This window comes from Gadus macrocephalus, chromosome 17 (genome assembly GCF_031168955.1).
Source record: "Gadus macrocephalus chromosome 17, ASM3116895v1".
In the NCBI taxonomy this organism is placed as follows: domain Eukaryota; kingdom Metazoa; phylum Chordata; class Actinopteri; order Gadiformes; family Gadidae; genus Gadus; species Gadus macrocephalus.
This window is the reverse complement of record NC_082398.1, coordinates 12,836,931-12,909,019: the sequence shown is the minus strand read 5'-3', so window position 1 is coordinate 12,909,019 and position 72,089 is coordinate 12,836,931. Positions and strand designations below refer to the sequence as shown.

General features: G+C 44.9%; 2 protein-coding genes across 7 annotated transcripts; both read right to left on the bottom strand.

The window, feature by feature from the left end:
* Nucleotides 1-20,668: 20,668 nt before the first annotated feature.
* tmem102 (transmembrane protein 102) lies at nucleotides 20,669-43,746 on the bottom strand. 6 transcript variants are annotated; one of them, XR_009529909.1, is made up of 7 exons: nucleotides 43,547-43,746; nucleotides 42,328-42,540; nucleotides 29,575-29,916; nucleotides 26,094-26,287; nucleotides 24,324-24,536; nucleotides 21,713-23,885; nucleotides 20,669-21,636 (listed from the first exon to the last, which is right to left on the bottom strand). XR_009529909.1 is itself a non-coding variant. In XM_060076553.1 (6 exons), the coding sequence occupies exons 2-6, from the start codon at nucleotides 42,527-42,529 to the stop codon at nucleotides 23,274-23,276; spliced, it is 1,563 nt and encodes a 520-aa protein (XP_059932536.1). In that variant the 5' UTR covers nucleotides 42,530-42,540; nucleotides 43,547-43,746; the 3' UTR covers nucleotides 20,669-23,273. The 6 variants fall into 6 exon arrangements, 1 of the variants encoding a protein (XP_059932536.1); XR_009529907.1 differs by having other exon boundaries at nucleotides 21,719-23,885; XR_009529906.1 differs by having other exon boundaries at nucleotides 21,727-23,885.
* A 7,719-nt stretch (nucleotides 43,747-51,465) lies between these two features.
* On the bottom strand, nucleotides 51,466-54,035 carry tmem256 (transmembrane protein 256). The gene is made up of 4 exons (XM_060076552.1): nucleotides 53,879-54,035; nucleotides 53,643-53,680; nucleotides 53,232-53,312; nucleotides 51,466-51,924 (listed from the first exon to the last, which is right to left on the bottom strand). The coding sequence occupies exons 1-4, from the start codon at nucleotides 53,958-53,960 to the stop codon at nucleotides 51,781-51,783; spliced, it is 345 nt and encodes a 114-aa protein (XP_059932535.1). The 5' UTR covers nucleotides 53,961-54,035; the 3' UTR covers nucleotides 51,466-51,780.
* Between the last annotated feature and the right edge of the window lie 18,054 nt (nucleotides 54,036-72,089).

Sequence of the window (72,089 nt, the reverse complement as noted above, 5' to 3'; positions counted from 1 at the left end):
AGGGTTTAACCTCTCAAAGGTCAGAAGGAGGGGAAGAAATGTAATTGGCCAGAGGGCAATTATTAGTGTCCAGGGGCAACGTGGGGGTAACATCACCCTTTGCGCGGCAATCACCCAGAATGGGGTCCTCCACCGCCATGCCAACATGGGTCTGTATAAAACCCCTCACATCCTTGCATTTTTAGACAGATTATACAACCTCACAATCAATAACATACAGATCCAATACATTGTCACCTGGGACAATGTTTCATTCCACCGCTCTGCTCTGGTTCAGAACTGGTTTACACAGCACCCAAATTTCACAGTCCTTTTCCTGCCACCATATTCACCATTTCTTAACCCAATTGAAGAATTTTTCTCGGCATGGCAGTGGAAGGTTTACGATCTGCACCCCCTGGCTCGGGTAGCCCTCATTCAGGCCATGGAGGAGGCCTGTGACCAGGTTGAGGCCACAGCCATACAGGGGTGGATAAGGCATGCACGGCGATTCTTTCCCCGCTGTCTGGCGAATGAGGATATCGCCTGTGATGTAGATGAGATTCTCTGGCCATATCCAGCTAGGAGAAGAGACCAACAATAGCAATTTATGTGCTGTGTTTTCGTTTCTTTTTTGGGGGGGGGGGGGGTTCTTTTTTTGTTCATGTTATGTTCATGAAAACTGGGAAATGTTTTTTTTGTTGGCTTGTTGCCTTGAGCATATGGAAAAAAAATAATAACATTGTCAACAGCATTAGTCTTGTGTCCTGTGTGGTTTCTACAGTAATGCATACAAGTGTGTTTAGTGTTCACTGTGTGTATTGTTTTGCAAAAAGTGTGCGCAGACATTGTGTTTACAGTTGTGCAAATCCAAGCAATGTTTTGCAAATTCACTGTGTGCTTCACCCATACTACTCTATGCACTTAGAAGCAGAATTAGCCGAAAGTGTTTAAGGTTTTCAACAGCAGAGTGTAACTGGTGCAAACAGAATTAAGTCATATGCAACGTGTGTGTTTCATATGGTAAAAGAATATGGTTTTGATAAGTTAGTGTATAGTTTTTACAAGAGTGGTTCATTTTGCAAAGGAGCTAAGGTGTTTTGCTAATTGGGTTTGTGATTGTGCTATTCGTGTGTTGGATTTTGCTAAACAAAACAAAACAATCAAAATTGTGTTTATTGTATTGTAAAAAACTGTATTGTTATTATTAACGCATGGTATTAGCCTACTAAAGTGTTCAATCATGCAGCCCCTATTTTTTTCCACAACCCACATGGTATTTCTATGCAGTTTCACAAATATGAACAATCTTTGACATCATAATATTTAAATGAGGCTAATCGTTTGCTTGTTTGTGCTTTGTATAGCCTTCGTGTGTGTATGCTTATGTTGCAGCTCCGACCTGCCATGGCACGTCAAAATAGCAATACCAACTGCGCTATCCGCTTGTGCACTTCGACCACGCCTCTGCTTTTCGTCGACACGCCTCTCCAGGGTGTAGTGGCGCGAGTTTAGCAATCTAGCAACAAAACATCTGCAGTGTAGAAAGTAAATTGCGCTGGGTGCAAGATAGGGCCCTAGGTCACGCACACGCACACGCACTGATGCACACACAGTCTGCGCAAATATGACGACAAGCCAACGGAGTCAAAGCTCATCCTCTGTGACACATGTTGACAGAACATGCTCGATAAAAACAAAAGTAGATCTGGAAACTTCCCTGGTGTCGGAACAGAGGGGGGGGGGGGGCATCTTAGGGCTTGTCATCAGTCATCATCGGCCAGGGGGAAATCAAACGTGCTGATTGGTGCACAGCGACCGCGGCTGATGGATTGATTCCTCCTGTAATGATCTGGTGGGACGTAAAGATTAAAGCTCTTTGATGTATATTGATGTGATGTATATTCCCAAGCCCAACCTGCCTTTAGATACATAGGGATGCATGAGGTGAACATTGGCGTTCACTGGCATCGTGGTTGTCCCGGTAACTCTGGTCCCAGTAAATAGTAAATGGAATGCATTTATACGGCGCTTTTCTAACCAGTGGCCACTCAAAGTACTTTCGATATTGCCTAACATTCACCCGTTCATGCACACATTCACACACCGACGGCGGGGTCAGCCATGAAGGGCGACACCCAGCTCGTCAGGAGCAGTCAGGGTGAGGCGTCTCGCTCAGGGACACCTCGACACTCAGTGAGGAGGAGCCGGGGTATCGAACTAGCAACCTTCCGGTTACCAGCCAACACGCTCTGCCTTCTGAGGCTGTAACTCTGGCCCCCTCCCTCCCTCACTCCCCCCAGGCGGTATTGGCATCGAATGAGTCTGCAAGCCTCTGACAGACGGCCTGATGTATTGACAGGTGGCTTGATTGATGTGGTAAATTGGCCCCTCATTAAAAAACACAGCCGACACACCCTTGAGGTTGAGGAAAATATAAGTCAATATGAGTCAAAACTTCCCCACAGGAGTAGTAAACTAAATAAGATATGTGCTGTACAAAAAGTTACAAACAGTATACAATATAGTGTTGACAGAGTATGCGTGTATTGCAAGGCCTAATATATGATGTAGGATGTATAATATAGTATGTGTACAGAGTATGAATGCGTTTCTTGGCTTCATTCTCTTAAAACGAGATACAGCCCCAAAGCTACAACTACAGCACACCAGCAGTGGGAGAGACCAACGACAGACTCACCAGTCCATCTGTCAACGTTGCTTTTACGGTTTGGCTGTCCTGTATTGTGAGCATATCTGAGAGGAGGAGTCCAACTCCCCGACCTCCCTGATTCAAAGAGACCGCGTTTCAGAGAGGGGGCGACAGTCGCTCAGGGGGTAGAGCAGGTTGACTGGTACCCTGGGAGGTTGCTATTGGATCCCCGGCTCCTCCTAGCTGAGTGTCGAGGTGTCCCTGAGAAACGCCTCACCCTGACTGCTCCTGAAGAGCTGGCTGTCGCCCTGCGTGGTTGACTCCGCCGTCGGTGTGTGTATGTGTGAATGAATGGTTGTACGTCGCTGTGGATAAAAGCAAAATCGCCTAAATGTAATGTAAAGAAGATCCTACCGCTCTGCAGCGGCACTTTGAGCCGGGCCAACCGTATTGACAGGAAAAAAAACATCCCCCCGCCCTCTGCAGGTGCCCCCCAACCCACCTCTCCCCGTTTGCTTGTTACACTCACAAACCGCATGCAGGCTGAGATGACTCATCCCCCCGGAGGAGAGGGCCGGCGACGATATCCCCCCCCCCCCCCCCCCCTCCCTCCCAGGACTCCCCTCCAATTCTCCTTTCCCCCAGCGGTGCCTCCACAGGCACGCTTACAACGCACAGATGCATACACACACACACGCACACGCACACACACACACACACACACACACACACACACACACACACACACACACACACACACACACACACACACACACAGACGCACACACGCATCACGCATGCAACCGCCTTCCTTCTCCTTAATACATCCTTTCTCCGATGCTTTAATCATAATGTATATATTTTTCTATAATTCTTCTTCGTCTTTGTTTCCTTAAGTCCTATTACGGTCATTCACTTCCTGCGGTGGCACGCGTCATCTCACCTCTGAGCCCTAAGGTACCAAACTCGAAGGGCAGGAGGAATACGCAGCCATGACAACAAAGCACAATATATAGACATATATACATAAAACTATACATACACACACACACACAGATAATATTGCAGCTGCAATATTATTTGCCAATCGACGCCCAATGAACTGAGGTATAAAAACAATCAACAACATTCAGTTTCTTCATTCTTAACTTGAAAAATAAAATGAAAAAGATTAAAGTTGAAATGTCTTTTATTTTTCCTCCGGAGAAAATAATAACTACGATAAAAATGGCCCTGTTGTTCCATGCTTCTTCCCAAAGAACGGATAGTAAAAAAAAGTTTTTCACTACTGCACATCTGCCACTCAGTGGACTCTGTCCAGAGAACTGCTCCCTATTGGATGAGGAATAACCACCCTAAAACAATCTCATGAAAACAGTTGGGCCTAAATGGAGGATTTACCGTATGAAAACTCCCATTTTGAGTGGATGGTGGAGAGATAAAAACAACAGTGGTCGTACATTCTGGGGGAAATTAATATCTGTTTATAAGTTTAGAACATATTTTCTGGTTATCAGGGCAAATAAACAAAGGATTGCTTAGTAAGGCGTTTGTGCAGGTTTCAACGATTCTCAGTGGAGTAAAAAGCCATAAATTGGTATCGACCTCTATACCATAGTTTGGTTCATAATATATAGCCTAACCAGGGTAATGAAATAACTCATTTTTTGAAGTTCAAAGAAATTGCTTCATTGGTTTGGAAATAACGGTAAAATAGATAAAGAAAGCTGGGTACGAATCGATAATGCAACTTTAATTTTAGCTACATTTCCTCTTCCTTTCCATTTAAAGGCTGTACAATTGCCAACTGCAAACAAACACACTCTACATGAATACATAGTACCATGTCTTTAAATACCATTGCATGAATATACACACCATGTTCTGTCTGTTCAGAAGTGAATTTCTATTTAACGTGAATGAACGCAGTAGGCTATTGATGCATAGCCTAGCACCATAAGCCTCAATCTATGCACCCTCTTTAGCAACATTGTTTTGAACTGATTCGGGCTTTTTCACACTTAACATGACAGTGATATGGATGAGGAAGTCTGTCGACTAAAGTCGCTCTATGAAAATGTAGGACTTTGGAGTTTTGCTACTTGAAGGGTTTAGGTTGTCATTCACAGCAGGATGAGTGACACTGAGAATGATCAGAGAAACACTTTGCTACTTTCAAAAATAACAAATATGCCAGGCTTTCTTGCGAGACTTGACCTCAGTGCCAATCCATCAATCACCCGGTGACTTGACAATGTCACATGTGAGAATATATATCTGTCTTTATCCTGATGAACTCAAAATGTGGATCCCCTCCTTAGTAAACAGTGTGCAGGCCCAGGCCTCGGCGGTATGATCGGACTCGACAGGGAAGCCAAGTGTGCACAACCGACATTGCCTCCTCCAACTACAAACCACAGCGACATTTGTGCAAGTGAACGCAGTATTAAAGTGGAAGTAAGAGAGACTGCAGTGGGTAAAGTTACTGATCCTACATGTTAATGTAGCTGTCATACGTCCAGGGACAGCTGGGGAGAACACCACTAGGTAGCCCCCCCCCCCCCCCCCCCCGCGCCACCCACACACACACACACACACACACACACACACACACACACACACACACACACACACACACACACACACACACACACACACACACACACACACACACGTGTGTGCATACCGGAACTTCTGTTAACCCTCGTGTGCATGGGTACATATCTGAACATTTGTGTGTGTGTGTTTGTTTGTTTGTGTGTGTGGGTATGTGTTTTCAAGCACGTGCTTCTGTTGGGGAGAATTTCTGTTTGTTTTCATTCATAGAATCTTGCGTGTGTTTCACTAGGCGTACGCGTCTGTGTGTACTTGGGTTAGCCAAGCATGTGCCAGACCTATGTACACACACACATCCTACACACACCTCTTCTCCACTCCCAGGCTTCCCTCTGCGTCTCCCTTGTTCTTGCTTTAATAACACACATCGACCTGGATGTTCCGATAGAAAGTAATATTTGATTCAGAGAGCATTACTCCTCTCCACATGTCCCTGATGCCTCTGTTCCTCACCCCCTCTCTTTTCTCGTCCGTTTCCATTATCTCGTCCCAGTGTATGACCCCCCCTCTCCCAGCCGAACTGAAAAGACTGCTGTGTGTGTGTGTGTGTGTGTGTGTGTGTGTGTGTGTGTGTGTGTATGTGTGTGTGTGTGTGTGTGTGTGTGTGTGTGTGTGCAGTTGGGCGTGTAAAAAACGGGTTGCCGGACCTTTGTATCTTTTCATTCCTAAAATGGCAGATAGTTTTCGTACGGAAAAGCTCCTGAATAGAAGTACCGTGAATCAATTTGCGCATGTGCGTCTGTGTACACACACATTTACAGACCCATGCAAACACACACACTCCCATTAGCTTGAAGTCACTTAACAAAATAACAAGTCACACACATGTATTCATACATTTACAGACACACACACACACAATACAACACTCGTCGTCACAAAACAATGAAAATCTCACACACATGCACACAATCACCGACCCGCCACACACAGACACAGCCATTAGCTCTATGTCACTCAACAAAAGAAAGGCTGGGTCCTTCTGCATGGATTGGGTTTGTTGTCATTTTGCATCCCATTAGGTAATCCATTTCACTGCTTAATGTGCCTTAGTCAATTCCTTGGGTTTTGCTTATCTGTGTGTGAATGCTTTGGGAGGGGGTGATAGGTTGGGGGACTTCTTTGTGTACAAGTGGGTCACGGGGCACATTTCCAGTCTCGTCAATCAGCATGTGCGTATCTGTGAGTGTGTGTGTGTGGCTATGAATTCACAGTACAGTACAGTGTACACGCACACACACACACACACACACACACACACACACACACACACACACACACACACACACACACACACACACACAAAAAATAAATAAATGACAAGCTATTTATCGTGAGCATTCTGGGCCAGCGTGAGCCTGCACTGCATGACGGACAGGATGGACAGAACAAGAGGAAACAAACTCAATAATTAAACAACTGTGTTTGAAAGCTGCAGAGTTCACAACCTAACTGGGACAAAGAGAGATTTGCTATCCGAGCGGGTTGAAAAGGCTGGCAACAGTTTGGATTTTGGCCAGTGGACAGCAACATTGTGGAACCTCGTGGCAAAGTGGTGTGCAAGCTATCAAGCCATTATTATGACATTGTCTCATGTCTAGGAAAGGTATTTTGTTTTCCAATGTTTCACAGCAGAGCTGGCTTGGAGAGTGCAATATCCTTCGACTGAAAAGGAGCCGTCTCTCGGAGTGGGATTAAATTAATGATTGGTCATTTATGTTATTTTATAAACTCATTCTTAAGTTATTACCTAGGTATGGTAATATTCATATCGGTTTAATTAAGCCATTTGATAGTATTACCGATAACAACTCAACAAAGGTTCCTTTCGCACAATACTCATTATCAGATTGCTCTCTCATGGTAATTGCGCAATCATAGATATTCAAATCGGGTTTGAACCTCCGTTTTCTTGAGAAGGAATTTTCAAACGTCAATTTTGCCCATATTTGACAGCCATAACCTGCACACGCAACTTGAGAAAGTTTCAAGTGCAGGTGAGAAACTGCATACAGTTTTGCTTGCTCACTCATTGGTGAATATATGAGGAGCAGTGTACTTGATGAATGAAGATTACATAAAGATACGTTTTACAAAGTCATCATCAAACTGCACCAATATCTCACAACTTTTTCTTTTGCAAAGGAAAAAAGGAAATTCCCTTACAGAGTCTAACCAGGAATGTAAACTTTAGAGAAAATAGGGTTTAAAAATTGCGTGTAGTTAGAAGAAAAAGTGTTTCAAGAAGTAGGTGTCCATCAATGTGGCTATCGGAGAAACAACTGGCTAGACATTTTTGCAACTGCCGCTGGCGCAAGCGCTAGCTCAGCATCTCCAAGGTTATTGGTAGCTTAAAAGATTTCTACCAGTCATTAAAAAGTTAATGGAGGAATTTGTGTTTTCTCAATCCTTTCATGTGTGTGTGTGTGAGCCCGCGCATTGAAAGATTAAGGACAAGGAAAACATTTCCATAACTGTGTATGTTAGCTCAATAAAGCTTCATTAACATTAATGTTACGGAGATCGAGGCAGCCTTAAAGTCTCTCAGGAGAGGAGAATGTCCAACTCGTATAATGTTCCCCACGCCCAAAGCCCAACATGAGGTATTGGATTGGAGGAATCGTAAAAAAGAAAGTGTTGTTTCAGCAACTCCTCATTAAATAGATCCATGGACGAGGAAACCACAAGGCCTTATTCAGGAAGAGTTGTGATCCTGAGTTGTCCTTCTTGTTGGCAATAATATCTTAATGAAACAAGCCAAAGCGACTGTTTGATTGGTGTAACAAATAAAAAGCCATTAAAACTATCGCTAGTTCAAAAGATGTTCAGCGAGACCAGAAGGGGTTCGTAGGTAAGGGGTTTCTAGGTAGGGGGTCCCTAGTTAAGGGGTTCCTACCTAAGGGGTTCCTAGGTAAGGGGTTCCCAGGTAAGGGGTTCCCAGGTAAGGGGTTCCCAGTTAAGGGGTTCCTAGGTAAGGGGTTCCTAGGTAAGGGGTTCCTACCTAAGGGGTTCCTTGGTAAGGGGTTCCTACCTAAGGGGTTCCTAGGTAAGGGGTTCCTACCTAAGGGGTTCCCAGGTAAGGGGTTCCTACCTAAGGGGTTCCCAGGTAAGGGGTTCCTACCTAAGGGGTTCCCAGGTAAGGGGTTCCTACCTAAGGGGTTCCCAGGTAAGGGGTTCCTACCTAAGGGGTTCCCAGGTAAGGGGTTCCTACCTAAGGGGTTCCCAGGTAAGGGGTTCCTACCTAAGGGGTTCCCAGGTAAGGGGTTCCTACCTAAGGGGTTCCTACCTAAGGGGTTCCTAGGTAAGGGGTTCCTACCTAAGGGGTTCCTAGGTAAGGGGTTCCTAGGTAAGGGGTTCCTACCTAAAGGGTTCCTACCTAAGGGGTTCCTACCTAAGGGGTTCCTAGGTGAAGGGTTCCTACGTGAGCAGGGGAGTGTCCCTGCACGCTACTCTGTCCGTATATCTTTCTCAGTCTGAAGAAGACGACGACATTGGGAGTCAAGGTCACGTCTAATCCAGGACCATCTGCAGCGAGACCAGGAGAGACATGCGTGTCTTCATTGTGGATTCCGGCCGTGACGCATCGATAGAATTACGACAGCGTGATCAAATCATTAACAAAAATAAAGCGGAAGAAAAAAAAACCTGGAGAAGCGTGTGGCCACGTCCCTCGGCTCTCACCACGGTTCGTTATGTAGGTCGTGTACCTGGGAGAGGAAACGACGTCTAAGTAAATTTCATTTCAGAGATTCAGAGGCCATGACCAATTCCCTCGTTGGCCTCAGATTCCCTGTAATTACACCCCTGTTTAATTAGACTGGGAAGAGGAGGGGAGGGGGAGAGCCCGCTTTGAACGGCTCTCACTCAGTAGAGAGAGAGAGAGAGAGAGAGAGAGAGAGAGAGAGAGAGAGAGATAAGTGGGACAAATGCAGCGATAAAGCATGAGTAAGGGAAATAAACCACAGGGATAAACTACAGTGAGATAAAGCAGAAACCAGAAAGAGACTTGGAAGAAAGATTGAGTAAAAAGAAAACACCAAGCGAGATAGAAAAATGTAGGAAAGAATAAAAGCAACGGCGAGGAAGAGAAACACCAAGAAAGCGGAAGGAAAGAAAACAGAAACAAGTCCAAAATCCAGACCTCAACTTTTCATAGCTCCGCCAGTGACCCGAAGACAACCGGGACAGGATGCAGAATGTCACCGACACCGCCCGCCGCTGACTCACTCCCTCCCTCCTCCTCCTCAGCCTCCTTCTCCTTCAACTCCGTCACTCCTCTTGCACCGGTCGCCTGTGAGGCCTGAGAGGTTTCTCCACCTTCAACAAAGCACACAGGGTCCCTCTGTGCCCACTGCGGGGGAAGGACCAGCGATGGATTAAGGAGGAGAGGGAAGACCTCAGTGCTGTGTCAGCATCCACCCCCCAGCCCCACACCCCCCCCCCCACCCCCAGAAGATAATGAGCCTAAACAAAAAGGGAGGGATAATTCAGCAGCTAAGGAGAGCTAATGGGGGGGGGGGAGGTGGGAGGGGGGGTAGGCGACGGGTAAGAGATGGCCGTGTGTGTGGAGGTGAACTGTATCGAGGGGACGGGGACAGCTTGTGAAGAGGTTTAATGATCGTTTTAACCATCTTAATGAGTTTAGTTTTTTTGAATCGCATGCCAACCGAGCTAAACAGAGTTCTGCTGTTACACTCGACTGTGGTGTGTAAGTCAACCCGGCTGCTATTAGGGGTGTGTATCATTATATTGTGTATATCATGTTTACACAATATATTTGTTTGCATCATTTTTTGTACCAAAATGTATGCCACCATGAACCAAACACCCATAAACTATGGGAATGTGTTGTTGCTAGCAGCTGTGTTTATGTTAATTAGTTACTAGTAGGCCTAAGTGTCAACAAAATTCTGAATTTGTATTATACTCTGGTTCACATTGTTATTGTAGTTTTGCAGGTGCATCTTTTATTTCATTGTATTCAGTTGACAGTATCCAAAGCAAGTAGCAGCACTGAAGAGCGCACAACTCATTTAGAGTCGAACCGACTCCTGTACAGTCCATTCACACACCAGCGGAGTTAACCTGCCGGAAGGAACACAAAGAGTAGGAATGACAGCGTCAAGATGGGGTAGTAACACACTGGAGTACTGACACACTGGGGTAGTAAGTAACACACTGGGGTAATGAAACACTGGGGTAGTATGACACTGGGTTAGTAACACATTGGAGTACTAACACGCTCGGGTATTAAGTAACACACTGGGGGTAGTAACACTCTGGGGTAGTACAAACTGGGGTGAGTAACACTCTGGGGTAGTAAGTAACACACTGGGGTACTAACACACTGGGGTAGTAACACACTGGGGTACTAACACACTGGGGTAGTAAAACAATGGGGTACTAACACGCTGGGGTAGTAAGTAACACACTGGGCTAGTAACACACTGGGGTATTAACACACTGGGGCAGTTACACACTGGGGTACTACACACTGAGGTAGTACCACAGAGTGACTTGTGGCGTAGCACAGGAGAGTCACGCTGACTAAATGTGACGCACAACAAGACATCAGAGCTCAGCACCATATGCTGATTTGCAACCTGGTTAGGGAGCCGTATGAATGAAGTCCATTTACCATTCAGCACCAACCAAGGGGCTGTCACAGAGAACCCATATGGTGATGCCAGTTCCCTCCGCAGACCTGTAGCTACAGTCACGTCTTCAAACACAGCAACGTGTTTGTGGGTTGGTATCAGCCATACAGTGCATACATTAAGTTAGGTTTCAAACGCACATCACAATACTTTTTGGATAAATGAACGCAACATGTCATGTAGAGTATATAGGAAGCATGCCACGCACACACACTTTATACTATGTATCTCAAGTCGCTTAACCAACTCAGACAACCACTTGCCAAACACACCTTCACACACACCGTGGTGTGATGCTATTAGTGTCATAGAGGCTTAACCGTCTCTCTGACACGGAAATCCACATCAACCGCTGAACAGACAGAGCTCCACACACTGACACACATACACCATAGTGTTGTTGTTTTTTACAACCATATGGCTTGTAAAAAAGATTTAAAAAAAAATCCTAGAAGCGGGAATATACATCAACCGCTGGCAAGACCGAGCTCCACACACCCACACAACCCTTGTCGAGGAGTATTGAGAGGATCAGATAATAATGGAATGAGGGGGATTATGATGAATGGGTTGCATTCTTTAATGTATTCATGTATTGGCAATGTTCGTTTTTTCAGATTGTTTCCCTGTTCAATAACTCAAACTAGGCTGTCAATCTGTCAGAGAAAGTTGGTATCGAAAACCGTACCACACTGCAATTAAACATTGGCTGGTAGACATATAACAGATTATAATATAATTATAGGTCTGTGGATGCCCTATGGTCTGGAAGTAATGAGAGGACTTTGTGGGAGGAGCATCAATCAATAGGCTGCTACCTCGGCCATGTCCATAAACATATACAGTGACTATGGTGACCATACCGATGGTGATTGGTTGACACATTCGCTGGTAAGAGCTGTCAAAAAAACGACCTTGGATCATTTCAAATGAATGTTGTTTTTTGGCAAAACCAAAAAAAAACAACACTTGCACCATACGCAACGGTGGCCATTACAGGCCACCGTATTGTAGGAGAGGGAGGGGCTGAGGGGCCTCATGCAGTGGGTTCAAATCTGAAACCCCAACACTAGTTGCTAGTACATTTTTTAATTTAATGTACATTTTTAAACCTTTAAATGTAAATATAAATAATATAAAATAAAATATATATATGAAAATGAACACCACCAAAGGCGAAAGCCCTGTTCACACCAAAGCCAAGCGACTTTTCGACTCACGTTACCTACTAATATTCACCCTTCTCTAGAGGGGCTCACCTCTTGTGAAAGAAAAATAGTTAATTTCCGCCACACTTGTTTTTCAATCAGGACTTTTCAAATTCACGCAGGAGTTCAAATAATCCACCGTGAGTTGCAGGAGACTGTGGCAACAATAGAAGGTAGAGCGGGTTGACAGGTAACCAAAAGGTTGCTAGTTCAATCCCCGGAGTGTCGAGGTGTCCCTCCTGACTAGCTGGCTGTCACCCTGTGTGGTTGACTTCACCGTCGGTGTGCGAATGTGCAAATTAATGGTTGTGTCACTGTGGATAAAAGCGTCTGCAAAACCCTAAATGTAAATGCATAGAATAACGCAAAATTTGTGTCATTTTCATGTTTTGCGCTGTGACATTCACATGGCGCCACCACCAATGCATGGCGAAAGATGTGTGTCTATTCATGTCTGTGCATTGACTTAGTATGTTCTCGACCCACGCCAAAATTTAGTTTAGCTTGCAATCACACTGTCGTAGTTTGATCATAAAATGTCATGTTTTCTAATCAATCACAGGTGACACACATTTCAATTGCGACACAGGAAAGACTACAAGTGAAGTAGTGGCAGTAAATAGATTGAATCTGGTGTGCGCATAATTCTCTAGTTTCATGTTCATCTTTCGAGAGAGAATGTTACTAGTGTTTACAACTATCTGAACCAGATTTAAATAACATTGAATAATTAAATAAATGCATACCAATATTGAAAGAATAGGCCATAGCAACAGAAAATGTCCTCATTTCTACCAGGTCATCACACTGCTAACCTCACATAATACAAAGAACATGCAGCTTATGTCAGCAGGGGAGAGCAAAGTCAAGTTTATACGGGAGCAAAGGAGTGTGGGAATGTTTTCCGGTCACCGTGGCGATCCCAAACGAAAGTCAATACTTAAACCAACTCCATCTGCTGCTTTGTCTTACTCATACACGCACACACACGTGTAAATAAAAACACACATACATACACACACACACACACACGTGCAATTGCCTGCGTGTGGACCGACACACTTTCGCACACGCATAAACACACGCCATTTTCATAAACACATGCACCCGACACATCCACCTTTGATATGATATTACAGAATCAGGTGTGAGAGAGAGTGAGACAGCCAGAGAGTGAGGCAGACAGAGAGCACGAGAGAGGGGGGACCGAAGAGGCAGATCAATAAAAGTAATTGTGTTCAATGATGGACAAGACTGCCCGCATCCCAATCAAAGCCAGCACCATACGGGATGTCCTCCACCGCCTGCCCCTGCAAGCACACTTAGGGAGGGGTTTACACACACACACACACACACACACACACACACACACACACACACACACACACACACACACACACACACACACACACACACACACACACACACACACACACACACACACACGTGGGAGTGCCTTCAGTGAATAGAGATGATGGTGATAAGAGGAGGAGAGAGTGAGTGATGCTCGGCTGGTGTTAATAAAAAGAGGAGACCAGACAGTGATTCATTCTTTTCGCGTTACTCTTTACAAACACAAAAGAAAAGGGCTGAAAACACACGCGCGCGCACGCACACACACACACACACACACACACACACACACACACACACACACACACACACACACACACACACACACACACACACACACACACACACACACACACACACACACACAGTGAGAGATAGCATGCAGGGCTTTGCAGCGGCGGCTAGCTTGATGACAGCCTCAAACTGAAAGGATCCCAAGTTAACAAAAGACGACGGAAAATAGCTTATATCCAAAACAGCCGTGGAGGGGAGGGAGGAGCAGGCTGGGGGGGAGTTGGGGGGAGGAGGGCTTGAGGTGGTGGGGAGGTGGTACTGCTGTCAGCAGGACATTAGCTCACAGGGGACTCCCAAGGTGTGCATTTTTCCCTCTCCTTGCAGGGAGATAAATATTTATGAGGGCCGCATTTCAACTTGGGCCAAAAAGTTTAAATAAATAAATAAATAAAATCCTGTTTGAGGATTCATGTGAAGTCTGTCGCCGGGAGGATAAAGAGTGCTCTTTGGTTTGATTTAACAGTTTGTCTAAGTGGTTAGCTCTATGCTAATAAGACAAAGAATACTGATTAATTTAATGACACTTTGCAACGTTATATATATCGACAGACAGACAGACCGACCGTAATACATAAATTCATCTATATAGATCTATACACACATTGATATTACCCTTTTTTGATTGCTATATTGGTGTGAAGCGGAGTAAAGAGGGTCAGGTTACTGGCTGGTTGCCCTGCGCTGGCCATAACAAACTAAGATATATATACAGTATATACATCTATACATTATATATATGTACATTCTTGTGGCTATCACAACGATATTCATTATATATAATATTCTTGGTAATGAATAACACAAAATGTAATAAGTGGTATTCACCAGCGTTTGAATAAGAAACTGTTCTTTGTTGAAGATGGAAAGGGTGAGGTTAAGGTGACAATGATTGTTACTGCAGAAGTTCAAATTAAGATCAGACACAAGGTAGAAAACAAAGTGCACCGGCAAGAGTGGTGATATGGGTGGGGTGGGGGGTTAGGAAGACCCCCTTTAAAAAAAAAAGGGTGTTGTATGAATGAAAATGCTGGAGACAATCGCCCTTCCTCTCATCCATATCACTCTACCTCCATCCCTCTCTCTACCCACTACACACTCTCCCCTCTGTCTCCTTCTCACTCCCTCGTCCCAAGAAACCTTTGAGCACACCAGACTAGGATGGAACAAACATGGTTGGACAACCTCCCCTACGTTCAATCAAACACCAAGGGCACCACGCACTAACACGGTGTGTGTGTGTGAAACCAACCTAGCTTATCATCAACTGCCATGTTATTCTGTCGTGGTATGAGTGTTGAAACAGGGACACACATGTAGGACACCAAAAGGATGACTAAATAAATCTGAATTCATTAATTACCAACGGCAACTTCCGGCGCTGGCAAGCATACACACTCTCATACACACTCTCACACAAACTCACCTTTGGAGCCAAGGCCTTGCTACTAGTTATACACTAGTGTGTGTGTGTGTGTGTGTGTGAACACATGGCATGTCCTGCTTTCAGCTCCAGTTTCGCGCTGACAGAAGAGACCGCCGCAGGGCTATTGAGTAGCAGCCTGGCCTCGTTGACGCAACACACACACACACACACACACACACACACACACACACACACACACACACACACACACACACACACACACACACACACACACACACACACACACACGTCTGAGTTTACACTGGCCTATTTACATGGTAGATTGGGTCAGAGTCGTCTACGTGGGATTCCTGTGGGGAAGGAACCCTCCGGCAGGTACAGTGTGGTTGGTCAAGATAGGCTGAGTGACAGGATCAACAGCCAACACGCTGAATGTAGTTTTATTTAGGGCGGTGCTTTGACTTGAACTTGAACCAATGCACTTTAACTCACAGCGGAACATAGACAGGAGCTATAGGGCCTGGGATCATACGCTCATATTCTTCCTTTAACTGTTCTCTCTAAACAAATGTAGTTAAGATGTCTTGAATGAAATAACCACGTTGACTGCCTTTCTGTATCCCTATAGCTTGGTGTAGTCTAAAACAAAGAGAAAAACCTCAAAGCTTTACATTTAAAGGAGACCTGAAAGCATTCCATTTAAAGGAGACCTTAAAGCATTACATTTAAAGGAGACCTTAAAGCATTCCATTTAAAGGAGACCTTAAAGCATTCCATTTAAAGGAGACCTTAAAGCATTCCATTTAAAGGAGACCTTAAAGCATTCCATTTAAAGGAGACCTTAAAGCATTCCATTTAAAGGAGACCTTAAAGCATTCCATTTAAAGGAGACCTTAAAGCATTCCATTTAAAGGAGACCTTAAAGCATTACATTTAAAGGAGACCTTAAAGCATTCCATTTAAAGGAGACCTTAAAGCATTCCATTTAAAGGAGACCTTAAAGCATTCCATTTAAGGGCAGGGTTCAACGGACTTGGCTCTTCATCGAAACAGGATTTGCGTGTGATCAACATTATTGATAGTTTGAATGATTATTCCCGCCTGCTTGAACTCCATGACACACTCAATAATAAACAATAGTTTTAGGCAAACAAGTTGACAAAAGGGAACTTGAATATCTAATTAAATTTCCTTGTTGTGTTTTCTTCAAAGTGCCGGCCATCTGTGCTCTCTGTGCAGCGGGTTGAGACTAGCTGAGCGCATATGGACGGGGGTCACACAACTGGGAAGTCACGCAGCAAAACTCCACCGCCTCGTAATCATCTTTAATAGCCATCAACAGATTGCAGCTGTCGCTAGGTGTGTGTGTATTTGTGTGTGCGTGTGCGTGTGCGTGTGCGTGTGTGTGTGTCACACTCGGTATTAATGGGAAATGATGCCATTACTGTTTGTGCCTGAAACATATGCCCCCTCATTCAGATAACGAAAAAGTGAACCACTTCCAAATATATATATAATATAATGCTGGGGACTCTACCCTGGGGTCAAAAACAAAAGACAACAAAACATTCTCAATGTTTTAGATTAGGACCCCAGGCATAGTTTCTGAGCCTTACGTTCAGAGGAAAATAACACGTAAATGGGTTAGTAAATGGACTGCATTTACACAGCGCTTTTCTAACCAGTGGCCACTCAAAGCGCGTTACAATATTGGCTAACATTCACCAATTCATGCACATGTTCACACACCAATGGCGGTGTCAGTAATGCAGGGTGACAGCCAGCTCGTGAGGTGTCTTGTTCAGGGACACCTTGACACTTGAACTAGCAGCCGGTTTCCAGCCAACCACTCTACCTCCTGAGCCAAATGCCGCCAAGTAAATTGGTTACACTTTACATTTACAGTACATAAATTAACCATTAAACATTATATATATATATATATATATATATATATATATATATATATACATACAGGTCCTTCTCAAAAAATTAGCATATTGTGATAAAGTTCATTCTTTTCCATAATGTAATGATAAAAATTTAACTTTCATATATTTTAGATTCATTGCACACCAACTGAAATATTTCAGGTCTTTTATTGTTTTAATACTGATGATTTTGGCATACAGCTCATGAAAACCCAAAATTCCTATCTCAAAAAATTGGCATATTTCATCCGACCAATAAAAGAAAAGCGTTTTTAATACAAAAAAAGTCAACCTTCAAATAATATTGTTCAGTTATGCACTCAATACTTGGTCGGGAATCCTTTTGCAGAAATGACTGCTTCAATGCGGCGTGGCATGGAGGCAATCAGCCTGTGGCACTGCTGAGGTCTTATGGAGGCCCAGGATGCTTCGATAGCGGCCTTAAGCTCATCCAGAGTGTTGGGTCTTGCGTCTCTCAACTTTCTCTTCACAATATCCCACAGATTCTCTATGGGGTTCAGGTCAGGAGAGTTGGCAGGCCAATTGAGCACAGTAATACCATGGTCAGTAAACCATTTACCAGTGGTTTTGGCACTGTGAGCAGGTGCCAGGTCGTGCTGAAAAATGAAATCTTCATCTCCATAAAGCTTTTCAGCAGATGGAAGCATGAAGTGCTTCAAAATCTCCTGGTAGCTAGCTGCATTGACCCTGCCCTTGATAAAACACAGTGGACCAACACCAGCAGCTGACATGGCACCCCAGACCATCACTGACTGTGGGTACTTGACACTGGACTTCAGGCATTTTGGCATTTCCTTCTCCCCAGTCTTCCTCCAGACTCTGGCACCTTGATTTCCGAATGACATGCAAAATTTGCTTGCATCCGAAAAAAGTACTTTGGACCACTGAGCAACAGTCCAGTGCTGCTTCTCTGTGGCCCAGGTCAGGCGCTTCTGCCGCTGTTTCTGGTTCAAAAGTGGCTTGACTTGGGGAATGCGGCACCTGTAGCCCATTTCCTGCACACGCCTGTGCACGGTGGCTCTGGATGTTTCTACTCCAGACTCAGTCCACTGCTTCCGCAGGTCCCCCAAGGTCTGGAATCGGCCCTTCTCCACAATCTTCCTCAGGGTCCGGTCACCTCTTCTCGTCGTGCAGCGTTTTCTGCCACACTTTTTCCTTCCCACAGACTTCCCACTGAGGTGCCTTGATACGGCACTCTGGGAACAGCCTATTCGTTCAGAAATTTCTTTCTGTGTCTTACCCTCTTGCTTGAGGGTGTCAATGATGGCCTTCTGGACAGCAGTCAGGTCGGCAGTCTTACCCATGATTGCGGTTTTGAGTAATGAACCAGGCTGGGAGTTTTTAAAAGCCTCAGGAATCTTTTGCAGGTGTTTAGAGTTAATTTGTTGATTCAGATGATTAGGTTAATAGCTCGTTTAGAGAACCTTTTCATGATATGCTAATTTTTTGAGATAGGAATTTTGGGTTTTCATGAGCTGTATGCCAAAATCATCAGTATTAAAACAATAAAAGACCTGAAATATTTCAGTTGGTGTGCAATGAATCTAAAATATATGAAAGTTTAATTTTTATCATTACATTATGGAAAAGAATGAACTTTATCACAATATGCTAATTTTTTGAGAAGGACCTGTATATAGCACTAGCATAGTGGTTATGGTTAGGGGGTTAGTTTTACACTAACACTATTAAATAATGTAGACATCACTACCTTAGTAAACATGAACACCCATACCTTGGAAAACATGTGCGCACCATTCGGAAAATGATTCCTACACCACTACACCATTTAACTCTTAATCTGTGCTTATTACTGCATTAACTGTGAAGTATGGAGTATAATCAAAATACCCTCATGTATAGTGTTACCAATAAGTTTCATCATAGGAGGCAAAAGTAGACCAGAATTAAACGATTTATAGAGAAAGATTCCCTTGAGTCGGGGATGGGTCCATTTTATTCTAACCAACCTTCTCCTTCTGGTATTATGAATGCAGTAAATAGCCTCAGCAGTAAGGTAGCGTAGTGGTGAAACAACAGTAGGCCTGCATTTGAATCAAATAACAGCAATTATTTCAGAAAGTGTGTTCATGTTACGTGACTTGAGGAGACCCTTCTTAAGGGCACTACTTAATTGGTGTTTAGGTGATGCAACATGAAGTCAGCAGGGGGGGAATTAAGGAATCACATTTCAAAATAAAAGCCAAATAGAACGTTTTATATTACACTGATACCTACCTCACTATAGAAACACAATAGTATTAGTAATAGTACATCTAATTATAAGCTGCCAAAGAACCTTTTGACATTCTTCCAATTAAAAGTCCCTGGCTGTCACCATTCTCAACAACAGTGTCACGTACACTGTCCTAGAGCACCCTCTGTTGGTAATAAGGTATATTACATGCCAATTCAAACTACCATTATCTCACATCTGATGATGATGTAAACAAAATAATGGAATTACTTTGACCATGCAAGAGGAAAACACAGCATATAATTTTAAATGTAGTGATTTATTTCATGCTACCGCTGTACCATTCAGGATTAAAAAATATCAAACACAGCGCACCCCTCCGTCACACCATTACAGAAAAACGTTTGTGATACAGAAAAGAAAAACTATGTTCATACTCAATTCGAATAAGGAAGAACAGAACTCATAAAACGGATAGAAATATAGTACACAAGAAACTGGAGCGATTCAATACAACGCGAGCATAATTTCAACACACATTTTCAAAGTAGCAGTTCTATTGGAAAAGTCAGTATAGGCCTCTTGTTCTCAGACAGATTCAGAACTTTACATTAAGGAAGCTGATTCAGTAGCAGGGTTTTGATTCAGTAGACAATTTCCTGATATACATTCATTGTATTTCTTGTCACTTTTGAAAGATATCTTAAAACAATCTTCAGTAGTTTGAGCAAACAGCAAAGATCACAACAATCACCAATCAAGGTTGGCTTTCATAACGATATGATTTGTAAATAATATCAATAACTATGATAATAATAAAAATGAGTGTTTAATTGTAGCACTTTTTCAATGCCTTTGGGGTTGTAAACCCAGTATTTCTCAGTTTTTCTTTCCTTGGATGAGTCTATCAATCCAATGAGGCAATAGACTTTTGCATATTTAGAAATCAACGACAAACAAATTGTTAGCTTAAATACATAGATTGTGGTAGTGTTTCATGTTTACAATGTCTGAAGCAAGTGGAGCTGTCTATTAGCATCAGAGGAGGGACATCACTCTCTCCCTCTATATATATATTTATATTATATATATATATATATATATTTATTTTATACATAGTTTGTGTATATATAAGCTAAACGGTGCGAAATGTTTTCTCATCAGCGATCCAACTAGGCTGTGGTGCATCCATATTTAAAAAGTGCTGAAGACACACTCACATTTCAAATTCTGTCCAGCTAAAACAACTTGCTTTGGAAATGTTTTTTTTGCATTATTTTTTTTTACACACACACACACACACACACACACACACACACACACACACACACACACACACACACACACACACACACACACACACACACACACACACACACACACACACACACACACACACACACACACACACACACACACAGTGCCAGTAGCCTTCAGAGATAACGTCGACCACCTGATTAAAAATTCTCAGTAATAAAACACGCACACGCTTTTAAAAACCATCATTTTGAAAAAGTACCGACATTACAGAAGCAGTCCGATCCAGCCACTGGTCAGCCGAACTCATCGTAGCGCACCCAGGAGAAATACAACCTGGTTACAAGCTAGCTTACACCCAGCATGGTTGCAACTAAACGCACTAAAACACAGTAGCCAGCGGTCCATTCAGCCCGTTACAATAAGTGGATCAACATAAGCCAACAACATCCTTTTTTATGTGTGTGTATGTGTCGGTATGTATCGGTCAACATCGCTGACCGAGAAAGGGGGTTCTCAACGCTATCGAGCAAGGCAGCAACGAGACTCTACCACTGGATAGAACGGTAATAGGCTGGTCAAGAGAGCGACTAGCAGATCACGACGAAAGCCAAATAATGACGGCGCAGGGGAAAAGCTTAGGCCAATTTGAGGTGACAAAAGGAGCGCGAGAGAGCGAGAAAGAGGGAGGGGGTAAAGGAAGGGACACAGAGATAAGATGACGACTGGAAGGGAAGAGAGGACAGAACGAGAGAAGGAGTACAAGACATAACGAGCAGACAGAAAAGACACAGAACGACAGGCAGGTGGGGGGGGAAGAGAGCAGGGGGAGGGTAAGAAAGAGCGGGATGAGGGGGAGACACTGAATATGGTCGCCCCCTAGAGGCACACAACGTCCTCCAAACTCTCTCTCTTGTTGCTCTCTCCCAATCCGCTCCGTCCGTCGCCCGCCCAGCTACCCTTCACTCCCTCCCTCCCTCCCTCCCTCATCTGGGGAGACGAGATTGCAACCAGAGCCCAAAAGTCCCTCGGGGGGGCGCGATATTTCGTGTGAGGCGTCTGTCCGTGTCGCACCCTGCTGTGGGTCTCCCCACACACACACACACACACACACACACACACACACACACACACACACACACACACACACACACACACACACACACACACACACACACACACACACACACACACACACACACACACACAAACAAACACAAACGTTACACACGCCGCACACACAGCCTGTAAGAAAGCCCAACCGGGCCGACGATATAGGGCAATTATCAGCAGTACTAACCCTAACCCTACCCCTGCAATTACACGTGAAACTAGGCCAAAAAAATAAGAATTAGTAAGGTAAGAAAATGAGACACAAAAAAAGAATACCTCAAGAGCAAGTGCGTTTTCTTTACTGCGCACGAGTCTAGATTCACGAGGGACTGAATAATTCGACACTGAAACACTCGGGCAGCCACTCCTACCAGCAGGCATGGGGCCCTAGCTATGTGGAGTCCCTAACCCCTCGCTCTCTCCCTCTCCCTCTCTCTCTCCCCGGGCTACGGGATGGGATTGCGACCGGGGGTCGACTGAGCTGGACGGAGGGCAGAGGCGGTTAAGACTTTAAGACTCTGGGGAGCAGTGGAGTTCTTCTCCTTCCCCTGACGTCGCTCTTTGGTGCACTCCGCTGTACGATGCAATGAGGACACAACGGAGAGGAGGGGGGGGCCGAAGAGATAAAAAGAGAACAAACGGGTCAGGGGGGAAGTCACGGCCGAGGCGATAGGACACGTGGTGTCACTCACACCAGGGGACGGCGACGTGAGATATACCTGAGAAAGAAAAGGAAAGAAAAAAGGAAGGACGAGGGGAAGAGGGAGAATGGGAGAGTGGAACTAGAGGGGGGCAGAAAGAGAGCAGCCTTTGTTGGCCTGTTTGAGTCAAATAATTAGCCAACGTTACAAAGGGTTGCATCAGCCACACCTCCGTTTAGCCTGGCTTCTCTCCAACTTTCTTCTTTACATTCACAATCTTCTATCGAGTGGGTCCAAATAAAATAAAATACAAAGGATATTCAGACACTTTGCGTCGTCCATCGCCCTTTTCATCTTGAGAACAGTTCATCAAAACCCAGACAACAAACACACACACACACACACACACACACACACACACACACACACACACACACACACACAAACAACGTTTCTTCTCCATCGTTTCCCATTACCCCTGCTGGCACCCCGGTCTCAAAGCACCATCTGAAAGGTCTCGTTAAGGCCGGCTTGTTACCGTGGTGGGATCGACGCCGTCTCGGTGGTGGGTGCTCTAAATTGGGTGTCTGGGGCGAGAGATGTGCTGCGTTGTGAGCGGGGTTTGGTACGTCTTCTCCTTTGTTATTTCTTTAAAGGGTGCACTCGGAGGACACACACACACACACCGACACTTTTGGTTTAAAAAAGAAGAATTCTGGCAAGCAGCAATGTTTGGTCGCGGCAGCAGAGTTCGCTATGCGCATCGCTGGTCGTCGGCCGGAGTTGACGAGCTGATGGCGATCACGCGGGTCGGGACGGAAGAGTCGTCGGCCCGCGCTCCGAGAGAGACGGGGGGGAAGAGCGCGGGGGGGGGGGGGGTGTTGCAGTGTGAGCTTTGAGCGGACGGCCGTGGCGGGACAGTCGTGCGGCGGCGGGACTCGTCCGCGCGCGGGGGGGGGGGGGGGTGCCTCAGTAGAACTTGTCGTCGATGCGGAAGTGTGGCCGCGTCACGTCGTCGGGGTTGAGGAACACCGAGATGGACTTGCCCGGGTTCTCCGTCACCAGCTGCTGCAGCCGCTGGGCCAGCTTGTCCTCGCACGGCGAGATGATGCCGTTGGCGGGGCCGTGGCCCGGCGACCCCGCCTGCCCGTTGGCGCCGCCGCCCCCCGCCAGCGCCTCCTTCTTCAGCTGCCCCGCCTGCCGCGCCTGGTCCAGGGCGGCGCGCAGGTGCTCGGCCGGGTCGGAGCGCACGTGGCCCAGCTTGCGGGCGAGCAGCAGGGCCTGGCCGTCCGACAGGTGCTCCAGCATGTTGCACTGGGGCAGGAAGTAGTTGGGGCAGTTCTTGCCCAGGATGCAGTGGGCCAGGTCGTCCAGGAGGCCGAGCAGCAGGCGCCCGGGCGTGTCCGTCTCGGGGGAGGACAGGTAGGAGGCGGGCAGGCGGTCGCAGGCCCAGAAGAGGAGCGTGCGCAGGTGGTAGGGGCTGAGGCCCGTGCGGGGCCGCGACAGCAGGCGGGACAGCACGGCCTTGGCCGCCTGGAAGGCCTGCGCCATGGGGAAGGGGATGCACTTCTTCAGCTGCACCTGGAGGGGGGGGGGAGACAGAGAGAGACAGGGAGGGAGAGGGGTGGGAGACAGAGAGAGACAGGGAGGGAGAGGGGTGGGAGACAGAGAGAGACAGGGAGGGAGAGGGGTGGGAGACAGAGAGAGACAGGGAGGGAGAGGGGGGGAGAGAGAGAGAGACACGACAAATGGAAGGAGAGAGAGGTCCAAGAGCATGTAAAATAATGTGAAACACTGTATTACACCAGATATAAAAAAAAACAGCTGAAAAGCTGATGAATAAATGACCGTAAATGAATTAAAACCCAAGAAATAAACGACAACAAAGGAATACAAATCAATTAAAATGAAAGAATAAAACCAATTCAATATTACATAAAAATAAATAAATAATGAAATTAACTTCATTATTTATTTATTTCAAAATGTCCAGATGCAATTGAGCGTCGCGGGCGGTACCTCGCTGCGGGAGAAGGCCAGCCTCCACTCCCGGTCGGGCCTCCCGGCCAGCGGCGAGCAGCAGGGCAGCAGGTAGAAGCCCGAGATGGCCTCCTCCTCCGTGATCTTGCCGTCCCAGAAGTGGTTTGCCGTCAGCCAGCCCTGGGCCACGGCGGGCCAGCCCCGGAACGACACCACAGGCACCAGGTCGTACAGCACCCGGCTGGAGCCCGCCTGGGGGGGAGAGGGGGGGGAGGGGGGGGAGATCAGGTAAGTGGTGGTAGGTGGGGGAACAGAATCTATCTCAATGTGATCGTTTTAATGAAGTACTGCTCTGCTCGATTTGAATACTTCATTTTAATGAAGTGATGACATTTACATTTAGTGCACTTAGCAGAAGCTTTAAGCCAAAGCGACGTCCGGACATTAAGTACATTTGTCAGGAGAAGAGAAACAACATTATATCGCTGTCGGTACAGTAAGGATGTTCCTAGAACCAAGTGCCAAGCACTATCAACTGCTAGGTTCACTTATTCCCCGTATACAACAAAGATAGCGCGGATAAGACGCTACACAATGCTACACATTTTTATTTATTTTTTCTATATAAATGCTTCTGAAGGGGTATCAGCCAATCAGTCTTCACTCCCTGAGGGATGTAACATAACAGCCAATCAGCGTACACTCCCAGAGTGAATCGCAGCAGGAGGAGAAAGTGATTGTTGCCGTTTGCGGACTCCGGGAGCTCTATATCTAAATAATATAATATAATATATACAGGTATCTATATAATATAATAAATGATATCACGACCAACAGCTGTTTGCGCCTCCGGTTGATATTATGAATTAAAGACTGCGTGGGGAAGTACCTGAGAGGTCTCGGACGTCTCTGGTACTTCCACAACAAGTAAAGACTCGTATTGGGGGTTAACCCGGCCATGATTGGGAAAGAATTTCGGGAAAGAAACTTTGGCTTTGACTCTCTGAAGTCCAGATTGAAGCGTGACTTCAGATTGATGTTGAAGGACCAGAGACAGTCTTTGAGATTCATAATATCATCTGGAGGCGCACACAGCTTTTGGCCGTGATATAATATATTATATTATAGATGTTTATATTATATTATTTAGATATAGAGCTCCAGGACTCCTGCATGGAGTGTTCTAGAACATCTTATAGAACACGGCCAAAAGCTATGTGCGCCTCTGGTGGATGGATATTATGAATAAACGACTGCATCTCTGATACTACTTCATTGCTTCTTTAGCGCTCGTTAAGTAAAAAAAAAACAATCATCCGACTCCATACTGGCCCGGTTTTTTTACGGGTGCTGCACTAAGAAAATGCTAAAAAAAAATATCCTTCCAAAACAGAAGTAAAGAAAAGACAGTCGTTGCTTACAGATTATGGATTAGAGTTGCATGATATTAGACGCTGAAGGCGTCACTCCTTGTATTCCATCTGAAACATCCAAACATTTAGTTTCTGCTATCGTTCTTTTCCGGGGACAAATCCATTCCATTGGATTATTTCTGTTTTGGTATCCCCGTTTGTCTGGTGCTTAGAAAGCAGTCAGTTGAGGTGATTCGGGCATCTGACCCAGGATTAGGGTGAGAGACGATACCTCAACACCGGCCTGGGAACGCATCGGGATCCCCCCCGTCAGAGCTGGACAATGTGGCCCCCGGGGAAAAGGGAAGTCTGGGGCCCCCTGCTGGAGCTGCTGCTGCCCCGCGCCCCCCACCCCGGATAAGCGGTTGAAGAGGAGGTGAGAGGTGAGAGCGCCCACCTGGAGGATGATGGTGGTGAGGGGCCCGTTGCGCTCCAGCCTCTCCGGGACGGGGATGCCCCTCTTGGGGTTGCGCCGCAGCTCCTCCACCGCCTGGCTCACCACGGCCCAGAACCAGTCCGTCACCAGCGCCGGGGAGAAATAGCAGCCGTCCAGAGACTGGGGGGAGCCGGGCGAGGAGGCGGAGCCTCTGCCTGCAGATCCAGAGGGAGGAGTCACGGGGGTGGGCGTGGCCGACCGGAGACTTCCGTCAAACAGTTAGCACTTGAGAGATGCTGAGCTTTGAATTGGAATTGTTGGCGTAGAGCAAGCATGGAGCACGACTGGGAATAAACAAATAAAGGTCTCTTCTAGGGGTGGAAATCACAGGGTACTTCATGATACGATACGCGATGCACGGCCCGCGATACTGTTATTTTCGCGATACGGCGATTCCGCAAAAATAGATATATTGTAAGACAATCCTATAACGATACGTATAGCGATATGCGTCTAACGATGAATACAAAATGACTGAAAAGTTCTGGATTTCGGTCTTTATTCATGGTCCAGTTGGTCTTCTTTGGTAAGTTAACTTCAGGTGAAGCTTCCTTCATTCATTTGTTGAGCGCCACCTTGTTCCGCAGGGAAATCTGTTTAGAGCGCCTTATTTTATAATTAAAATGTCCTGTCTATCTCTTCAGGAATAAAAGCATAAAAATGCTCAAGAAATTCTTAAAAAATAGACAAATATATTGATATTTGGCGTCAGTGTATCGATTCTCCTATCGCACGAAGGAGGGCGACACTATATCGCCGTATAAAAAAAGCTTCGGGGAAAGCTTCAATTGACACTAGGAAAAGTTGCGAATTGTAGTAGTGAGTTACCAGATTAGATGTCCTTCGTTGTTTTATCTCTCTTCTACTCTATACTCTACTATAAATGTTGAAATGTTTTTCAAGGGAGCCATTGGCCTGTCTAGCCGACAGAGCCCAAAGTACAGGAAGGATGGAGGAGGATGAAGATATATATATAGATATATCTATGTATATAGATATATCTATCTAAGCACACAAACACATACACACAGACACATATATTGTAAGAATTGCTTTCACAATTCTAATTCCCCATCAAACAAGATCCCATTCAAATAAGTGAGAGTGTATCCGTTTGTCTGCCGTGAAACCAAACATAAAACATATTGTTGCTTTGCGTTAGGGGTCGTCTGCTTTGCTCTGTACAAATCATGCTTCTCTTCTTCACAGCCAGACCGCCTGAGCAACCAGAGGCTTTGGCTGCGAGCACACCATCTTCAACCGTCTTTCAGGCTTTGCGTCCAAAACCCACTAGCCTCGAAACTAAATGCCAGGAGCAGAATAACAATCGAGCAACAAAGATGAGAGTAGAACAACGATAGTGGCATGTGTTGTTTGATTCATAACAAGCCTAAAAGCTGTTCGCTTTTTTAAAGGACATTTCCGTTTGCAAGGGGAGCTTTGCCTGCCCCACCCCACCACCATGGATGGGACACACCCATTCTGGAAAAGGCACGTGACGTTCACATGGGAGGAGCGAGCTTTATCCCAATCCGCTACCCTCTATTCTTTAGTCATTTGCATCCAGCTTTACCTAGGAGCTGCATGGACTTTACCCACAGATTACCTTGATAAACCGAGGGTGTATTTCGGTTAGATTTCACACACGGATTACGTAAGGATGAGTGAGGGGGAAGATTCAAAGCAGATTTATATGGGGAGTGACCTAGCGCATTTGGCTTAAAGATTGTATATGAATCCAATCTATAAGGGATTTATGTTAATGGATGCTAGCATGATATCTATCCATAATTCTCCTGTTCTTTTCCTCCCTTTTTCCCCAGGGAACAAAGTAATGTAGAGAAGCGAAGTTGAGGTATAATGCGCTTCCAAAGTGCCCAGTCATCTACCCTATGGGGGTCTCGAAGATAAATTAACACATTGAACAGAAAGGGATTGCTAGGGGGGAGATACATTGAATGATGCAAGATTTCAAATTTGCATTAAAAAATAAAATGTTCATAGGACCCTTATGCTAGCTGAAATGAAGTCTTACAAAGTCCATTGCAACCTTTTCAGATTTTATACAAATTGCTCGCAGAGACCACAACAATCAATCCCATAGTTTCGCTGCCTTGAGAAGTGTAGCATTTGCACTCAGGTGATTGACGGGCACCGTGAAGTCCCTGGACCAATCAGGGAAGAGCTGACCTGAGGCAGGTGCCGTCAACTACAAAGAGCTATTCTCCCTCACTAATAGCTGCCCCACCGCCCACACACTTAAATCTAACCTACAGACAATATATTTAAATATTAATTTTTGTTATAAAATAAATACAAAAAAATAAAGAATGATGACTCAAAACCAACTAACACTGTTCTTATCTGTGGGGGTTTGGGTCAGGTTGAATGGTATTTTTGTTGAAATGGCTTTTGGTAGATTAGGCTGGAGGATTAAATGCTTTACCGCCTAAAAGTCAAACATCTTTACCTACGACACAATTAAATGGGTGATATCAGGCTTTTTCGACATATATGCCGTATGTATACATGTTCTCCGTTTGCTAAACTAGAAAAATCGAAGGCTGAGCCAGGGCGAGTATTTGCACCCACCGAGAACGCCCCTCAATTAAGTGCGTGTAACACCTTGTTTGCACTCAAACTTTACTTCTGTAATAGTGTGACGCCAGAATTCAGTGGGCGGTGCTGCAGTAGGGCTTTGACTCTCAACTTCGTTATTCGAATATGATTAGAAAATTCAAAATTCGAACGAATATTAGGCAGCCCTTAATATTCGAACCTGTTATGGGCAGGCGAGAGAGGGCAGCCGAGAGACGTCGGGGAACCCGACGCAGTCTATTCATAATATTGCAATGACCACGGAAGAGGCAGTGAATGAAGTATTGATTAGACAGCGATTTATTAGAAACCTAATAAACCGTTGGAACACGCAAGACCGGTAACCATAGCAACGCGGTAAACAAACCTCACAAACCCCAATCCAGGTCTTACTGAAGGCATTTAATGGTCAAAATATTATTAATAAATATTTGAATATATTCGAATATTAATATTAATAAACAAACAAACTTCGAATATGATTTTTGGGCAAAAGTCATAGCCCTATGCTTCAGTACCGAAATCCTGCCTCCCGGCAAACCCGCAATGTTTACAACTTCTCGGGATGTGAATATGCAGACAGACGCGGAAAGCGATTAACCAACCGCAACAGAGCGGGCGTGCTGACCAATCACAGCAGGCTGGGCTACTCAGGGGGGGGGGGGGGTCCTTAAAGCGACACGCTACAAAACAGAACGTATTTGAAAGACGCTGAAATTGGTTTTCGCAGAAATGAACAATGAGAGAATAATAAGCGGTATTTCCAACATACAGGCATCTAACCCTAATTAACCCTCAAAAAAAGGGGGTGCCACTAGCCCTTTAAGAGCGCGCCCGGGCCTACCCAGCTCCTCCTCGTACTCCTCCTCGTCCTCGGCCGGGTGCAGCAGGTTCTCCTCCTGGCAGCAGACGCTCCAGCGGGCCAGCGTGGCCGAGTCGCAGAGCCTCAGGCTGAGCCACGAGTGGCAGGGCGGCGAGCGCCTCATGTCCAGCGTCACCGGCTGGTTGCGGTCGTGGAGCTTCAGCGCCGGCACCAGCAGGGTGAAGTCCAGGTCGAAGTCGGCGCCCTTGGCGTAGTCGCCCAGGTCCTCGGGGTTCAGGTCCAGCACGCCCTCCCGGGCGCCGCCGGACAGCAGCAGGTACTCGTTGGCCACCGGGAGGCGCTGGTCCACCTTCTGGACCAGACCTGGGGGAGAGAGGCCGTCCGCATCAGACACCTTCCTACCATCTTCTGCGTGTCTGTTTGTAATATGTATGTTTGAATGTCAATGATGGCAACCATTGCACTGACCATTGACCATCCCTGAAGGAGGGGTCCCCCACTCTGTGTTGCTCCTCTAGATTTATTCCTTGCTGATTAAGGTTTTTTTTCCTTGCCCTCTGGGGGCAAGGGTCAGGGAGGCGGTGTCATAAAGATATGGCCTGTTAAGCCCTTTGAGACTGTACCAGTGATTAAGGGCTATACAAATACAAATTTAGTTAAATTGAATTGAACCTCCTTTTAGGGTTTTTAGTGGAAATCGCTCTTCGAGACAGATATTGGGGCGAGGGGAGCGGGGGAACAGGGGTCTTTGGGATTTGGATGTCTTAAAAACACAGGGAGATGAAGTATGTACTTTTTGACCTGGTTAGCTCGTTTCCTCAGCGAAGAGTTTGGGTTGGAAACTCGTACGCCCTTGAAAATGTACGACACACGTCGTATGCTATTGGACTAGTTTCCACCGAACCGTGACAACAGCACCATCACACAATAAATGCCTACTTATGCCCAGTGACATCACATATTCTAAGCAATCAGTTGACAGAACTTGCCTAAACTGAAAGGCATTCTTGCCTAAACTGAAAGACATCTTCTTTCCAGAAGTTTAGGAAGAAATGTCCACATTAAACTGAATTTATAGGTCGCCATGCGTGAACTGTGCAAACTGTCAACCAACCAAACATGGCGTAATCACAGCCCCCCGTGCAGGGATAATGGGGCATTTTTACGCATGTTGGGCACTTCTGAAATGTTGGAGCTCAGCAAGTAGAGTGCGTGTCCACGCCGATGTTAACGCCAAAGTGCTACCATAAACTGCCTGGCCATTGGTAAACTGCCGCCTCATGAACGGCAACTATGAATTGCACTTTTGTCCCCACTACACACAGTGGGGATCAGAAACGGGGACTTTCAACGGCAACATTTGATTTGCAATACCAAAAAGAGAGCAGAATCTGTGTGTAGTAAACAGTAAGCTGTGTGTACACGTTATGGATCAAACTGGCGTGGGTTAGTCTGATGTTCAAAAGGTCCCAATTGTGAGACCACTTACAGCCAATGTAATGAAGACATTTAACTGCTTTTTCTATTAGCATTTGGCCATAAAAGTAGGCCAGAAAAAGCTGAAACACCTTCCTCATTAGTTGACTCGCGGGGAACACTTCTAGAGAGAGCAACTGGGAAACACAAAATCAGAAGAAAACTTGGAGATGGTTAAAAAAGAAAATAAGAAATTGGAGCCGCTGACACTTATTTTCCACACATATCGCAACCATGTCAGGCTAAGCTTTAATCTCTCCTGGGTAAATAGAGAAAATAGAGGTCTCTGCACAACTCCTCCGTTCTAGTAACTGTTCAGAAGAGGAGAGCCCTCGAGCCCTCCAATCCTTTTTACGGCTACTTAGCTGTTGTTGTACACTTGCCGCCATTGGGAATCCTGTGGGAACCTTGTTGTTGCTCACCAGTAGATCGTGTGTTGCCAGTTTAAAAGAACCACTGCTGGCCAACTACCCGAATCAGCTTCTCCTTTGAATAAGCTCTCGTAGCGGTGAGCATTGGGAAGGGAATGTCGGTGAGAGAGTTGATATGTTGGGTGTATGTGTCTGTGCGCGCACACACACACACACACACACACACACACACACACACACACACACACACACACACACACACACACACACACACACACACACACACACACACACACACACACACACACACACACACACACACACACACACACACACACACGTTGTGGATTAGGTCATGGAATTTTGAGAATATAGTGAAAGAAAGTGAATCTGTGAATGCCGTGTTTGACTGGAGGAAGATCCCAAGGTCAGACAAGGCTGATGTACTAAATACATGAACAACCATGAACTTTGACACGATGATTAAAGGAAATACACGACAAGCAAATTAATGCAGTGTATCATTCAAGGGAATTAGATAAAGGAAACTTTTTTTTTTACACAAAAAGTGGAGGTAATATTTATTTCACCCTGGCAAAGAAAACCAATTATCTACCAATATGGTAGCAACCACGGTTGTGCCAAAAAAGAAAAGTGTGTGAGTGTATGTGTGTGTGGGTGTGTGTGGCATGTACACACAAGAGTGAATCATTGGCGCAGAGTCAGACTCGTCACCCCTTTCCACTCAAATTGATTAAAAATTGCCTTTAAGTAGTGCATCCATGCGTCCTCCATTTTGGCCTCTTTTCAACTGAACGCTCAGCACACCGAGCCAATAGCAGGCAGAACTCAAGGCACCGCGGCGTGCACTATCCTCCCCTCACTGTTACTCACAGCCGAGCCACTGGCGCACCTGACTGCAGATGGGCCTCGGTCTTCAATCACGGAGTGGGATCGCTTCTGTTCTTGCAGGGGACACGTTCCCCCCCCCTCCCAGAACCCACGGAGGAACCCTGCCGAGTGAGGACGACTGATCTCCTTTCTACCTAACGTCAGAAAAGACAGCGGCGTTCAGCAGGGGAGACGCCGTGAAGTCAGCAAGTCGGAAAGCGGAAATCGCTCTTCGAGACAGATATCGGGGCGAGGGGAGCGGGGGGAAGCGGGGTCTTTGGGATTTGGTTGTCTTAAAAACACAGGGAGATGAAGCATGTACTTTTTGACCTGGTTAGCTCGTTTCCTCAGCGAAGAGTTTTGAGTTGGAAACTCGTGTACGGGAAGAAGCACGACACACGTCGAATGCCATTTTACTTATTTCCAAAGAGCAGGCCTGATCAACCGAACCTTGACAACAGCACCCTCTCTGGTTGAACTCTGGCTACACTAGTCACAGTTCTAAACGCACAATCACCTGTGCGACACTTTAAACGCCTTCTTATGACCAGTGATCTTATGCACATATTCTAACCAATTAGGTGAAAGAACTAGTCTCAACTGAAACAGCCACCCCTCCAATTAGTCTTTGTCACCAGCTGAGCAAACAGGACCCCCTACCGACAAGGGATGGGTCCAAGATCCTCTATCTTTACTCACAAGGGGGGAAACATAACTCAGGAGTACCCTGGAGAGTGGTTGCCACTCTTCTGCTGCTTTGTGACCTGTCCCCAGAACAGATGATTGCCTCGAATACACTTTCTGTGTGTGTGTGTGTGTGTGTTATCTAGTCACATCAGAAATGCAGTGCACAATACTCAATTAAAATATTCTGCATTAAAGACTAACTTTATGTTTATATTTTGCATTTTAATGTCTAGGCAAGACAGTGGCTAGGCTAAGTATATTATAAAATAAATGAATATATCAATATGGGTCGCATAGGGATCATTGTCGTCAACATTAAATTCCTTTTTAATTACATTTTCAAAGCCCTGTATCCTTCTTCGACCCACTTACACGTACTTCCCAATATTTACGTTGTTTTGAGTGTGTTTCTGTCAGCACATAGCTTATGGAAGTAAACAACAACATCAAACATTGCAAAAAAAAAAAGTGAAAACAGAAGTGCAGATGGGAATTTAGAGAGCCTCAAATAATAATGAAACCTGGACGAGTGATGGATAACTAAAGCAGAAAGAGCGAGAAAGCGAGAAATAGAGAGAGCGAGAGAAAGAGAGACAGAAAAGGGAGACATTTGTTATTTTTTATTTGTATAATTAAAAGTTGAAACTACCCTATGGTATATTATTGTACTCCATGTGCTTTGGCCATGTACATTTTCATGGCCAAAAAATAAAACTTTAAATCTTGAATCTTGAATCTTGGGACTGATTGGAAAAAGAGAGACACAAAGAGAGAGTGAACGAGAGAGAGAGATGACAGACAGAGAGCGAACGAGAGCGAGATGAGAGACGGATAGAGATGATATTAGTGAGCTCTTGGGCTCTGCGATGCTGTTCACCCCCTGCCTTGTGATATCCCCATTTGTCTAATCTCCAACGCTCATAAATCGGGTTAATAAAACACGTGACAGGGGAATAGGACCAGGGAGGTGGAGGAGGGGGGGGGGAAGAGCACGTATAAGGAAAAGGAGGGAGAGGATGGGAGCGGGGAGGGGAGAGGGCGCTACTTAAAAGAGAGTGTTATCTCTGCAGTGGCGCCTTCAGTGGGGAAAGTGTTTAGATAAGGAGGGAGGGGGTGGGACGGAAGTCAAGTGTGTCAATTTAGCAGGCGGCTGCTGCGGTCGGTTTGCTGTGTTTGAGGCCGCTCCAACACAAGCCAATCTGGGGTACGATGGTGGCGGTGTTTCTGCTTAATCAAGCCCTTTAAGTCACTAGTTTCCCACTGTGCTCTTAAAACCCTGTCAGTACACTGGTGCACACGTAAGGAAAACGGGGGCAGGGGCGGGCACGGACACCATCACTCACACACACACACACACACACACACACACACACACACACACACACACACACACACACACACACACACACACACACACACACACACACACACACACACACACACACACACACACACACACACACACACACACACACACGGCTGGTTTCACAGATTAATCTCATAATCCTATAAGAAATGGTGATTTCAAATAGAGAGAACTTATTTCCATACACAAATCGACTTCGAGTGTCAACCAGACTGTAAAGTTTCTGCACTCAATACATGCAGGCTGGGAATCACAGGCAAGAAGAAAAATGTAGGCGCACATCTGAGATATAACCAATAAAGGGAGCTTTTGACTATTGGTAACCTGTTGCTGGCCAGGGGTTGATGATGTCCTCCTTTTGGGCCAGCACAGAGAGGGCTCAGGGTTTTACCTCAAAATCCGACCCACTTCTAACAATCACTGCCTCTCTCCTGCCATAGTGCAGTGCAGCAACAAAAACACATTGTTGATTTCCTATTCGTCCTCCGTAAGTTCAGCTATTCATCTGTGTACGTTTGTTCGGGATGCCGCCCTAAATATAGCCGCGGAAAGCTCCAGAAAACGGGATTTCACTAGAAGAGCTCGGGACGTACATCTGAGGTCTATTGCACCAAGGATGTTTCCCCCCCCCCCCCCCGTGTGTTGGGGGGCAGCTTTCATTTTGTGAAGTCAGTACCAATCCCAGGGGGGAGTCGCTGCATGTTCCCGCTGCAGAACACTAATACAGGGCCGGCTGGGAGACTCACCAAGGCACTTCCAACATTGGCAGCAATTTTTCCCACTGGAAAAAAAATAAAAAAAAGTCGGTTGGGGACCATGAAATGCTCTTTCTCGAAGCAGAAAGGGCTAGGTGGGTTGCTCTAAGGGCACCTCATCAACATCGGATCAGGTAGTTTATTCCCCCTTTTTCCCCATCTCCCCCCGGCTCTCCACTCCTGATAACCCTGAGCAAGCAGTTAATCAAAAAAAATAAGGACTAGTGATTAGAGATAGTGATGGGGTTATTCCGCTCCAAGCCAAAAGGTAGCCAGTTCGATCCCCTCAGGCCCGCAGTGTACCTATTGGGTGTCCTTGAGCAAGATGAGCTCCTGGAATGTTCTGCCAATCGTCAAACACTTTCATTTAAAAAGTCCCGATGTTGGCGGTAACGCCGCTTTGAAGACCGCCCCTCGCCAACAGCCCACGCTGCCTAATATCAGGATAAGGCTCCCGAGGCTAGCGGCGGAGCGGTGAACTGTTGCCGCCGCCGCCGCCCGCATGGCGTTCCTGGGCCTAGCATCAAGGCGGGGAGATTAGCCTGAAATAGGCATCTCCAAAAGGAGGCGGATACAGACACGCTCCGAGTTAATCCCGTTGGTTTGATGTCTCACGCCGCCGCGCTACGTGTGATGTGCGAGCGTGGTCATGGTTGGAAGTGCTGCGTTGTTAAATTTGAGAGGTATTTCGAAGGGGTGTTGTTGTGAGTTTGTCGTTTTAGCGGGGTCGTCACTGTCACGGATGTTAAGCACGGGTTTGCCATGCTAGCCACTAGCCGTCGTAGGATAGCATTCATTTCAACTCAAACTACCTACTATTCCAATCTTATTACATGTGTGGTATAACATTGTGCACATGAAACACTAGACCAGGGATGGGAATCTTTCATGATAAAGAGGGCCACATGGCCTCGTACTTCAACTAATCGGATATATGAGAAAAGCTATAAATTAAGTACAAATAAGAACAAAATATGAATAGATATATGTATGTCTATGTATATATGTCTGTCTCTTCAATTTGTGGGTGGGGCGTAGTCATGGCTAGGCGGTAAATGTTGAATTTGGGGATTTCCTTTTGAAAAATAAGTGGACAATTATCGCAAAGGGCTCTTCAAGATGCAGATAAAAACTGCAAAACAATGAACAATTTCTCGAGAAGTGTTACACTGTTTATTAAAAAGGCATCAATGCTTTTAGAAATGGATTTGTCTATTTATGTGAAATCAAAATCATGTTTTTTATCTTATGGCCTTGATGCCCTGGCATGTGGCCTTTGTGCCCTCAAAGAAATTGCCACCCTGCAGGCCAAGTGGCCTTGCCCCTAAAATAAGGAAATGCCAGGCCTGGTGACGAGGATCGGATAATTAATAATGAGTAACTCCTTATCGTCATCATTTTATTGTGTGTGTGTGTGTGTAGAATAAATAGTTAAACTGATTTACTGGGTGTGCCTTGGTGCGATCGCCAAGGAATCGTGTGCCTCTGCACGCTGGTCATAAGCTCCTCCTATACGCTACCGCCATGTTGCCGTGGTGTGAGGAGGGTGTGCCTGTTTACGAGTACGGTCATCGGTAAAGGTGCATCTCCAACTGGTAGCCATAGCCATCATCTAGCAATTTTTAAAAAGGATGAGTTACCGACACTGAACACAGTGAACGTCAAACCAAGCTGGCAGTACTAGTATTACATTTACATTTAGGGCATTTAGCAGACGCTTTTATCCAAAGCAACTTACAATAAGTACATTTGTCAGAGGAAAGAGAAACAACAATTTAATCGCTGTCTGTACAGTAAGGATGTTCACAGAACAAAGTGCAAAGCAGCCATTATCCATAACAAAACAACAAAGATAGCTAGGATAAGATGCTACACAACTAAGTGCTATAACTTAGTACGACATACAATAAGTGCGTACATAAAGTGCCGGGACATACAACATACAATAAGGGGGGTGGCTATGCAGATGTAGGTGAACTCAAGTGAGTCTTGAGTCTTTTGCGGAAGCTGGTGAGCTACTCTGCGGCCCTGACATCAGCAGGGAGCTATTATCCAGTTTCTTCCTTTGCACTTCAAAAACCCCATTTGCATAATATTTCCCCTTCAGTTGAACTCGCTTTGTAAGAAACATACATCGAATATAAAATATATAATGCAAGTTTGTGTTTACCCAAATGTAGAAGAACTACACTTTGAAATTGTTTGCATGGTCAATATACACAAGAAAAGGGATTAACGCAAAATAAACCCTGCAGGGATGTTATTAAGTAGTATCCAAACGGCTAGGGGCTGTTTATGGCTTTCTGTTTGCACGGGTCAGTGCACTGTCAAGGAGGCAGAGAAACACTGCAATAAAACACCCGAGAAGGTATGAATATTCACAAACAAACAAACAAACAAACACCTCCGCCCACACAAAGCTTGTGTTGGGCAACACATGCTGTCTTTGTACTTCAAGGCAAACTTTTGCAGAAATTGACTTTTGATTGTCCCTCCAACACACACACACACACACACACACACATACTCTCTGACAGACACACACACACACACACAAAAGAGCTACCTCAGACACACCAAACATAAGGGGATTCGAGGGGGATGCAGCATACAAACAGTACCCCATGTGTGGCACACAGCAGGACGCAGAAGAAGAAGAGGGGGAGGATGAGGAAGAGGAGGCAGAAGAGGGGGAACAGAAGGGCGAGGGTTGGATGGGCTGGCTCCAATATGCCGACGCATGTCTGCGCACCTCCCTGCTGTGTCGGCTGCCGCACAGAGGCCTAGCGCGCGGCGCCAGATGCGAGTGTCGAGCAGTGACACCGGGAGTTCACGGGCATTGTCTCCATGCTTACCTCACACATGTATGCGATAGCAAGCGCCAAGGCAACAAATAATATACTAAACAGGGTAGATAAAGGCTCCCCGATTGGCTCGGTCTGATTACAAGTTGCCTGGTTTTGTGTGTTTGTGTGTGTGTATATAGGTGTATACCCAAGACTGCATATGTGAGTCTTTAGTTTTCCCTCAGTTCCCCGACAGTGTGAGGGCTCCAGTGCAACTTCAAAAACGACAGAAGGGTGGCAAAAAAAACTTTCAAAGTGCATGCACAGGCATACTCACACACAAAGGTATAATGAACCGCCAAGCAAAGGTCCGGCGGACCTAAGGGGGGCACAGGGGGGAGGAGGGAGGTGTTTTGGTTCTCTGGCGGTCTCCAGCGCATCCTTTACCCCACGAAACACCAGCCGCGGACAGACATAGAGTGAAACCCATCTACAACAAACAGGCTATTCATGGCCGAGAGAGCGAGAGCGAGAGCGAGAGCGAGAGCGAGAGATGACGGGAAGGGAAGGAGAGAAGAAAGGACGAATACTGTCCTGCACTTCTACTGCTGTGGCTCCCGAATTACCCATCTGGGATTCATAAAGTGCATCTCATTCTCATCTTCAAATGCAAACGCAAGAGAAAGAAATAGGGAAACACTCTATAGTTTGAAGTCACAAAGGAAGAAATAAACCTGCATACATTTGGGGTAAAGCATTAATTGGATGTGGCTGTTTCTGCTCTGATCGAGACCTCTTCGGTTGAAAGAGAGACGACCACACTGTCTAGTAGGCGATCGAATGATCAAACTGAATCAACTCAAACCCTGCACAGGCTTTTTTACACGCATCAATAATAGATTCAATACTCATTCTAAAGGCTGCCGTATGCATGGTATGAAGAGCTTCTCTGTCCCCGTCAGTATTGTAATACGTTGGAGGATGGGGACAAATGAAAAAGTAGAACCCCAAGGTCCAGCAGTTACATTTTACCAGGGGAAATGGAGGGAGGGATTGAGATGAAGGAAGGGAGATGGAGAGAGAGTAAGATTAGGTCATCGAACGGCAATAAATCCTCATCCGCTGCTACCAGTCAGAACTTTGAGTGTAATACAATAGCTCAGCCATTGATAGAGCCATTTGTTGTTTATTCTGTCTTATTTTAACAGTAAGACTGACTTGCATACTGTGTGTGTGTGTGTGTGTGTGTGTGTGTGTGTGTGTGTGTGTGTGTGTGTGTGTGTGTGTGTGTGTGTGTGTGTGTGTGTGTCAATTGGCGCTGAGCCTGACCAAACACTGCCTGCCTGATGTGTACCAAAAAAGACATGATGAATCTCTTTGGTGTACGGCGGTGGGAGTGTGGGAAGAGAGGGAGCTGTGAACCTGCCTCACCTTGCATCAAATGACTAGCTGATAGAAACAAAGGTCCAAGCCATCGGGCCTAGATGACCCCCCACGCACGCATGCAGATACGCACCTCGTATGCACGCACACACAATGACCCAGGGAGAGGGTTTTATGATCTGTTGTCAATCTGTTTATTTCAAAACTGTGCCATTAACATTCAACATCAAAATTATTTCAACGTGGGCTTAGGCAGATAGGCCTACATGCGTCGAAAACAGATCGCTATTTATTTTACTGAACACATGACGGTGAACTAGACACGTCTTAAGCATATGGAAACTGTGGCAAAAACTTCACACAGTGTGTCTTTTTACAATTATTTTTTTTACCAGCATTCGTAGTGTTGATCAGCTGAGAAATAGTCTGCCAAAGATGTCGACGTCGCTTAGCAACCGAGGACACTTGCGGAGTGATGCGACAGAAAAAAAAAGAAGCAGCCAATGCATGTGTGGTTTGTTTACAAATAAAAGTGAAAGAAAATGTCAGTCGTGTGGGAGTATTTCACTGTCTCGGAGAAAGATCAGCGATATGCTGTTTGTATGACATGATCCAGTGACATTTCAAGAGGAGAAAGCATTAAACATGTAAACATCGGCCACTGCATTGGTGAATGTCATCTTATTTTCCGACGGCATTCAACGGCATTCAACAACACGAATATCGGCCGTTCCCTAACAGAAAGCATAGGACATGGAGAAGGAGTAGGGGCTAAGCATCTCCTTGAAGGTTGGGTCAACACTGGGGACCAAACCCGGAACATTTGGGGTGGGAATTTCAGTGCAGAAAAAAAATACGCAAGTATTGAATTGTTGAATTGCAAAAGGGGGAGAAAGAGGGGAAGAGAGAGAGGGAGGTCAAGAGGTGGGAGGGAGGTTAGGGAGAGAGGTTAGAGAGGGAGAGAGAGCAGGAGGGAGGGTGGGAGGGTGCAGAGTGCCACCTATTGGAAAAACATACACACTTCACTTGCAAGTGGTATGGGAGTGCATGACCCTACCATGCCAGGGTGCTCGAGGGCATTGGGTACACATTTTTACAACACACCTTTGTATTTCTTGGTATGTACTGATAGTCAATGATGCAATCATATTAACAAAACTTTGCGCATGAATGAATATGCAGATTCCTTGTGAGGCAAAGAGACACACTGCAATAAAATGCAGTAAGGCCCAACTCTCTGAAAGGTTATGACGAAACTCCAACTCACTCGTTATCATTCGTTTTCAATACTTGCATGCTTGACTGAGAAAGCTGGATAATATGTGTAGCAAGGTTAAACAAGGCCATTCACATTAATCCATACACCCCCCTCCACTTTCTACAATAGTACATCCCGGAACGTCTGACTTCCATATTAACATCAAAGTACTCGACTATCCCAAATGGAATTTCTACTGGACCGGAGAGAGTGGGGGTTTATAAAAAAGAATGGGCCTATATTAAAACAAGCTAGACACACATATTATCAAAACATCAGGCAATTATAAATTAATGTGCTCTTACTTTAGATTGTGTGCCATTTCCAAAATTTCTAGCAACAGGAACAGTTGATGTATTAGGTACACTGCTGCATGTTTACATGTAGTGATAAAGAAAAAAATTATTGAACATACTACCATTGTACAAATACCCTAAATTTATATATATATTTATATTAGTAGTTACAATAAAAGATACAATAAAAGATACAGTTACAATAAATGATACAGACTGATGACCTACTGAAATACGCAGAATAATCAATGTTATGTTGTGTATACTTGTGGATGTAGACTTAAAAAGATACAGATAATTTACAGATAATAATTTAATAATTAACAATATAAGTAATGAGTCATTTTTTATTAAAAGAAAAGAGAATCTCCATGGTGTAAAAACACAGAGAAAAGTAAAGCACTGGTGGGATTTAAACACAACAAGTTCAACCTTATGGTGTTTGTAGTCACAGCCCAAAACACCCTACACAATTTTAACCCTGCGCACTTAGCAGCCATTAGTAGAACAGCATCTTAAAGCCACTCTCCACTTCGCCTCAGAGCCAAGCCCTGATAGTAAGCCACTGTTTGGTGCTTCTGATGCAAGCTCCGTGAGTTCATGAAACCATGTGTTTGTTTTCGACCGTAATGGAGCGACGGCGGTGGTGTTGGCAGGGAGACGGGTGTGTTTTGTCTGCAATGTTTTCTGATGTGTCTGAACAGCACTTTCTGAATATTGTTGCCAATCCCGTCCAAAATAAGCAATTCTGAGCTACAGCTCATCCACGCACTCGGACGGGTACTTGCAGCTATGGTACGGCACCATGTCACTGTATACACACTTGAGGGAGCAGGATCATTGGACTCCCAGTCGAAAGTTACTGGGTTCGATCCCCCACCATTAAACAGCCGATGCATTTGTTGAGCAACCGGCTCCTTAGTGACTTGTATCTGAAATCGTCTGTAAGACTGTTTGGTTATTTAAATAGTAAAACACATAACTATTTCATACTCGAATGGTTCAGGATCATGATGGTGGTTATTGCTTTGTGAGGCTTGCAGCCACAGTCGTCTCCTCTCAGAACTGTCAAGCTGTTATTGCCAAAGAAAGTGGAAGAGAGATTTGAAGAGTTTTCTCCAGTGTATCATAACTAATCAACCGTTATTTCATCCACTATTTCACAACTTCTTCTGAGCCCTGACTATTTTTTGATGCTGGGCTGGTGATACCATTCATTTCATAATTCATCGACACATTGCCAAAATAGCCTTTCAGATTCTTACTGGGCTTCTTTGCATTCGTCTTCCCACGATTGCAATAGATCTTAAAAACCTGACAAGGAGACATTGAATAATGAGCATCAAACTATCGTACAAGTCATTTTTAACTCGTTCATTCCATGAACTAGCGACCCATTCAAGGCATACCTATCCATCATCTCCTCAACACTGTGTGCCTTCCCCCCCCCCCCCACACCAAGCAGTCCCCATGTTTGGGACAACACAGCTCATCCTGGTGCCTACCTAGCATGTTGAAGATGAAGTCTTTGGCCGTGTGGACCTCCAGGGCCGTCTGGTCCCCAAAGTCTCCCTGCTCCAGCAGCACCAGCTCAGACGCCTGCAGGGACAGCTGCTCCAGCGTGGCCCCCGACCGGAAGTCCACCTCAGAGGGCCTCTTGACGATGGCTGGGGAGCGAGGCGCCACTGCGCTGATCAACGACTCCATGGGTCAGTGCCCTGACCAATGGAGAAGAGAGACAGTGTTCGGGTTAAGATAAGGCAAGACCTAAATGGGGTGACTGTTTTAAAAACTGTTTGTTTATTAGAGTATGTACGTATAATAAATGGTTAATAAGTGGATTGTGCCCATTCGGTCATGATCTAATGCTGATGAGATGGCTGGGTGGATTTGCGGTTTGGTTTAATCTTTGCCTAAGTCCTCAAGGATAATACCTAACTTAGCTAACGCCTAACTTAGTAACTATAGTATAGAAGTCATGCCCAAGGTTATTACGGAGTGACTTTGAAAGCATTGCAAACTTGAAAGACATTGGCCTAAAATCCTACTTCCTACAGGCCAGTGTATTGACAAGAGTTAAATGCATCACTGTTACTGTAACACTGATTAAAACCGACAGCCGACACAGTCCATCTTTAACAGTGAAACCTATATGAAAACCAAATCTACCTACTTTGAGAAGTGAAACGGGTCGTGCCCTCACTTTACCAATTAACCAGGGCAATTAACCAGCCAGCTCTCGCGAGACTAGAAACCAGGCTACAAGTATGGCTAATCATTCACCCTGCCCTCCTGTTCAATAGGAAACCATTTCCACCAGGAAATCATAAACTCAACCTATAACAGCGTTATTGGTTCTTTCAGCTCGCTCCTCAACAAATAATAAATCAATTACTCAAATGAATCGATAAAGAGCAGAATAAGTTTACACCTGGTTTATTAGCCGGCTAGCTGCATCATGATAGCTCTCCTTGGCTAACATGACAGGTGGGAGGGCAGGGATTAGGACATAACACAAACACACACGCAGACCCTGACACAAACACACGCATAGTTGCACAAACGCATCTACACACACATGCGCGCAAGAACACACATACACGCACACACCAACGCGGGTGCATGTGTCCGACTAGCTTGGTGACACCTGATCTCAGTAAGAACTAATCATTAGCTATATTAGCTTAGCATTACATCGGTCACGTTGCGCGATCACACACGCACCCTTTTTCTTCCACAGTGTTGCGAGAGAAGGTTTCTTCGCTATCTGCGGGGTTTATTGTTTAATCCGCTTTCTTCAGCTGTCATCTCCAACAGGTCCCCGACGAGGCCACCTCTCCCCTGGCAACACTGGACCCGGAAGCAACGGAGCCAGGGAGCATCCTGGGAGTAGTAGTACCTGCAGAGTACTACCTCTCAGAATACAAAGAGGATTGGTTTGAATGATGAGGGCCACTTGGGGTCATCAGGTGTGTGTGTGTGTGTGTGTGTGTGTGTGTGTGTGTGTGTGTGTGTGTGTGTGTGTGTGTGTGTGTGTGTGTGTGTGTGTGTGTGTGTGTGTGTGTGTGTGTGTGTGTGTGTGTGTGTGTGTGTGTGTGTGTGTGTGTGTGTGTGTGTGTGTGTGTGTGTGTGTGTGTGTGTGTGCAGCCCAGCAGCCTATATCGAAGAGGATGAGTGCCAAATTTATGATTCTAAACAATCCTTATTCATCAGGTTCAGCGCTGACACCTGAGGTGATAATTCAAAACACCTTTCCAAGTCTACTTAGAATTTTATTTTTATTCTTTATGCATTAAATTTTCTGTTAGTTTTTTATATATTTTTTGTAAACAAGACAAAACAGAGCTGAAGAATAGAATGAACAATAATATGTCACTACAATTATTTATCTTTGAAATGGTATGGGCCCCATATGTTATGTAGTTTGGCGCTTTATTTTTGTAGAAGCGTATTCTCTCCATCTGTATGATGATCGTTACGTTGAGCCATTTCTGAAAGGAGGGGGTTGTAGGCGATTTACAATCTAATAAAATACATGTTTTTGCCGAAACCATAACAAGCATCCATGACATCTGATCCTCAGATAGCTTAAAGCAGACTCTGAGCATCCAATGAGTGCAAGCTCTGGATCAGGAGGAATGTCCCAACCATAGACTCCGAAAAGCCAGTGGTATGTTCCAAAAATGTTGGTAGATGAGCACAGAGCCAGGAGCGATGTGTTACGAGACTTCTGCACATTTGCATCTGTCAAACAATGGGGAGACCAATGGATAAATTCAGGTAGTGTAGTTTAGGTTTTGAATAGTGGAGTATATGAATGACTTTGAATTTAATCAGTTTGTACCAGGCATTCATTTAGCAAGTTTGGATTCTAGTCAGACAGTCATTCCAAGTGTCGTCAGACACCTCAAGATTCAGCTCAGTGGACCAGGCTTCTTTCAGATGGTTAGTGGATACGGAGTTCGCAAATAGGTGCACAAAGCGAGCTATCAGGTGCTTAGAGTCTGGAGGAAGCTTTTGCAGCTGGTAGAGTGGTGGGTGAATCTCTGGCATTGTTACAAAGTTTTAATTTTGTCTTTGACAAAGTGCCTCAGTTGAAGATAACGGAAGAAGTGAGAATAAGGGATGATCAATTTGGTTGCTGGTTCAGCTGATTAAATGAAGCAAACTGTTTGTCTGTGTATAAATCTCCAAGGGTCACAAGTCCCCTCTCTCACTACATCTGTCTGAGATGGCAAAAAGTAATGGTGATGACATATGGGAGTGTGTATAGAAACACTTGGCCGTTTGCTAAAACTTCTTATCTGATTCAGAATCCTAATTGAGTTTATTCAAATACAATTATTACCAATTCATTTATTAGGGGATTCCATCCTAGAAAAAAGCTAAGTGCAAAGGGAGGAACCATTTGCTGATGCGGTTTCAATGTTTAGCCACAAGGGAGGATTGTTAAATTACGTCTCATCTGGAAGTCAAGGCCCTAGCATTGGCTGCCTAATAATAACTCCTAAATACAGGAAGGCCTAACACTCCTTCATTTGTTGGCTTTTGCAGGTGCCCTTTTTATATGTGATGGGCTTTATATCCCCAAACAAATGGAAATGGAATCTAGATTCTGAAAAAACAATGAAGTAAGGAAGATTGGTAGATTCTGTAAAAAATTCCAAAAATCTAGGAATAGACCCCATTTTGATTGCATTGATAGGGTGATACAAAAGCATATGTTTTCGGTTTTTAGGTGTGTTTTTTATAGGTTTCAACATAAAAATGTTACTATACAGAGTAGCTATAAATAAATATAGTATTTTACATTCACATAACTTTATGACCTAAAGCCATTTGATTAATGTAGTATAATATAGTATGTCCCCACTTAAATGTTCTACATATATATTATTATAGTAAAGCAGCCTTCTGTATAGTGACAAACATATTCTGATTTTTCCGTATGTGGTAACTCTATAAGCTTTTAAAATGACGAGGAGGCACCGAAGACCATACGTTGCTCCTAAGTGGTGTATTGGGCACCTGCTCAGCCAAATGAGAGGTGACTACATCCTCAAAAAGGACTTCCAAAGTTATTACAATGGTTCAGTAAAAAGAACTACAAAGCGAAGGAAATCTCACAATTTAAACTCATTCCCCATTTCTTATCCCCCTTTTTATTCATGAGCAGCTGGGGGACATGATTAAACACACTGTGTGGCCCCCAGGAGATGTAGGTGCAGGAATAAAATTGAGTCCTAGTTTGCAAGTTTTCAGGAACCTGGACTCGTATACCGGCGCTTGGATATTTCCCTCGGCCTGGCGGCTTAAATCAAAACCTAATGCCTGGATCAAACCATCAGGACAGTAGGGAACCCATATATCGTGCAATTGCTGATTGGTTCAAATCGGTGCCAAGTGATGTCACTTGTCACAGGGCACGAATTTGATCCAATCACAAACAAGAAAAAGAGAATTTAATAACCGGTGTTTCACCAGGGGACTGTGAATGCGTCAGCGAGGTAATGCTCACATGTAGGGGTTGAAGTTAATTTTGCCTGAACTTGTGTCTACAAATGTGTTGTGGATTTTAAGGTCAAATAAAAATGGTTAAATACATATTTAAATTGGGTCCTTTTCCTATACCTCCGACTATTTATTGTGCTATAGACGACAGAGCATGTTAATGCTTGTGTTTTGCTTATTTTCTTGTGACAGGAAAGACAGTACAGGAAATATAAAATACCATTCTACAGGTTTGTTGTGTAGAACATTTGCCATTGGATGCTTTCATTGGGGATATTTGTGAAGGATTTCTTCCAAAATCAACTCGGGTAATCCATCCTTGGCAGAAATTAAAAAGATCCTTCCAAAAGAAAAATACATTTTGAAATCACAAAATACAGAGGGAAATAAAAAAATGTGTTTCTCTCCACACTGGAAAATAGAAGTTAAACAAAGATCCTTCATAGACTAAATATGATCAAAACCTTATAAATCCATACATAATGCATGATAGGGGGTAGGATGATGAAGCTGCTAGTGTTCCCAGCCGAAAAGGGCCACTGGGTGACCACCCCCATGTCCACGAGATAGCAGGAACAGTGGGTGTGATCACACATCGTGGTGTCTCCACAGCTGGGGGAGGAGAGCTCTTGTTATCACCATGGCGATGTTGCACGACAAACCTACCCGGCTTGCCAATTTTTTTTTTTTACTTACCTCCATGCTTCGTTGACGCATGAAAATTCTCAACAGGGGCCCAGATGGGGGACTAAATGATCAGAGACACATCGTTCTGTCATCCACCATGCGTCTATTGTGAGGCCTCAGTCTCTGCTGAAGTGAGGGAGTAATCTAGAGTGTGCGCGTGTGTGTGTGTGTGTGTGTGTGTGTGTTTTAGCGGTAACCATCCTTTAAGTAGCTTGAAAGGTCAACAGTAGGGGAAGTGGGCTGTGGCAACACTCCAAATGGCAATTACGGCCGTTGTGTGAGCTGCCAGAACGTGACGGATGCCTGGGAAAGAAGGGAGCGATTTTGCGTCTCTTCTTGTGTATTTGTGTGTGAGCGTGTGTGTGTGTGGTTTGTCTTTTAATAGCATCGCGTCAACACAATGTTTGTGTCTGTGATTAATACTTTTCTCCGCTCTCGTGTGCGTTCTGGATCCGTCTCGGTAAGCGAGGACTAGGTCTAGGTTGATGGGTGGCTCGTGAATAGGCATCAGGCAATGGGTTTTATATTCCCCACATCATCGTAAGACAGCCAATTCAAGTTTCATGTTTATTGTAATATGCACATTTCATAATGAGCAGCAGGCAGAAACAATAATGGAAATGAAATGCTTGAGCTTCAACAGTGTTTGATTAAATATCTATAAATATGGCTGAAGTCTTATGAAGTACTATTTCCGAGTTTCTCTTGTGGAAAGTACAACTTATCTTATTTGAAGTGTGAAGAAGAAACCTGTTCCAGCCTGTTTTTCCCAGTAGCTAGCTAGCAGCCATCATCCTCCTCCTCCCAGTTAGCCCCTCTGTATCTCTGGTCAGTGAATGACTGATGGCTCTCGGGCTACCAGTTCTTCACAAGTTCAATTTGAGCCCAGATACCAATCTAACCGAGCGGCTCCACAACTGGCTGCCGATGTAATTATATTCCGTCTGCCTGATTTCGGAAGGAGCCAAGAGGGAGGTGTTTGCCTAAATAATATATTCATGAATAGAGAAATAAAAGAGCGGAGAAGCTTGTGAAGTTAAGAGAAGAGTTCCCCCGAGGTACAATTAACAATATCTGCCCTTGGTTTATATACGTGTTTCTTTCCCTCCTTCACAGACGCCCACGACAGCGGAAGACACTTTTGTCTGTGGAGTTCATTTAGAACATAAACCTACTTCACGGCCCGTGTGTTTGCAAAGCAGCATCTTCCTCTCTTTCGATCAATAGTACTAATAGTACTTTTCTCTCTTAAGAATTATGTGGAAGTATTTCAAACAAAAACATATGACACTCTCGCTTTTTTCCTTTCACCCATGATGGAACCAACACACAACCACATCATTTGATGAGCCAAGGACAGTTGGATACACATAAACAAGAGCAGCCGAGAACGACTCTGCATTAAAGTCTCCCCCAGACAAGTGGAGAAAATAGGACGAGAATAAAGACTGCGTGAAACCGTGGCTTCATTTAAACGCTCCATTCCATAAGTGGGAATTCGCTCAGTGCTTGTGTCAGTGACGTTGAATGCACAACATGTCCACGTCACCACTGGTTAACCTGTGACTCAGAGTCAGGAGTCTTTTAGCAAACGCCACACGCCATTTCTCACACCTCTATATAAGGATGCCAATTAGGCCTCGAAAGTGTGTTTTCAACGCATCGCCTGCTTCTCCCACCACTTCATGTGTAGCAATCAGGTCTATGGCACCTTGTTTATGATGGGGGAGATTCTCGCTTTCTACAGACTAAGACTAAGTCCCCGTCCACAAGGGCGAAAAAAAATCTTTTCCCCTCCGTTTTCCTTGGCTGCGTTTCAGGAATATCTCCGTTAAGTCGGACTCATAGCGAAAACGCATCGAGCTGTAGAAACGCTGTAGTACACATTAAAGGTCACTGGCCCTCATTTATCAAGCGAACGTAGAAATGAGCACAAATCTGAACGCATGATTCATCTTACGATAGGACCCACGTGAGATTTACGAAACCTTCGTATCACACCAATCCCAGCGTACGAAGGATCTTGGTGTTGATAAATACGGCGGCTGAGATCGATCGTAATTAACGTAACACGCCCATATAAAAGCACGTCTTCAGAAGTCTCGCCCCTAACTTTTACGACATGGAGAAACGTCCAACGGTAAAATAGAGGAATTTTTCCGAGACCCAAATGGAGACGCTCGGGTCACTGGTGGATGCGAACCGTCTGGTTTTATTTGGTAGCCTATAGCTGGCATTAAAGGCCAGCAAAAGAATGCTATATGGAAGGAAATAACTGTTGCAGTGAATAGTGTTTCCAATGTTCGTCGGGCTACGGAAGAGGTTTGTTAATTAAATTAATTAAATAATAAATTAAATGTACAACTTCTGTTATCCAGCTTAAAACATTTCACATATATGCTATTGTTTGCATTCCGTTAAAGTTATTTAATTCCGAATAAGGTGAAGAAGAAATGGTCCGACATGAAGCTCTGCACCAAAAAAATCGTGTTGCGGCTGTGAAGCCGGCCAAGCAAGAAACGGGAGGAGGCCGGTGCAGTGCGACTGCAGCGTAACTCCCCGAGATGACTCTGACCATGTAGTGCGCCCTGATGTAGACGATGCCCAACGTTGCTATTTTGGAAAATAAAAGAATCGTGCGTGCCCCCAGGCCATCGGGCTACCATGTTCAGGATTGACATTCTGGCATCGCAAATAATCGGAACATTAACTGAATGGTAGCTTTTGCGGTTGATGTACGCGTAATCATTAATATATGGTTCATACGCACATGGGTACAATCAACCGCACCAATCACATTTGGAAACCTAGCAATAGCATACAAATCCCGTTTGATTCCAGTTTGCTGATCGTTATTATATGGGAATTTAATATAACGTTCGGAGAGGGACATTATAGCTGCCAAAACTGCTGGCATGGTTCGGCTAATACTTGGCTGGGAAATAGCAGACCTGTCCCCGATCTCCCGCTGCAAGATCCCGGTGGCCAAAAATCCCAAGGTAGAGCAAACCTGCACAGGTATTGCGTTTGATCGCCTAGTTTCTCGCCTTAACTGTGGCTCCAAAGCATTGCATAGCTCCATCAGGAGATGCCTTGGGAGACGAAAACGACTCAAGAGCCATTCATCGCCCTCCTTAAAAAAATCGGCGCGGTCTCGAAAAACTCTCTCGTCTGTGCGTTGAGGTCCTTAACAGAGCCAGATCTGCCATCGCTGAGACACGACCACCTATTTGGCAAAGCTCCTGTTAATATAGACAGCTGAATAAACATTTCACCTGTCACATTCTAATTATTTTCATAGCAATACTGTTTTTAATTAGGCCTGACTTGATTGTAATTGTTTGAACGGCTGGGCTAATTCCAATTTATTTAGTAATTAATACAGATGTTGAACATGGGCTACTTGTGCTGCACTATTCATCATTGAAATACCCGTATGTTGCGCCAAAAAAACTTGCGTACACGAGCTCAGACCTGACGTGAGATTTCATCGCAGCCTGCGCTCACGTTCAAATTGATAAATGCCAAGCTCAACGTTGAAATGAGCGTACGTCCATTTTACGCACGTTTTCTGTCGTACGCTCGTTTGATAAATGAGGGCCACTGTGTGGCGCTGGTTCACCACCAACAAAAGAAGAAGACGGGGCAGAGCAGGCGCAACAAACCTGCGCATTGTTACAAATACAGTCGAGGAGGAGAAAGCAGTTGTTAAACCTTTTAGATCAAGCAGAAAATACTTTTGAATGCAGTTAATAATTCAATCTACCAAGGTGCTGTATTTAAAGCTACAAAAATAATACAAATCAAATCAAAAAAACAAATATGACAGAACTAACGTCGCCCAGCTGGTTTGGGGGCGATTACTGCATCATTTGCGCATCAGGTGTCCACACGAATGCCAACACCAAAACGCATTAGGGAAGTTTTTATCTTAAGAGCCACAGCCATAAAAACCAAGCTTCCTTTGGAAATTGCCATTTAAAAAATATGACCAAAGAGCATCAAAAGATAGGGGATATCAGGCCCACGTCTGATCTTCAGTTGTCAAGAGAGCCAACATGGTACATATAGCTATAGTAAGGCCACCAGTAATTGACTCCTTTTGTGTTTCGCCACTCGGAGCATCAAATGATGTAGGTCACAAAGACAAAGGGGAACAACTGTCTTTACACCCCAGACAGAATCGTCTCAGTGAAGGAATCGTCAAACTCTTGATTAATATAAATAGCTAAGCCTTAGCAGAATTTGAATTATATTGAATATAAATTATGCTTGTCTGTGTTTACTTATAAAATTCAAGTAAAACCATTTTATGCATCTGTTGAGTGGGCACAGCAGAGTAACTATACTCTAGGAGCATAGTTATAGTGTACATAGTCGAGGAGTAGAGTTCACAGCCCATGAAACCAAATAAGGGTCAGTAGAAGTCCATCACGACACATGTGTTTATTGATTTAATCTAACTTTATTTAATTTTGTAACAAAATACACACATACATTCACCCCGTCCACTTCAGATGGGCTGAGACAAGGTTGTGAACCCGGCAAGTCGGGCAGAAATCCAGCGATGGTTTGGACATTTTGAATAAAGATAATCCCTCCAAACAGCCTTATCTCGCGGCGACACGTAGGGGAGGGGCGGCGGTTCCACCCCACCCCACCCCCCTGTGCTTCTTATCGGACATTACATTTTCAAAAGCTCAACTTTTTGACAGTTTTAACGTGACATTGCGTCCCACCCAGAGGTGACCTGACAGGCTTCAGAAGACCAAGGCCAGCCACCCGGCGATGAGCGCCATCCCCCCGAACGGGGCTGCCTTTCGCAGTTCGGAGCTTTCCGTCAGAGCCTGGTGATACAGGGGCCCGCAGAACAGGCCAATGCCCGCCGCCAGGAGGGCCCCCGCCTGGAAAGAAACCAACCGTCATTTAGCAGGATTACTTTGGTTTAACGCAACATAAAGGCCAACTCAATGATAATGTCTTCATTAATGGGATTTTAGCAGGGGATTTCTTCCAACAGTGTGTTCAGGTATGTCATTCAGGAGCAGGTTTGGGGTTAGGTGATTTGCTCATGGATGCTTAAAGGGACGCCACAGACATTGGGGATCTAACTCAGAACATTTAAGAGTCCAACACTAACTAACACAACTAACCAGGTACTCACTATCCGGCCCCAACCAGCACAGAACTAAATAGTGTGACAATACTCAGTAGAGCTGTTTAGGTGGTTTATTTATTGAGCTACGTATTGGTCAAGAGGTGGCAGGGACATGGATGCTATTTATCTATTTTAGTTCTTGTGATTCCCTATTTATCCAATACATCATTCAGAATTAACAAGTAGGTTCAAGAAGAAGGGGTTCCTTGTAAAGCGTGAGTGTTTTTTAAAAAAAATAGCATGAACAACATTGTTTGACATTGTGGTTAAAAGTCTTCTTTGCTCTTTTTTAAAAAAGCATGCATTAAAGGAAATCAACGTTTTTACAGCAACCGTGCACCAAGAGTGAATCCGAAGAAACACAGATTCAATTTATTTTTAAATTTCCTCCACAGAGCAATAATACCGGTTCAACCCTCACATATTTATGCACACAAACACACATATATATAAATGAAAATATTCTGCTTTACCAAAAACGCACTGTACCCTACCGAAAAGTGTGAGCCCGAATTGTGTTATGAACCGAACTGTGAATTATGCAGGGGTGGAACATTATAACAGTTCCACCCCTAATATTTACTATTTTATCTTGATGTCACTAACGAGCAGGAAGGAGTTTGGCAACTTTCTCAGGAACACAGACAAGTAGACTGTGGAGATTAAATTCAGTACTTTTCATCTAGGAATCCAACACCCTAGCCTCTACAATATCCTGGCCCTGTCAATCACTGAAATCTATTGTTGGTGCTCCCTGAATATTTAGCAAATTATCCACCATAAACACGTAACAAATAGCCACTTATTCCTGGTCTCAGGAGAGCGTGATCTTTGACGCCTTGCTCAAATGTACAGTCATCCATGTACACTCATACAGCTAGCGATGGCAGCTGTAATGCTGTAATAGCATTGGTAATGGTATGGATTCTAATACATACACAAGTGAGAGGCGGGGTGAGAAGGCTACACTGCCAGGGTAATTAGATGTGAAAGGGACCCTGGAGAGAGCAATGCCCCAGGCTATCGAGGTATCAGACCCACTAATGCACTCACCAAGGCGGGCTTTCCGCAGCGAGAAGCTCCCAGCAGAGCGAGACTGTGGTAGAAGTGGTACTTGTTGGCCGTTTCATACAGCTGGGGGGGAAGGAAGGGATTGAGAGACATACACAGACAAAGAGATGCATTTTCATGATTTACTTATTGAAATGTCCAGTAAATATAAAACAGAAATGTAATGTAGCATAGAACATGCGTCTTATCAAATCATTCTTGGATTTTTGTAAGACGCAATGGATGATCAAATTGACAAGGCTTTGTAGACTAATATGTTTGTTTTAGACATTCAATTAACTCCTTGAGGCCTCTATCCTTATGGAGTTAGTTTGAAAATATTACAATTAATCCGTCAATCAAAAGTATTTCTGACTGAATAAAATGCAATTTAATCCAATCACTTGCACGTACATTTCTCTGGTAATCTTCGGGGTCTTTGTTTTTGAAACCTAAAGTGGGAGTAGAGGCAGTTATGGTAGTTGGACTGCATTTATACAGCGCTTTTCTAACCAGTGGCCAGCCTAACCTTGGCGTTGCATAACGTTTACCGACAAAAAGACGGATGAGGAAGTTGTCGCACGGGTCTCTCTGAATGAGTTTTGAAGCATTATTATAAAATATAATAATAAATTGCTATTAAGTATTACCGTGAGCTCCATAAGCCCCAGCGGCCACGGCAGAAGCCCCCGCCAGGGCAGCGACCCTCTGGACTACAATAGACGCGGTCATGACTGCTGTTATGGTCGAGCTGCTTGCGGAAGAGAGACGGAAAAGCAAAGGAGGTGACTACGTTCGTTCCGGAAGTCAAAGTAGAGAAGTACATCCGGTTAGCGGGGTTCACAGTGTGTTTTAGGGCGCAGTAATGGTTTATTTATAAACAGTTTGGGAAATGGGGAGTGATTATAGTCATAGTTTGTCGATTTTTTTCGACAAACGGATTCATTATGTGTTTGAATTAAATTAAATACATTTAAATACGAGTGTTTTAAATTATTATTTATATTTATGAATAATACAGAATATCATACATGAATCCTTTTTCATAGTCTTTATAATGTGCGTAATAATTATTAGATATTTCAGATTCAAAGTTAAAGAAGCTGTATGTAACAAATCCTACTGTTCTTAATAATAAATTGACCACGATGTTATCGGAGATAAGAGCGATTAACTTCATTTACAAGGTTGATTCCCACTGTAAATATTAAAAAAAAATGTGTGTGTGTGTGTGTGTGTGTGTGTGTGTGTGTGTGTGTGTGTGTGTGTGTGTGTGTGTGTGTGTGTGTGTGTGTGTGTGTGTGTGTGTGTGTGTGTGTGAGAAGAGTAGGAGGGCGGGGTAACTTTAATCAATGGTGGTATTGGGTTATAGCATGTGAGATTAGTCAATCGAGGCATGCGATTTGCCCCTTCTCCTCTAGTTGCCCCCTTCTCCTCTACTAATACATCCTGGAAGCTTTTTGTTTTTTGTTTTGTTTAAAAAACAAGTGTATACAGCCTCTGACCCTGGCCTTCTGCTAGTATAAATGTAGTACAAGTATTGGCCTGCTTTGTCCACTCGTAGGCTCAGTCACTAGTGCATATTTATTTATAAGGCAATACTTGGTGTGCTACCTCGCTATTTATGCACCCTTATCATGCGGAAAAGTGCTGGTCCACACTTTTTACGTTCACAGGACTTGGTGTTGCTTTTTGTCCCCAATGTGGGGACAGAACAGGGTAAAAAGGCTTTTGTATACTCTGCCCCCACTGTGTGGAATATGCTGCAGAAAGACCTGCAGATTTAGACAGAATGCAATGGCCATAACTACACTTGGGACTCATCTTCCCAGTGGAATGATGGAGTGCAACGTTTCCTTCACTGCAGCTAGTTTTGCCCTCGCAATGAGTGCAGTCCATCTCTGGTGGATACATGGCCTTCTTGAGGTGTTCCAGTCTGGTTTAAAAACCCTTCAAAGCACTGAATCTGCCCCTTTTATAAGTTTTTAACAATGTTTTATTATCTACTGACTCCAGGGACTTTGCCCTTCATTTGCTTCCAGATCTGACAGCTGCATTCGAGAAAGTATACCACTGTATCCTCATCTCACGCCTGGAGCATTGTGTTGGCATTAAAGGCACTGCGCTGGAGTGGTTCAGGTCTCACTATTTGCTTCCCTTAGGGACCATGCTAAGAAGATATAGGGGTCTCTTTCCAATGACATGGATGACACACAAATGTACCTGCCGCTGAAACGGAATGATGCAAATTATTGTTGGATTGTCTGAAGGACATCAAAGCTTAGTTGGCCTTAGTTTTTTCTAAACTTTAATGACAGTGTGCGGGGATGAACTTTAGAAAGATTTCCAATGTGTTCCAAATAGTAGTCAAAATGAGACAAACAAAATGTCGTTGTTTGTCTATAACCCTTTCCATCGTAGTTTGTCAACAAACCTACAGATAATTCTGCAACCTCCTCAGGGGGATCAAATGTTAGAGACAGGGGAGGCCGGGGTCACACCAACTTAAAGGGCATTACAGTTGTCATGTCGGGATGAGACAAAGCATGTATAACCCTTTCCACATCATAAAGTGATAAAAATAACTTGCCCTTGGACAAGAGCCTCTGCTGGAAAAAGCTTGACTGAACTATTGATTTTATCTGTTTTTCCAATATAAAATGTCCAATACCACACCCAGATTGGGTAAAAATACCAGGATTTAAGTTATACACAGTACCAAACAGGAGCAAGAATTTTACAACTCTGCAAGTCTCTGGCTCGGGCAACAATCCTTGCCAAAAAGCCAAGCTCGCCACGTTGGTGTCAGAAGTGTGATTTAAAGAATGGAGAGTGTGAGATCCAGTAATTGGAAGAAGCCATTAGGCAAGTCCAAAGGCACCTAAAGAGGCATAACAGGCTAGGGGAAAACTCGGTGAGGCGAGAAGCGGCGCACAAACATTTGTGAAGAATCAGCATGGAGTGAGGGGAGCAGAGGGAACAAATAGACGCAACAACATAAACACAGGTGTGAATAACCAGTCCATTAGTGTACGGTGTCCGGTAGGGATCCCACTGTGCAAGGCCGATAGAGCACCTAGATGTTGCTGAAGCTCCGCTGTGTGAAGATTCCCCACCTCCGACGAATGGATCCTGCCGTTTCACTGAGGTTCCTCGGAGTGATCCCTTTGGAATGTGGTGATGAGGGATGAGTCCATGATGTGGCGCCTAGGGACCCATGATCGCTACTCAAGACCATACCCCTCCCAATCCACTAGAAACTGCAAACCCTGCCCGACCGTCAATAGAATCCGATACACCGCAGACACCGGTTGTCCATCAAGGAGTCACAGTGGGGGAGTAGGGGAGGGGCAGGGGCCAACGGACTAGACCCGAATGGAACAGGGATGCTGTAGACCGTAGGTACCTGGGTTGATCTAGTGGACCGTTGAAGCATGGGGATAGTTTCCTGGACTCACTCCGAAGAGGAAGATCCCTGGTAGAGAGCCAGGCTACTTCCTGGCCCGGATGGTTGGCGGGAGTGTGCTGATGTCTGCCAGTTTGCCTGGTGCTGGGCAAAGCACGAAGCCCGTTGCGCACCTGCATTGGCCAAACTGAGGGCACCTCCGCCTCCTTCTCCATCCCTGGTAACAGGGGGGTGCTGGTAACCATACTGGCACTGAAAGAGAGACCGGTAGCAGAGCTGACCATATGTTGTGTCATAATCAGGAGACGTTGGCTCCAGGATGCCAGACTGTTTGACGCGTAGCAACTTAGTATCTCTAGATTCTGGTTAACGTGCTGTTTGGCTATTCGACTGGGGATGAAAGCCAGATGGCAGTTGGCGAAGGCCTTCCAAAACGAATTTAGGTCATTGATGCAACACAACGTCCTGGGCAAGGCCGTAGATACGGAACACATGTTGCACCACCAGCCTGGCGGTCTCCTGGGCCGACGGATGTTTGGGGAGGGTTCTGAAGTGTGCCACTTTGGAAAACCGTTCACCCACAACCAGAATGGCACAGAATCCGTCCTGCTACCAGCACGCACTATCTCCTGTGCTACACCATCACAGCTTCCCAGCAAATGGTCCAGACCAACCTCCATTATCACCGGGACGCCCCAGGAACAACGCTGCATCAACACGGCCAGCACTTACCTCAGCTTAACCGCTTAACCCGCCGTTCCCCTTTCTGCCGAGACGGCCGAGGCCATCTGCGACCTATGGCAGAGCAGCAGTTACAGACTTGACCCACAGGAAATAGCACAATTCGAAACACCTTCTAGACAACTACGCAGACACCTTCGCCTGGCACTCGCATACCAACATTTAGTTGAAGAAAAGATTTGTGAGAAGGTCACTGCTGGAGAGAGCCAGCCCTCCGACAGACAATGGGTGGCTCGGGCATTCAAGGGGAAGAATTGGGACGCTGGCTGGCGTTTCTATGAGGACAACCAACGCCAAAATGCAGTCTCTAAAAATGACTTACCTTGAATCGACGATGCCCACGACCACCTCACCGGGTACAGCTGGTTCGGTTCCCCTGGCCTGCGTAGCGGCTTCTGGCAGATGGCGCCAAACCCCAATGTGAAGCAGAAGAGAGCTTTCCCCACTGAGCATGGTCTGTGGCAATTACGTCACCTTGTCGGCTGAGGGATGGTCTCCAGGTGGTCCGAGGCAAACCCTGGGATGCGGCAGAAGAGGGGTTACGATGCCCGGCGCTGGATACAGGCCTTCCTGCCAGTTGCCTTTCGGGCATCATTCTTTTCCAAAAAGCCGAACTTTCCTTTTTCGGAAGGACAATCTCATCAAGACTGTGACCCATATAGGATACACAAAACGTTATTTTTCATGGGACTTTATTTAAGACCTTTTATTTAACTGAATTATTCATGAGTGAAACCAATTATCAGTTGCGGTGTATTTTCTATGAATAATTAAGTTTCTCCCATTTCCAATGAGAAACACGACGGTCAACACCAATTTGCCGAATAATATCATAACTAGATAGTTGTACAATTTGCCATTTCAATAAGTTTTGATATCAATTGTGAGTGAGCATTTCTTGCATTTTCTGGGAAAAATTATGTAATATGAATTATCTTTTAATAAAATAAAAGATAATTCAAAGTGAACCTCACCAAGGGAGGGCGCTGTTTGCAACTGTTTTGGAGTTCAGCGAACAAGATCGATTGCAGGGCTCGCTTTACGTTCTCTCCGATCAACATATTGGAATTACACGGGTCACGCTACCTTACCAAAGAACACTTTGTCCCTGTCCTTGGCTGACATAGACAAAGCATTAACACAATGTTTGCTGTTCACAAGCTTTCTTGATCATGTAAGTAATTAAAACAACAAGTTCACACTGCCCTATAGACCATCATCATCACGCTGAAATAAACCCCTTGTGTGTGTGTGTGTGTGTGTGTGTGTGTGTGTGTGTGTGTGTGTGTGTGTGTGTGTGTGTGTGTGTGTGTGTGTGTGTGTGTGTGTGTGCGTGTGCGTGTGCGTGTTTGTGTGTGTGCGTCCAAATGATAGACATTTTGCAGCTTACTAAGCTATGTGGGTCAAGTTAGATAGCACACTCAGACTATTCTATCTGTTTCTTTAAAGGACATAAATCCTCAATGTTGTTGTAATGTTCTTAACCAGATATTTGCTTTGTTTATGTGTGTGTGTGTGTGTGTGTGTGTGTGTGTGTGTGTGTGTGTGTGTGTGTGTGTGTGTGTGTGTGTGTGTGTGTGTGCATAACGGATGGGTGTGCAAATGCGCATTGAAATGGACACAGATATGTTGTCTCCATAAGTTGTTTTTTTTAATGGGAATCCGCCTTCATGGCACCGGGCGTTTTAACCTGTCCTACACATCTCTTGGTCGCACATGTGCACCAGTCACGCTTCACTGGCCTCCAGACAGGGTTCATTCAGGATGATGTTCCCTTCTTCCCCTCTTTACCAACACACCACATTACACCATCACATAACCACTAGACACACACACACAAACACAGGCAACATATTGCATCACAAGCACACGCACGCACACACACACACCACAAACATACTGCATACACACGCCACACATGAAAGGTTCAACTGTAAACACACGCACACACAAATCACACACATACCGTAATTGCACACTCACGCACGCACACACAAACACAAGCACACACACATACCACAAACATACTGCAGACACACGCCACACATGAAAGGTTCAACTGTAACAAAAACACGCACACACAAATCGAACACACACAGTAATTGCACACTCACGCACGCACACACACACACACACGACCACACAAACACACGCACACAGGAACTTCAACAAACTCGTACCCATTCACACATGCAAGCACACAAAAATACCATCATAACACACACATGCATCACGCACACATAAACAATCACAAACTGTGAGACAGGTGATGTTCCGTCTGGACCTGACCAAGGACAACAGGGAAGTGCAGCTTTACATCTTGTTTTCCCAGACAAGCGGCAATATTATATAAGTCCCAGCAGCAGCAGCAGCAGTCTGCCCTGAGCCATCTCCTCGGAGGAGAGACCATCAATCTCTCTCCCCCACCTGTCTCCCCCCTCCTCCCTTCCAGCCACAGGGTCCCTGCCCACTAAATCTACAGCCGTACCTGGGTGTGTGTGTGGGTGTTTGTGTGTGTGTGTGTGTGTGTGTGTGTGTGTGTGTGTGTGTGTGTGTGTGTGTGTGTGCGTGTGTGTGTGTGTGCGTGTGTGTGTGTGTGTGTGTGTGTTTGTGTCTGTTAGCATGTATGTGTGTTTTGTGTTCACATATAAGCTTGCACGCTTGTGGGTGTGTGTGTGGGTGTGTGAGCCTGTGTACACATATTTGCTCGCCTGTGTGTATTTCTGCGCCTTCACCTTTTTTTTTTTTATTGTGATTGAGCTCCCGTTCAAGAAAACCTATTCAACGCTCGGGTACGAAAAAAATGACGAGAAAAAGAAGCTGAAACAAAAAAAGAGAAAATCAAGCAGGACAAGCAGAACATTGGTTATTTTAAGCCGCTCTGGTGCAAAGTGAGTGTGACGAAGTGACAGCACGACAGCCTAGCCCCGCATCCATTACATGCATTCCTGTTTTCCCCCTCTGCCTAGGGTTTTACCTTTTACCATGTGCCAGCTCTGAGACAATCACATGGCAAGACAATTAACAATGAGATGTCCCCTTTTTTCCCTTCTCCAGAGCCGGGATGGAAGGCATAATACCCCTTTTTCCATGGGAAACCAAAATCCAAATGCCAAGCCGTCCTGAAATCTATACACACTGTGCCAAAACCTTTTTGTTTTTAAACCACACAGCCCTGTAAGGAGATCAAAACAACCCATTAAAGCTACATTTCAGTTAAAACCTTTATTTCTTCCTCATTGTTATATGGTCACACAATATCTTACATAAATAAGGACTGAATGTTTCAGATTGCGCCATCCGTGGCGACCATTGCGACACGTTCTTTTTTACTTCCCATATTTCTGAAATACATAGTCCCCAGAGCACAGCTTGTGTTGGTCGAGCCAAAGAGCGACTACACACTCCGACACTCTGTATTTCAGCACAAACATCCTGGTGCCAGATTTTATTTTACCTGACCGGGCCCCAGTACACCCTTCAATGCTGAAATCAAGTGTGTAAAAACTTGGAAACGCACCCAGTATTACAGAGAAAACCTGCTGTGACCTGTGCCCAGAAAACAATGTAACTTATACCAATGACTACATCCGTAGCCCCCACTAAAGTTAGTAAGTCACTTATCGATGTAAAACCCTCTATGCACAGCTCAAAGGCTGCCTTTTACATTTTATGACATCACAGAATGTCCTGCATTGAAAGGTACGTTCTCTCTAAAGCAGCTTTCACACCGCCGCGCGGCAACTCTGTCAGGGTGTGTGTGTTTCCCTGTGTTTCCCTCCTGTGTTGATTACTGTTCCCTCCCCTAATGTGTCTCAGCTGTTCCTCGTTGTGTTTGTTATTTAAGCCCTCGTCTTTCCTTTGTTCCTTGTGCTGTCATTGTGGTTGCTTGTGGTTTGCTGTCATTATAGTTTGTTGGTCCTGCGTGCTCTCTGTGGCTACCTGGGTGCTGTCATTCTGTTAAAGGTTGGTGGTGCAGGCAGGCGCAGGTAGGACCCAGATGCAGACGGGTAAAGGAAACAGCACTTTATTTCTGCCAAAAGGCTAAGGCAAGGAGCAAGGAGCAAGGAGTAAGGGAACACAGGTAGCCACAGAGAGCACGCAGGACCAACAAACTATAATGACAGCAAACCACAAGCAACCACAATGACAGCACAAGGAACAAAGGAAAGACGAGGGCTTAAATAACAAACACAACGAGGAACAGCTGAGACACATTAGGGGAGGGAACAGTAATCAACACAGGAGGGAAACACAGGGAAACACACACACCCTGACAAACTCGCCGCCTCCATTCATTTCAAAGAGGGAAGGGCGGCAGGGGGGAGGCGGTTACAAAAGGGGCTGTTGACCAGGAAGCGGTTTCCGCCCACGTGAACGCGCACAGATTTTGCCCTACCGCTCAGCTTTCCCCGTGTTGAAACTTTCCGCAGCAGCAGCCACTTTTGAAAACGCCTGGCCCTTCACACCGCCGCGCTGAACCCTCCGGCAGCGAGGTGGTTACCAGGGCGGTTGCCACGCGGTGGTCTGCAAGCACCTTAGAGGTCAACCTTTTCAGATCGCTTCTGGAGCAGAACGTATCACTTTTGTTTATCGTAAAAGCCCATTTTTACAATCTGTCATGTCTCTACGTGGCCACTAGGGACGCCGCGCCTACCACTGCCTTTGACACGCCAACCTTATCAGTGGAAATATATCTCACCTGTCTTCAATAACGTTGACCAGAGAATCCTCTCGGTGTGACTTGCTCAATCAATAGCGTGTAAGGAATCTTTGTGCCAGTTAACAGCCGGTGGATTTCCCTTTTAGTCATTTTCTCCTCTGAGTGCAAAGATTCATTTTCCACCAAATACCTGTCACCAATTAAATGTATTTTCTTTTGTTACAGCATCAGATCATTCGCGGGATTGTGTTCAATGTTCACATCAGTGACTAAAAGAAAATATGTACAAAGAAGGGACACATGGACAACACAAGAGTTCACCATGGCTGGGGAATCCTTTTCAGTGCAAATCGTATCGCAAACAAAACCAGGAGAAGGCTGTTATAAATACAGCTGTTAACACAAAGTGAAACTAAATGTGTAAATAGTGGCACAACATGAGAGAGAGGATTCACTGTTTGGTCATTAAAGAACAGGTGGTGGTGGAGGCCTCACTAGACTATCCCATCGGTAACATGAACATAACGTCACCCATTACATTGAAGATTGGTGGAATCAACATTTCATGGAATCGATCCCTGATTCAAACGCCACCACTGCCACACGAGCTGACTCCAGTCTTGAGAGTGGTGGGTGTTGCTCGCTGTACAAAGTGAAGGGCTGCAATTAGCCCAGTTGTTAAGCTCATCTGCATCTCTCTTCAAAGAGGATCAATGTAAATTGGTGGGGGATTTAGCCACTGGCAGCAATTAGGGATGGGGGGGAGGAAAAATCACAGCTTGCTAGAGACACTTGGTTGTGGCGTTTTTTGTATTGAAAACAAGTTTGGTTTTTATTCATTCTCGCATCTTATCAAATTCTGTTTAATTAGCTCTGAGTGTGGCATCTCCAGTTTCACTCTTCTTCTTTTTCCCTTATTGGCATACATAAAGTATTCTAGAATAACAAATCCACATGCCACTAGGAACACATACACTCACATAAGCACTTGTGTTAATACACACACACTCACCCACAGACTCCAATGGACATATTCAACCACATGCATAGAAATGTTCACACACACACACACACACACACACACACACACACACACACACACACACACACACACACACACACACACACACACACACACACACACACACACACACACAGGTAATTTACGCAATTTAAGTATTTTCCTGAAATGACCGTAGGACATTTTCGTCTTAGGTTTCCTAGATAGGACACAACATGCATGCGCGCAGATGGGGGGGGGGGGACGGGTGGGACATGTCCCCCTCAGATTCATAGTGACCCCCCCCACTCTGTCCCTACATAAGGCGACAAACATCGCCGGTAAAACGGAGGATTGATGTTCCGTTAGTTAGACTACATAAGGGGACAAACACCGCCGGTAAAACAGAGGATTAACGTTCCGTTAGTTCGACTATTTTACATGCAGCACGCATTGAGAGCCTGGCGTTTGTGTGCTACGACTAATGGTGCGTTCCAGTTGTGCACGAATGTCAGAATTTCCGTGCTCCAAGTCAGAATTGTAATCAGAACCCCCTGTGAAGTTGGATCTCCAAGACTCCAACTCAGAAAGTCGGATTAATCTCACCAGCCAGACATAGAATTCATGCTATCTGCTACTCACGTAAAAAGTAGTTACATGTTTTGTTTTCACGTTTGTGAGGCTGGGACGCGCTGGGAGCACTCAACTTTGGGGTTACGTTGTTCCGAGCTCCAAGTTCCGACTTTCAGTGTAAATTGAACACACCATAAGGCACGACTCTCACTCCCCAGGGTCCTAAAGAGGAACTCGTTGCTCAGCCGCGCCTGTACCTGTTGCGGTGATCATTATGACAGAGCGGGTGCAATGAAGAAACAAAATGAAGCAGCAAAAAACAATCTTTTTTTAAAAAAACAAACAAAGTAAGTAGGCTATCCTATCCTACGCCTGTTGCCTGTTGACTTTCCCAAATGTGGCAGCTAATGTATTGTTGAGTAGCTAGTGGCATTAATAAACGGCATTTACTCTTACCTTAAGTAGGCTAAATGTAAAATAAAAGTATTTTTATGCCGTGGGTGAATAGCTTTAATGTTTTTTTCATTTTTATGTATAATCTTAGAAAATTCCTAAAGACATTTTGAGTGTGCCTGGCTCTGGCCCATACCTTGTCATTCTCTTTAGCTAGCTACCTACCTACACTCTAGTGATAATGTCACACACTCTAGCTGTGAACATTCTACCAATACACACCCATACATTTTTATGGCCTGATTTTTGGAGATTTATCTGCAAACTGTTTGGCTTAGAAAAGTCAGAGCACTAATCTCCCCACGAGCCGCCGTTTTGGTACCTTTTTGTGTGTGTGCGACCAAAACTGGGAGGAGTAGTCGACCGAATAACGTAGAGAAGAATACAATATTATAATAACTATGGTGGATAGTAGTAGTGTGCTTTTCCAGGCACACTAATAAGCAACTGTTAAGTGAAATTATAAGATTTAAAATGTCAACATTATCCTCCTGGCCTGCAGGCAATTCCTGATGACAGTGAGGCAGGCCCTTGTCAGTCAAGAAAGAGACTGCATGAGGAAGGAGAGAAAGAAGGAATACAGACAGAAGAAGCAGGGACAGAACAAGGAGGGAAAGGAGGAATACAGACAGAAGAAGGGGACAGCCACAGTAGAAAAAGACAGCATGAGGAAGGAGAGAAAGAAGGAATACAGACAGAAGAAGCAGGGACAGAACAAGGAGGGAAAGAAGGAATACAGACAGAAGAAGGGGACAGCCACAGTAGAAAAAGACTGCATGAGGAAGGAGGGAAAGAAGGAATACAGACAGAAGAAGCAGGGACAGAACAAGGAGGGACAGGAGGCGACACAGATGGAAAGGAAGTTGACATGATAATGACATATACAAAGCCAAATCAACCTGACCCTTTCAGTGCAAACCATTGGCCCATAGGCTATTACGAAAGTAACTACTTGAGCGCTAGTTAAAGCCCAAATTACACAAAAATAACTTATTGAGTTGAAATAATTTGCTGACAGCTTGGTCCCCCCCAGTTCAAAAATCCCATCTGCGCCCCTGACAACATGCTTACCATTGGAAAGTCTAACATTGGCCTGTCTGTAACAATGGAATTTGTAGTTCCTGAGTCCTGTTAGAAGTCATGAGGAACTGTCTGATGTCGGCTGAGGTGGCCAACCTTCCACCCCAGCCATAAACACTACATCCAAACGTCAGCTGTTTCCCTTCAGCTCTGTGGTGTGTGTGTGTGTGTGTGTGTGTGTGTGTGTGTGTGTGTGTGTGTGTGTGTGTGTGTGTGTGTGTGTGTGTGTGTGTGTGTGTGTGTGTGTGTGTGTGTGTGAGCGGGAGAGGGATAGAGAGAGAAGAGGGATAGAGTGAGAGAGAGAGAGAGAGAGAGAGAGAGAGAGAGAGAGAGGGGGAGCTTAGGAGACAGAATGAGGATTACCAGTGGAGCATGGGGTATATTAATCAGAGTTGTCACATGCCGTGTGTACCGGACAATTGATGATCCAATCACAGCTCGGCATCGTCCCAGAGGCCCGCCATGACGTTGCGTCATCTGTCTCATTCACTTTGCCTTGCCTCTCTCTCTCTCTCTCTCTCTCTCTCTCTCTCTCTCTCTCTCTCTCTCTCTCTCTCTCTCTCGCTCCACCTTACTCTCTCTCTCTCTCTCTCTAACTCTCTCTCTGTCTCTCTCACTCTGTTTCCCCATCTCTCTCCCTCTCTCTCTCTGTCAATCGTATGCTGTCTTTCAAACTCACGCTTTCAGAGTGAGTTTGTTTTGTCTCTCGCCTCTGACTCCCACTCATACCATCTCACGGCAACTCCACCTATTCCATGAACGCTCCGTCTGTCTCTCTGTCTGTTTACATCCATCACATCCACTCCCCATCTGAGTTTCGCTTGCTCCAACAACAGCAACAGCGCCTGCTTGACCCTCCAATAATCCATTTGTTGTCTTGGATGCTGCTCTTGTTGTTGACGATCAACACATCCCATACGATGGATTGAAAGGCATGCTAGTAAAGGTAGAGCGATTCATCCACACGGTGACATAGACGAAGGGGCTGAGCGTATATAATCCACAAGGATAACCTCTATTCATACCGCGATCGCGTCCCTTAGGGCGAGGGGAAACGCTGGATATGGATGAAAGTTGTTGTGTACCCCTTGCGGTGTAGTATTCTTACAAATAGCTTAGGTGACTTGCCCCGAAGAAGGTGTTAGGGGCATTGTTTAAACCCTGGCCGTCGGGGTGCCTGCTGGTCAACGGGGGCGGCAGAGGCCTGATAAGATGGGAGTCAGAGATGGTGACTGCCGGTGTTCACTCAGGCCCTGTAGCGCTCAATAAAGCCAAGGTTGCAGAACCTTGGTCTGCTGGCCCTGGGCGCCCCAGGGCCAGCAGACCAGCAAGCTGTCAATTTGTTTGTTTTAGACACCGTCCGACCACGTTCCCACGCTGATCGTCAATACCCAATTAGATGTCTTGGAAAGCAGGTGCCAGATAGTCTTTCTCACCAGATACCACTCTGGGTGTCGCTGTCAGCCATCAGTTCAAAGATGACAAAGAAAAAAAAAGTGGCAAAACCTCAAGAATGTTATTAAAGAAGCGCATGACCAAAAACCCACGATAACAGCTAACGGTAAGCACCAACAGTTCAGCGCGTCACAATTAAAAGCTAATGTCTTGGTTTGATTGGATGTCACACAGGGCACTATCAGATAAGGTATCTTCACTTGACATGTGGGGGCGGGATGTGGCTCAGGAGGTAGAGCGGGTTGGCTCTACCTCGATACCTGAGCGTCGAGATGTCCCTGAGCAAGGCACCTCACCCTAACTGCTCCTGACGAGCTGGCTGTCACCTTGCATGGTTGACCGTCGGTGTGTGAAAGTTTGCATGAATGGTTTATTTTAGGTAACATGGTAAAGAGTTTTGAGTAGCCACTGGTTAGAATAGAGCTATATATATCCATTTACCATTTACATGTGCTCCTAAAAAGGAAACACCCATACTACTATGAAATGCTACCTTTGCTGAGAAATTACAACTGCTTGCTAGCTTGGCGCACAGTGTACTAAGACGACGTCAGCCTGATGTTAGTATGACTAGTATGACTTCAGTAGTCATTGGTATGATTACTGGGTTCATCAAAGCTCCTTTCCGTGTCATCGTGTACGTCTATGCTAAAGCAATGTACTTTACAGAATTGCATTAGCATTTAGCCTTAAGGCAAACAAGAGTCATCAGTGGATTATATATTCCATTAATTCATGACGACCACACACAGAGACGGCAGTAACCTCACCGATGGTCATGACTGCGAGGGAGTACATTTCCAGTATTTTTCAGTTTCAGGTTTCGCAGTGGTCGAAGTAATGAATGGAGAAATATGTTGCCGGCTTCAAGGATGATGTTCGTATATTTCTCAGATGAGATTGGTAGAAATTAATATAATCTCCTGCTTGTTAGGTGGAAATCGTGTCTGAATTTGGAGGTCAGAATAAGGCATTAAAATAAAATCAGCAGGATCGATCTACAGACAATTTGTTACATTTATATAACATTAATCACGCTGTGGTTTTATTTAACCCGAACAGACAGCCTTCACTTCACCCTACGATGTTATCATTTGCTTCCGATTAACGGCCCCTACTTTACCGTCAGTTGTGATGGTGATAACCATTACAAGCCATTTAACAATGTGCCTAGTTTGCGACCTCACACATGGGAGTACAGCAGAGATCAGTGATGGATGGCTCCACCCATTAGTTTAATCAGTTGGTACTTTTCACTGGATGGGCATGTAGGTGGACCTCTGAAACAGTTTTAGAAAGAAGTTGGGAGGGGGTGCACCAAAAATGGGCAGGTAACGTGTGAAGACCTTTAGGTGGCCTCCTCGTGATTTCACTTTAATCCACTAATGGGCGTTAAGAGATTTGTTATTTTTGGAACGCATTTTCAATTTTTCTGCAAGCGTCGTATTTAGATAGGAGCCCAGCATTGCACCGTCAATCTATATACTTTACTAATTGCAATCTGCTATGACCCCTTTACAAACTGAATTTTCTGTGTCACTAACCAGCCAAATCTTTTGGCTAAGGAGTTGTAATTAGTTGTGTCAAGTTCAGAGGAAAAACTACAGGAATGCATTAGAGGAAAGACAATTACATGATGAAAACTGAATTCCATTTAAATTGCACTTCTGATTAAGTACTCATGGTTTTTTCCTCATCTACTATATGTGTCGTTGTGTTGTGTTGAAACGTTATATGTAATATTGTAATTGCGGCCATTCCCCTCCCTTGCACCCCTCTCTCTTTCCCTCCTTTGTTCAATATTTTTTTAATGATGATAAACCATCATCATCATCAGCTCAATCAACGCTGTTTTTTGTGTCATCCGGAATCGAATCGTTCTATGAAGCAAAAGGTGAGAAGCTCAAATGTAAACACGTGAGGGAAAGTCCCTCTGAAAGTGTCCATGGTGGCAGCCTTCTATTGAAAGGCCCAGGACAGTGTTGGATCCACAGTAGTTTACTGTTATAATGACCATTCATTTCTCTCAGCGCCAAATCTGCTCTCCCTGCCCATCTGCCCGAACCTGGGGTGAACAGCTTAACTCCATCAACTCCAGGTTATTAAATATGTAACTGCACAGCAGGAAAAAACAACTCTGCCCAGTTGTTGTGCAATTAGGCCGACCCACTGTGTTCCCGGATGAATCACCGGAATTAGTTTCCACAACTGGTTTAACGGTTAATAGAACCGATGGCCGTACGCGGACCAAAGAGCCATTTATTTGACCGATTTTCATCCCCGCTTGTCTCCAAATTAGATCTCCGTTAACGACGGCTGGAAAAAGCATTGAACAATAATTGCCTCAAAACAATTTAGATAGGAAACGGTTGCCGGACGATTTGGGCCACAATGACGGGAGGCGGCGCATGGCAATGGTGTCGTTCCTGCCATTAACTTTCTGACAAAGTCACATAACGAGCGGAGAGCGAGGATATAAGAACGTCATGCGATGGTGGTAAATTATTTGTATTTATTTTTCTAGTTTGTGAGAGAAACATGTCCTGACAAAAACACATCAAGTGAATGAATATCAATGTTCAATTAAACCCGGCACGATGGCTAAGCACACCACATAAAATGTACAATAGTAACCTTGTTGTGGTCGTCTTATTTTACAACCTTATTACACATTACCACCAGGGAAACTCTCCTCCAATTGGCTTGCCCTCGATGCTTGTTCAGCTCCATTGTATCTCGAATGGAGTCAAATAAAAGTGGGCACGTTCTACTTTATTCTATCTCACTGTGATCCTCATGCATAATGAAATATCTCCCATCAGGGCCCCTTCACCAACACACGCAAACACAGATACACACACACACACACAAACATACACATACACACTGGCGTGTACACACACGCATGCACTACACCCACACAAATGATGTTTCCAAATGCAGTCTACTTTAACAACCTCTCAACTATGTACAGTGTAACTACATACATGTAGTACATTTTGTAGTTTTACTTGAACTCTTTTTTTTGAAGATGCGCTTTTTAATGAAGGCATGAAGTCCACTCATGCCTTCATTAAAAAGCGCATCTTCAAAAAAAAAGAAGAGAATGTGGAGATGTATTTGGTCAAACTGTGGACACTTGCATTGAATAGGGTGATGACTGAATTGTTAACTAAGTGCTGGCTGTTTTGACCTTGCTCCTCCTTGCAGAGCCTAGTCTAGGTAGGTGTGAAGTAAAGTGAGTCAGATAAATGCAGTGAAGTGCGTTAGGGCTTAAACAGGGCCCTGCAGCCGCCAGAATACACAGAGAAGGCCAGGGCGGGCACGGCGCCATCACTTTGCCGGGGCTTTGCATGCGGGCGAAAGATTGTGGTGGGCTGGTCTGGGCCAAAATACAGATTTCCTGTCCCAGTCCAGCCCTTGGAGAGAGAAGGGAGAGAAAGGCAGGAGATGAGCTGTAGTAACGCTCTGTGTGGGTACTACAGACACAGCTTTAGGTCCGGAAACTCCCCACGCCTTACGACAGAGTTCTCTTATGGTTTGAGAGCACAAGGAAAGATTTTTGTTCAGCCTTGGCTGTATCTTTTGTGGCAAATTCAGTTGAGCATCTCTGGTCTACAGATGAGGTGAAGTTACGAGCTGGAGAAAGCGGAAAGGATTCTTTGAAATATGGAAGAGAAGAGGAGAATTGTCAGCGAAGGTTTTTTTTCATCTGTCTTCCATGCTTGGACAAATCTCTGAACCCTATTTTTGCCTTTGTTCTTTTGTACAAAATCTTAAAATATCAGGGTGTTATCGGATAAAGCGTGTTTACCAGAAACAGTTTCAGAGAGTGTTTGTGTAGGATTGAGTCAACATTTAGTATAACATGAGTTGTATTATTAATATTACTGTTAGTATTAATAGTAGTAGTAGTAGTAGTGGAAGTATTAATTGTAAATGTACCAGTACCACTATGTACTAGTGGTATTCTTAGTCATAATAAACAAGCAGGTGACAACAAATCAATGGTTTCTGTGCTAATAAACCGACCGCGAAAGCTAATGGGGATTGGGAATAGTGTTCATTTAAAATGGCTGGTAAACACACGTTTGGAGATCAGCTGGGCATGCTCATTGGAATCAGAAAAAGCAAATGAGAGGGTGGGCGAGAAAGTGCTTTTTTAAATACTATGGGTAGCTTGGGATTAAGGTTAATGGTTTTATTAGATTGCAACTGTACATTATTGCGAACACCTTGGAGCGCGAATACTTTATTTGAACCGGATGCCATGGGATGTACCTGTGACGATCTCTTCTGCATTATGCGCTCCACGGGAATATGGTAATGGTCTTGAAACCGGGAAACATGAAACAACAAACAGCATTATTGCCAGTGTGTGTTTGTACCCCCATGTGTTCACCCAACATGGAATGTGATAATAAACAACTTTCAAGAGAAATATGTTTTGTGTGTGCATGTGCGTGTGTAAGGGTGCAAGTGTTTTGTGGAGGTGAGAGAGAGAGAGAGAGAGAGAGAGAGAGAGAGAGAGAGAGAGAGAGAGAGAGAGAGAGAGAGAAGGAAGAAGAAGAGAGGCCTGAGGGGCCGTGGGGCTGTAGCCAGGGCCTCCCATAAAGGAAGCTCCTGGAGCAGACCCTGTCCATGCTAACTCAAGCCTTGTTCCACCCAGGAACTTTACTCAGGAACTAGGAACTTTTGGGGGAACTAGGTGACACCGGTCTCAATTAAGTTCTGGAGAAATTATTTTATCCCCAAAAACTGGGGTAGGACTTACGAAAGGTACAGCTGTAATTGAGTACTCACCAATTTCAACATCTGCAGCGCAAACTTTTTGTTCACTTCGACATGCACACACATCAATCCCACACAGTCCTCTTATTGCATCCATAGGTGTGCGCCATTCGCGTCTAACTGATAGTAGACACAACTTTATTATTCGCTTTTTCCATGTATTCGTTATGCACCTGATTGTAAAAGGACCTTCATTTGTGTAACCTTCACGGGGCTTTACACCGCGGTGGGGACGCAGACAACAAGGGGCCGAGGGGACCTTTGAGGCCCTTGAAATGTAGTTAATGGGACTAGAAGTTGTGGGTCATTTTGGTGGAAACGCTGCTTTGTACAGGCACAGGGCCCACCCACCAAAAACAGGCTCCAGGATGAACATACACAGGACGGAGTAAACACACTCCAGGGCCCTCCACAATATCTCACCACAGACTGGGAACTATTTGTTCCAGAGATAATGGGTTTGTGTGTGGGATGTGTGTGAGTTTTGGATCTAGGTTGTTTGCATGCCCTACGTGTCCTGTGTGTGTGTCCTTTTGTGTGTGTGTTTGTGTGCTCCTATGTGTGAGTGTGATTAAGTGTATTGCTCTGTGCTGGATAAGGTACGGGCTTAGGTTGTGGTACACATTGAGTGAGTACTGTGTGTGTGTGTGTGTGTGTGTGTGTGTGTGTGTGTGTGTGTGTGTGTGTGTGTGTGTGTGT

Coding starts and splice junctions, on each gene's coding strand:
- tmem102 (XM_060076553.1), bottom strand. CDS start 42,529: ATGGAGTCGTTGATCAGCGCAGTGGCGCCTCGCTCCCCAGCCATCGTC. Junction 29,917..42,327: donor CTTCATCTTCAACATGCTAG/GTAGGCACCAGG, acceptor TCTCTCCCCCAG/GTCTGGTCCAGAAGGTGGAC. Junction 24,537..26,093: donor TCACCACCATCATCCTCCAG/GTGGGCGCTCTC, acceptor TCTCCCCCCCAG/GCGGGCTCCAGCCGGGTGCT.
- tmem256 (XM_060076552.1), bottom strand. CDS start 53,960: ATGACCGCGTCTATTGTAGTCCAGAGGGTCGCTGCCCTGGCGGGGGCT. Junction 53,681..53,878: donor TGGGGCTTATGGAGCTCACG/GTAATACTTAAT, acceptor CTCCCACTTTAG/GTTTCAAAAACAAAGACCCC. Junction 53,313..53,642: donor CCGAAGATTACCAGAGAAAT/GTACGTGCAAGT, acceptor CTTCCCCCCCAG/CTGTATGAAACGGCCAACAA.